The 72,089-nt window shown below is 45.1% G+C and overlaps 2 protein-coding genes across 2 annotated transcripts; both read left to right on the top strand.

Moving 5' to 3' along the window:
• The first annotated feature begins 40,228 nt into the window (after window positions 1–40,228).
• LOC124025654 (zinc finger protein with KRAB and SCAN domains 7-like) lies at window positions 40,229–49,197 on the top strand. Its single transcript, XM_046338989.1, has 4 exons — window positions 40,229–40,840; window positions 41,210–41,307; window positions 41,438–41,615; window positions 47,002–49,197. The coding sequence occupies exons 1-4, from the start codon at window positions 40,492–40,494 to the stop codon at window positions 47,715–47,717; spliced, it is 1,341 nt and encodes a 446-aa protein (XP_046194945.1). The 5' UTR covers window positions 40,229–40,491; the 3' UTR covers window positions 47,718–49,197.
• Window positions 49,198–57,562: 8,365 nt separating this feature from the next.
• Window positions 57,563–65,172, top strand: LOC124025653 (zinc finger protein 791-like). The gene is made up of 4 exons (XM_046338988.1): window positions 57,563–58,341; window positions 58,709–58,806; window positions 58,937–59,114; window positions 63,477–65,172. The coding sequence occupies exons 1-4, from the start codon at window positions 57,924–57,926 to the stop codon at window positions 64,175–64,177; spliced, it is 1,395 nt and encodes a 464-aa protein (XP_046194944.1). The 5' UTR covers window positions 57,563–57,923; the 3' UTR covers window positions 64,178–65,172.
• Window positions 65,173–72,089: the final 6,917 nt, after the last annotated feature.

Raw genomic sequence — 72,089 nt, 5'->3', positions numbered from 1 at the left:
ATATTTAAGTAGACATTATGCACCAATATTGAATTTTAAAAGCCTGTTATATTAGATGAGGTGCACTTTAATGTAGACCACGTGGATAATTCAATATATCTCATTTAAAAGTCCCAAAAATATATGTACCAATGGCGGATTGCACCTTTAACAATTCCTACAGTACTGAACAACATATTCAAGTGTAGAACGTCAGTAGAATGCCCCTTAAAAACCACACGGTGGTTCAACAAATGCCTACTTTGTGCCCGTTATTAATTATTGTTTGTAAAACAGTACTCACTGGTCTTAATCTGATATTCAGTCTCCTCCTTTTCACTCCCAAAACGTCTTCCTTCTTCTCTTTTATTGAGATAGCCTCCTCTTCCTCTTTTACTCTAAAATGTTCTTCCGATGTTATGGCACCTTCCTCCTTTTTGACAACATCTTTCACTGTAATATCATCCTCTTCCTCTCCTTTCATCACAGCTTCTTTCTCCGTCGAGGTTAGTGACCTCATGATCCGGACGATTAGCTTAGTGCAGTAACAATTTAACACATTTGCAAATTTAACAAGCACATTACGTTTAAATTAACTAGTAAAAACGTAAACACATGTTTGTTCTAAACACAAAGAGTAATATACACAAGATTGGTCTAAAAAGCTTCAATGTTTCAGGTTTTATGTTAACTAGCAAGCTACCGCGTGGTTAAATCAGCACGTTGTTGCTGGTGAATAAGCTGCCCGTCTCGTCCACTAGATTATACGTCACACAAGAAGCATTATCCTGAAAGACGCACATCACCATCTGCTGACTGGAGTGGGTAACGCAGACTGGAGAAAAATCTCCCTTACAATGTTTATTCTGGCAAACAATGTCATAAGAAGTCATTTAAAAACAACAAGATGTTATGTTTTCTCATACTTCTTACTGCCAATACTTTAATACAGTTCATCCTCCATGGAGTTAGACAGACCCTGGTGGAAAGAGGTGACCAGCGCCTCAGTAGTCCACCCACTCTCTGTGGTGACGCCTGTAGCAATATATACAGTCCACCCACTCTCTGTCGCGACGCCTGTAGCAATATATACAGTCCACCCACTCTCTGTGGCGACGCCTGTAGCAATATATACAGTCCACCCACTCTCTGTGGTGACGCCTGTAGCAATATATACAGTCCACCCACTCTGTGGCGACGCCTGTAGCAATATATACAGTCCACCCACTCTCTGTGGCGACGCCTGTAGCAATATATACAGTCCACCCACTCTCTGTGGCGACGCCTGTAGCAATATATACAGTCCACCCACTCTCTGTGGCGACGCCTGTAGCAATATATACAGTCCACCCACTCTCTGTGGCGACGCCTGTAGCAATATATACAGTCCACCCACTCTCTGTGGTGACGCCTGTAGCAATATATACAGTCCACCCACTCTCTGTGGCGACGCCTGTAGCAATATATACAGTCCACCCACTCTCCGTGGCGACGCCTGTAGCAATATATACAGTCCACCCACTCTCTGTGGCGACGCCTGTAGCAATATATACAGTCCACCCACTCTCCGTGGCGACGCCTGTAGCAATATATACAGTCCACCCACTCTCTGTGGTGACGCCTGTAGCAATATATACAGTCCACCCACTCTCTGTGGTGACGCCTGTAGCAATATATACAGTCCACCTACTCTCTGTGGTGACGCCTGTAGCAATATATACAGTCCACCCACTCTCTGTGGTGACGCCTGTAGCACTGGGTGACTTGGGCATTGAGGTCGTCTCCCAGTTCCCCAGAGAGGTGATCACTTCCTCAGTAGTCCACCCACTCTCTGTGGCGACGCCTGTAGCACTGGGTGATGAGACTTGGCCATCGGCTCCTCCTGGGTTGGAGTTGCCAATACAGGGCTAAATTAAATTGTACTACACCAGCTCTGACGCTCTTATGTGGCAGAGGGCTTGCATACTATTAAAGACTACAAAAGGGAAGCACAGCCGCGAGCTGCCCAGTGACACGAGCCTAGCAGACGAGCTAAATCACTTCTATGCTCACTTCGAGGCAAGCAACACGTCGGTTCTCCATAGCAGACGGATTACCAGGACCATTGAGTAACACCTTAAACAGGTCAACATTCACAAGGCCGTGGGGCCAGACAGATTACCAGGACCATTGAGTAACACCTTAAACAGGTCAACATTCACAAGGCCGTGGGGCCAGACAGATTACCAGGACCATAGAGTAACACCTTAAACAGGTCAACATTCACAAGGCCGTGGGGCCAGACAGATTACCAGGACCATAGAGTAACACCTTAAACAGGTCAACATTCACAAGGACGTGGGGCCAGACAGATTACCAGGACCATAGAGTAACACCTTAAACAGGTCAACATTCACAAGGACGTGGGGCCAGACAGATTACCAGGACCATTGACTCTGCTGATAAGAATGCAGTGATTGACAGAGTCAAAAGCCTTGGCCAGGTCGATGAAGACTGCTGCATAGTACTGTCTCTTATCGATTGCTGTTATGGCGGTTATGATATCGTTTAGGACCTTGAGTGTACGGCTAAAGGCTATAAGAACTGGTCATCTAGTGCCTTAGGAACAGAGAATAAAAGGAGCAGGTTTCTGGGCGTGGTAGAATAGATTCAGGGCATAATGTACAGACAAGGGTACGGTAGGATGTGAGTACAGTGGAGGTAAACCTAGGCATTGAGTGATGATGAGAGAGGTTGTGTCTCTGGAGGCACCAGTTAACCCAGGTGAGGTCTCCCCATGTGTGGGGTGGGACAAAAGAGCTATCTAAGGCATGTTAAGTGGACTTGGGGCTCTACAGTGAAATAAAACAATAGTAACTAACCGAAACAGCAGTAGACAAAGCATGTTGATATTAGAGACCTATGAGACCGATGGCCAAAAGCAATCAAAGGTGGGCAAAAATGGGCAGAGGGGGTCAGTTAGCTACACGCAGGACCTGAGTTCGAGGCTGGGGCCGACAGATAAACTAAATGAGGTACAGTGTTAATGAACAGTCCAGCAGGCATCAGCTGTGTAGCCGAGTGATCATAGGGTCCAATGAGCAGCAATAGGTGAGTCAGGGAGATGTTCGGTAGTCGCTACTACGCTAGGCAAGCGGGAGACACGGCGTTCAGAAAGCCAGCGGGCCGGGGATAGCAGATGGTTCATCGGCGATATCACAACGGAAAAGCCTGTTGAAACCACATCGGACGATTACGTCGGCAGAACAGTCGTGATGGATCGGCGGGGCTCCGTGTTGACAATAAAGGGTCCAGGCCAATTGGAAAAAGAAGTATTGTAGCCCAAGAATTAGCTGTTATTACTTCGTCGGCTAGCCGGGAGATGCGCCTAGCTCAAGGCTAACTGGTGCAGGCTTCAGGACAGAGGCGTTAGCCACAATAGCCACGGGTGCAGCAAGCTAGCAGCAATGATCTGGTGTAATGGTCCAGAGCATGTGGCAGGAATCCCAGTGATGTGGCAGAGAAAACCAGTCAGATATCCTCTGGTTTGATATCGCGCTGTGCAGACTGGCAGGAAGCTGGTGTCTGAGCTAAAGGTGTAGACCGCTAGCAGTGGCTAATAATGACTAGTAGCTAGTTAGCTGGCTAGCGTCTGATGGAGGTTCCAGTTATAAGGTATATTTAAAAAAGGATTTTAAAAATGATGAACCAACTGCTGAGGACTGGACTGCTGAGGACTGGACTGCTGAGGACTGGACTGCTGAGGATTGGACTGCTGAGGACTGGACTGCTGAGGACTGGACTGCTGAGGACTGGACTGCTGAGGACTGGACTGCTGAGGATTGGACTGCTGAGGATTGGACTGCTGAGGATTGGACTGCTGAGGACTGGACTGCTGAGGATTGGACTGCTGAGGACTGGACTGCTGAGGACTGGACTGCTGAGGACTGGACTGCTGAGGATTGGACTGCTGAGGATTGGACTGCTGAGGATTGGACTGCTGAGGATTGGACTGCTGAGGACTGGACTGCTGAGGACTGGACTGCTGAGGACTGGACTGCTGAGGACTGGACTGCTGAGGACTGGACTGCTGAGGACTGGGGTAAAATAATTTTCTTTGATGTATCCCCTTTCCGGTTGTTTGCGGCATCGGGGAAAAAAGCTTGTCCAGGGAAGACAAGGTGAGTGCTACCATCAGCCCTGTGTCATGCCAACAGTAAAGCATCCTGAGACCATTCGAGTGTGGGGTTGCTTCTCAGCCAAGGGAGTGGGCTCACTCACAATGTTGCCTAAGAACACAGCCATGAATAAAGAATGGTACCAACACATCCTCCGAGACCATCTTCTCCCAACCATCCAGGAACAGTTTGGTGACGAACAATGCCTTTTCCAGCATGGTGGAGCACCTTGCCATAAGATAACTAAGTGGTTTGGGGAACAAAACATCAATATTTTGGGTCCATGGCCAAGAAACTCTCCAGACCTTAATCCCATTGAGAACTTGTGGTCAATCCTCAAGAGGCGGGTGGACAAACAAAAACCCAAATTCTGACAAACTCCAAGCATTGATTATGCAATAATGAGCTGCCATCAGTCAGGATGTGGCCCAGAAGTTACTTGACAGCATGCCAGGGCGGATTGTAGAGGTCTTGAAAAGAAGGGTCAACACTGCAAAAATGGACGCTTTGCATCAACTTCATGTCATTGTAAATAAAAGCCTTTGACACTTATGAAATGCTTGCAATTATACTTCATCATTCCATAGTAACATCTGACAAAAATATCTAAAGACACTGAAGCAGCAAACTTTGTGGAAATTAATATTTGTGTCATTCTCAAAACCTTTGGCCACGACTGTAGGATACATGATAGTGGCAATACATGGAGTTGGGTTGGATATAGTCATGGTAGGATACATGATAGTGACAACACATGGAGTAGGGTTGATATAGTCATGGTAGGATACATGATAGTGGCAACACATGGAGTAGGGTTGGATATAGTCATGGTAGGATACATGATAGTGACAACACATGGAGTAGGGTTGGATATAGTCATGGTAGGATACATGATAGAGACAACACATGGAGTAGGGTTGATATAGTCATGGTAGGATACATGATAGTGACAACACATGGAGTAGGGTTGGATATAGTCATGGTAGGATACATGATAGTGACAACACATGGAGTAGGGTTGGATATAGTCATGGTAGGATACATGATAGAGACAACACATGGAGTAGGGTTGATATAGTCATGGTAGGATACATGATAGTGGTAACACATGGAGTAGGGTTGATATAGTCATGGTAGGATACATGATAGAGACAACACATGGAGTAGGATTGATAGTCATGGTAGGATACATGATAGTGGCAACACATGGAGTTGGGTTGGATATAGTCATGGTAGGATTCATGATAGAGACACATGGAGTAGGGTTGATATAGTCATGGTAGGATACATGATAGTGGCAACACATGGAGGTGGGTTGGATATAGTCATGGTAGGATACATGATAGTGGCAACACATGGAGTAGGGTTGGATATAGTCATGGTAGGATACATGATAGAGACAACACATGGAGTAGGGTTGATATAGTCATGGTAGGATACATGATAGAGACAACACATGGAGTAGGGTTGATATAGTCATGGTAGGATACATGATAGAGACAACACATGGAGTAGGGTTGATATAGTCATGGTAGGATACATGATAGAGACAACACATGGAGTAGGGTTGATATAGTCATGGTAGGATACATGATAGAGACAACACATGGAGTAGGGTTGATATAGTCATGGTAGGATACATGATAGAGACAACACATGGAGTTGGGTTGGATATAGTCATGGTAGGATACATGATAGTGGCAACACATGGAGTAGGGTTGATATAGTCATGGTAGGATACATGATAGTGGCAACACATGGAGTAGGGTTGATATAGTCATGGTAGGATACATGATAGAGACAACACATGGAGGTGGGTTGATATAGTCATGGTAGGATACATGATAGAGACAACACATGGAGTTGGGTTGATATAGTCATGGTAGGATACATGATAGAGACAACACATGGAGTAGGGTTGATATAGTCATGGTAGGATACATGATAGAGACAACACATGGAGTAGGGTTGATATAGTCATGGTAGGATACATGATAGAGACAACACATGGAGTAGGGTTGATATAGTCATGGTAGGATACATGATAGAGACAACACATGGAGTTGGGTTGATATAGTCATGGTAGGATACATGATAGTGGCAACACATGGAGTAGGGTTGATATAGTCATGGTAGGATATATGATAGAGACAACACATGGAGTAGGGTTGATATAGTCATGGTAGGATATATGATAGAGACAACACATGGAGATGGGTTGGATATAGTAATGGTAGGATCCATGATAGTGACAACACATGGAGTAGGGTTGATATAGTCATGGTAGGATACATGATAGTGACAACACATGGAGTAGGGTTGATATAGTCATGGTAGGATACATGATAGTGACAACACATGGAGTTGGGTTGATATAGTCATGGTAGGATACATGATAGAGACAACACATGGAGTAGGGTTGGATATAGTCATGGTAGGATACATGATAGTGACAACACATGGAGTTGGGTTGATATAGTCATGGTAGGATCCATGATAGTGACAACACATGGAGTAGGGTTGATATAGTCATGGTAGGATACATGATAGAGACAACACATGGAGGTGGGTTGATATAGTCATGGTAGGATACATGATAGAGACAACACATGGAGTTGGGTTGATATAGTCATGGTAGGATACATGATAGAGACAACACATGGAGTAGGGTTGATATAGTCATGGTAGGATACATGATAGAGACAACACATGGAGTAGGGTTGATATAGTCATGGTAGGATACATGATAGAGACAACACATGGAGTAGGGTTGATATAGTCATGGTAGGATACATGATAGAGACAACACATGGAGTTGGGTTGATATAGTCATGGTAGGATACATGATAGTGGCAACACATGGAGTAGGGTTGATATAGTCATGGTAGGATATATGATAGAGACAACACATGGAGTAGGGTTGATATAGTCATGGTAGGATATATGATAGAGACAACACATGGAGATGGGTTGGATATAGTAATGGTAGGATCCATGATAGTGACAACACATGGAGTAGGGTTGATATAGTCATGGTAGGATACATGATAGTGACAACACATGGAGTTGGGTTGATATAGTCATGGTAGGATACATGATAGAGACAACACATGGAGTAGGGTTGGATATAGTCATGGTAGGATACATGATAGTGACAACACATGGAGTTGGGTTGATATAGTCATGGTAGGATCCATGATAGTGACAACACATGGAGTTGGGTTGATATAGTCATGGTAGGATACATGATAGAGACAACACATGGAGTTGGGTTGATATAGTCATGGTAGGATACATGATAGTGACAACACATGGAGTTGGGTTGATATAGTCATGGTAGGATACATGATAGAGACAACACATGGAGTAGGGTTGGATATAGTCATGGTAGGATACATGATAGTGGCAACACATGGAGTTGGGTTGGATATAGTCATGGTAGGATACATGATAGTGACAACACATGGAGTAGGGTTGGATATAGTCATGGTAGGATACATGATAGTGACAACACATGGAGTAGGGTTGATATAGTAATGGTAGGATACATGATAGTGACAACACATGGAGTTGGGTTGATATAGTCATGGTAGGATACATGATAGTGACAACACATGGAGTTGGGTTGATATAGTCATGGTACGATACATGATAGTGACAACACATGGAGTTGGGTTGATATAGTCATGGTAGGATACATGATAGTGACAACACATGGAGTTGGGTTGATATAGTCATGGTAGGATACATGATAGAGACAACACATGGAGTTGGGTTGATATAGTCATGGTAGGATATATGATAGTGACAACACATGGAGTTGGGTTGATATAGTCATGGTAGGATACATGATAGAGACAACACATGGAGTTGGGTTGGATATAGTCATGGTAGGATACATGATAGAGACACATGGAGTAGGGTTGATATAGTCATGGTAGGATACATGATAGTGGCAACACATGGAGTAGGGTTGATATAGTCATGGTAGGATACATGATAGTGGCAACACATGGAGTAGGGTTGGATATAGTCATGGTAGGATACATTGAGCGGCAAGCTGTTCTTTACCATTCGGCCATCAGACTTGCCACCAATGCTCCTTATAGGACACATCACTGCACTCTATACTCCTCTGTAAACGGGTTCTCTCTGTATACCTGTCGCAAGACCCACTGGTTGATGCTTACCTCACTCCCCTCTCTCACCCCTCTATCCGAGATACCTACATACCTACCTACCTACCTACCTACCTACCTACCTACCTACCTACCTACCTACCTACCTACCTACCTACCTACCTACCTACCTAAATACTTATTTTCCACCATAATTTGCAAATAAATTAATTAAAAATCCTACAATGTGATTTTCTGGATTTTTGTCTGTCATAGTTGAAGTGTAACTATGATGAAAATTACAGGCCTCTCATCTTTTTAAGTGGGAGAACTTGCACAATTGGTGGCTGACTAAATACTTTTTTGCCACACTGTATGTTTGTCTGGACTAAAGTTTTTGAATAAAATAAAATATTTGAAAGAAAATGTAATTTACCTTCAATGAATTAAATCTCTCTCTCTCTCTCACCTTGGGTAGGAATGTTAAGGGTAAGGAAGTTGTGAATCTAGAGGGGCCCTTGCACACAGGGGAACTTTATGTACTCAAAATAATTTACAACCTGGCCCCCCAGGTGTCTTTTAAAACATATGTTTTACTAACAACCTAAACAGATCATTTTTACCCTTTTAAAAATAGTTATAGGGGGATGTCTGTCTTTGAAAGGGTCATTGTAATATTTAAGATGTCCCCTTTACTGATGACCCACATCTGTGGGATGTCTCAGTCAACCCCTCCCCACCAAATAAAAGCCTCATAGGCCTCACACCATCCTCTTTAAAAGGTTCATTGTACTCTTTAACTAGGCTTCCTTTACTGATGACCTAACAGATCACTTTTACACTTTTTTTAAATAGTTGTCAAGAGGTTGTGAACCTAGAGGGGCCCTTGAACACATGTTGGCCCTTGAACACATGTTGTGTTTAGGTACATATGTTTTCTGTTTATGAAGGAATAAATTATTGAGAGGATATAGACCACAAAATAAAAGAACTGTATTCTTTAATGATGTGCCCTTCACTAATGACTTAAACAGATAATTTTACCCCATGAATAACCTTTTACTGCAGGGGGCTAAATCAGGGGCCTTCAATGCTGCAGAAATGTTTTGGTACCCTTCCCCAGATCTGTGCCTCAACACAATCCTGTCTCGGAGCTCTACGGACAATTCCTTCGACCTCACGGCTTGGTTTTTTCTCTGACATGCACTGTCAACTGTGAGACCTAAAATCGACAGGTGTGTTCTTTCCAAATCATGTCCAATCAATTGAATTTACCCCAATCAAGTTGTAGAAACATCTCAAGGATGATCAATGGAAACAGGATGCACCTGAGCTCAATTTTGAGTCACATAGAAAAGGGTCTGAACAATTATGTAAATGTGTCTCCTGAGGGGGAATAGGTTTTGTTGTGCCCTCTTCACAACTGTCTTGGTGTGCTTGGACCATGTTAGTTAGTTGGTGATGTGGACAACAAGGAACTTAAAGCTCTCAACCTGCTGCACTACAGCCCGGTCGATGAGAATGGGGCCGTGGCTCGGTCATCCCTTTCCTATAGTCCACAATTACCTCCTTTATTTTGATCACGTTGAGGGAGAGGTTGTTGGTGTGCTTGTGGGAATAGGTTTTGTCGTGCCCTCTTCATGCCTGTCTTGGTGTGCTTGGACCATGTTAGTTTGTTGGTGATGTGTAGTGCAGCTCTCAACCTGAAAGTGAAAGTGTGATAGATGTGGGGTTACATCAGAGAGAGTAGGGGTTTGTAGGGGTGTTACTTGGTATATAGGCTTTCTCGCCGTTGTTCATTTTAATATAGACCACGTGACCACATGGAGAATTCAATGTCTAATTAAAAAGTCCCACAAATATATGTACCAATGGCAGATTGCCCCTTCAACAATTCCTACATTACTGAACAACATTTAAGTGTTTCACTTCAGTAGAATGTCCCTTTAAAAACACATTAGTTCAACAACTGCATAGTTTGTGCCCGTTTTTAAATCGGTACTCACTGGTGGTAATCGGATGTTCAGTCTCCTCCTCCTTTTTCACTCCCAAAACGTCTTTCTTCTCCTCTTCTACTGAGGTAGCCTCCTCTTTCACTCCAAAATGTTCTTCCTCCTCTTTCACTACATTCTCTTCTTTCAATGTTATGGCATCTTTCTCCTTTTTCATTCTGAAAGCTTCTTTCTGTTGAGGGTCCTTTTGGTCCTAGACTTGGCGCTCTGGTACCGCCTTGGCGTTCTGGTACCGCCTGCCGTGCCGTTGAGGAGCCTTTTGGTCCTAGACTTGGCGCTCTGGTACCGCCTGCCGTGCCGTTGAGGAGCCTTTTGGTCCTAGACTTGGCGCTCTGGTACCGCCTGCCGTGCCGTTGAGGAGCCTTTTGGTCCTAGACTTGGCGCTCTGGTACCGCCTGCCGTGCCGTTGAGGAGCCTTTTGGTCCTAGACTTGGCGCTCTGGTACCGCCTGCCGTGCCGTTGTGGAACCTTTTGGTCCTAGACTTGGCGCTCTGGTACCGCCTGCCGTGCCATTGAGGAGCCTTTTGGTCCTAGACTTGGCGCTCTGGTACCGCCTGCCGTGCCGTTGAGGAGCCTTTTGGTCCTAGACTTGGCGCTCTGGTACCGCCTGCCGTGCCGTTGAGGAGCCTTTTGGTCCTAGACTTGGCGCTCTGGTACCGCCTGCCGTGCCGTTGAGGAGCCTTTTGGTCCTAGACTTGGCGCTCTGGTACCGCCTGCCGTGCCGTTGAGGAGCCTTTTGGTCCTAGACTTGGCGCTCTGGTACCGCCTGCCGTGCCGTTGAGGAGCCTTTTGGTCCTAGACTTGGCGCTCTGGTACCGCCTGCCGTGCCGTTGAGGAGCCTTTTGGTCCTAGACTTGGCGCTCTGGTACCGCCTGCCGTGCCGTTGAGGAGCCTTTTGGTCCTAGACTTGGCGCTCTGGTACCGCCTGCCGTGCCGTTGAGGAGCCTTTTGGTCCTAGACTTGGCGCTCTGGTACCGCCTGCCGTGCCGTTGAGGAGCCTTTTGGTCCTAGACTTGGCGCTCTGGTACCGCCTGCCGTGCCGTTGAGGAGCCTTTTGGTCCTAGACTTGGCGCTCTGGTACCGCCTGCCGTGCCGTTGAGGAGCCTTTTGGTCCTAGACTTGGCGCTCTGGTACCGCCTGCCGTGCCGTTGAGGAGCCTTTTGGTCCTAGACTTGGCGCTCTGGTACCGCCTGCCGTGCCGTTGAGGAGCCTTTTGGTCCTAGACTTGGCGCTCTGGTACCGCCTGCCGTGCCGTTGAGGAGCCTTTTGGTCCTAGACTTGGCGCTCTGCTACCGCCTGCCGTGCCGTTGAGGAGCCTTTTGGTCCTAGACTTGGCGCTCTGGTACCGCCTGCCGTACTGTTGAGGAGCCTTTTGGTCCTAGACTTGGCGCTCTGCTACCGCCTGCCGTGCCGTTGAGGAGCCTTTTGGTCCTAGACTTGGCGCTCTGGTACCGCCTGCCGTGCAGTTGAGGAGCCTTTTGGTCCTAGACTTGGCGCTCTGGTACCGCCTGCCGTGCCGTTGAGGAGCCTTTTGGTCCTAGACTTGGCGCTCTGGTACCGCCTGCCGTGCCGTTGAGGAGCCTTTTGGTCCTAGACTTGGCGCTCTGCTACCGCCTGCCGTGCCGTTGAGGAGCCTTTTGGTCCTAGACTTGGCGCTCTGCTACCGCCTGCCGTGCCGTTGAGGAGCCTTTTGGTCCTAGACTTGGCGCTCTGGTACCGCCTGCCTTGCTGTTGAGGAGCCTTTTGGTCCTAGACTTGGCGCTCTGGTACCGCCTTGGCGTTCTGGTACCGCCTGCCGTGCTGTTGAGGGGCCTTTTGGTCCTAGACTTGGCGCTCTGGTACCGCCTGCCGTGCCGTTGAGGAGCCTTTTGGTCCTAGACTTGGCGCTCTGGTACCGCCTGCCGTACTGTTGAGGAGCCTTTTGGTCCTAGACTTGGCGCTCTGCTACCGCCTGCCGTGCTGTTGAGGAGCCTTTTGGTCCTAGACTTGGCGCTCTGGTACCGCCTGCCGTGCCGTTGAGGAGCCTTTTGGTCCTAGACTTGGCGCTCTGGTACCGCCTGCCGTGCCGTTGAGGAGCCTTTTGGTCCTAGACTTGGCGCTCTGGTACCGCCTGCCGTGCCGTTGAGGAGCCTTTTGGTCCTAGACTTGGCGCTCTGGTACCGCCTGCCGTGCCGTTGAGGAGCCTTTTGGTCCTAGACTTGGCGCTCTGGTACCGCCTGCCGTGACGTTGAGGAGCCTTTTGGTCCTAGACTTGGCGCTCTGGTACCGCCTGCCGTGCCGTTGAGGAGCCTTTTGGTTCTAGACTTGGCGCTCTGGTACCGCCTGCCGTGCCGTTGAGGAGCCTTTTGGTCCTAGACTTGGCGCTCTGGTACCGCCTGCCGTGCCGTTGAGGAGCCTTTGGTCCTAGACTTGGCGCTCTGGTACCGCCTGCCGTGACGTTGAGGAGCCTTTTGGTCCTAGACTTGGCGCTCTGGTACCGCCTGCCGTGCCGTTGAGGAGCCTTTTGGTTCTAGACTTGGCGCTCTGGTACCGCCTGCCGTGCCGTTGAGGAGCCTTTTGGTCCTAGACTTGGCGCTCTGGTACCGCCTGCCGTACTGTTGAGGAGCCTTTTGGTCCTAGACTTGGCGCTCTGCTACCGCCTGCCGTGCTGTTGAGGAGCCTTTTGGTCCTAGACTTGGCGCTCTGGTACCGCCTGCCGTGCCGTTGAGGAGCCTTTTGGTCCTAGACTTGGCGCTCTGGTACCGCCTGCCGTGCAGTTGAGGAGCCTTTTGGTCCTAGACTTGGCGCTCTGCTACCGCCTGCCGTGCCGTTGAGGAGCCTTTTGGTCCTAGACTTGGCGCTCTGGTACCGCCTGCCGTGCCGTTGAGGAGCCTTTTGGTCCTAGACTTGGCGCTCTGGTACCGCCTGCCGTGCCGTTGAGGAGCCTTTTGGTCCTAGACTTGGCGCTCTGGTACCGCCTGCCGTGCCGTTGAGGAGCCTTTTGGTCCTATACTTGGCGCTCTGGTACCGCCTGCCGTGCCGTTGAGGAGCCTTTTGGTCCTAGACTTGGCGCTCTGGTACCGCCTGCCGTGCCGTTGAGGAGCCTTTTGGTCCTAGACTTGGCGCTCTGGTACCGCCTGCCGTGCCGTTGAGGAGCCTTTTGGTCCTAGACTTGGCGCTCTGGTACCGCCTGCCGTGCCGTTGAGGAGCCTTTTGGTCCTAGACTTGGCGCTCTGGTACCGCCTGCCGTGCCGTTGAGGAGCCTTTTGGTCCTAGACTTGGCGCTCTGGTACCGCCTGCCGTGCCGTTGAGGAGCCTTTTGGTCCTAGACTTGGCGCTCTGGTACCGCCTGCCGTGCCGTTGAGGAGCCTTTTGGTCCTAGACTTGGCGCTCTGGTACCGCCTGCCGTGCCGTTGAGGAGCCTTTTGGTCCTAGACTTGGCGCTCTGGTACCGCCTGCCGTGCCGTTGAGGAGCCTTTTGGTCCTAGACTTGGCGCTCTGGTACCGCCTGCCGTGCCGTTGAGGAGCCTTTTGGTCCTAGACTTGGCGCTCTGGTACCGCCTGCCGTGCCGTTGAGGAGCCTTTTGGTCCTAGACTTGGCGCTCTGGTACCGCCTGCCGTGCTGTTGAGGAGCCTTTTGGTCCTAGACTTGGCGCTCTGCTACCGCCTGCCGTGCCGTTGAGGAGCCTTTTGGTCCTAGACTTGGCGCTCTGGTACCGCCTGCCGTGCAGTTGAGGAGCCTTTTGGTCCTAGACTTGGCGCTCTGGTACCGCCTGCCGTGCCGTTGAGGAGCCTTTTGGTCCTAGACTTGGCGCTCTGGTACCGCCTGCCGTGCCGTTGAGGAGCCTTTTGGTCCTAGACTTGGCGCTCTGCTACCGCCTGCCGTGCCGTTGAGGAGCCTTTTGGTCCTAGACTTGGCGCTCTGCTACCGCCTGCCGTGCCGTTGAGGAGCCTTTTGGTCCTAGACTTGGCGCTCTGGTACCGCCTGCCGTGCTGTTGAGGAGCCTTTTGGTCCTAGACTTGGCGCTCTGGTACCGCCTGCCGTGCTGTTGAGGGCCTTTTGGTCCTAGACTTGGCGCTCTGGTACCGCCTGCCGTGCCGTTGAGGAGCCTTTTGGTCCTAGACTTGGCGCTCTGGTACCGCCTGCCGTGCTGTTGAGGAGCCTTTTGGTCCTAGACTTGGCGCTCTGGTACCGCCTGCCGTGCTGTTGAGGAGCCTTTTGGTCCTAGACTTGGCGCTCTGGTACCGCCTGCCGTGCCGTTGAGGAGCCTTTTGGTCCTAGACTTGGCGCTCTGGTACCGCCTGCCGTGCCGTTGAGGAGCCTTTTGGTCCTAGACTTGGCGCTCTGGTACCGCCTGCCGTGCCGTTGAGGAGCCTTTTGGTCCTAGACTTGGCGCTCTGGTACCGCCTGCCGTGCCGTTGAGGAGCCTTTTGGTCCTAGACTTGGCGCTCTGGTACCGCCTGCCGTGCCGTTGAGGAGCCTTTTGGTCCTAGACTTGGCGCTCTGGTACCGCCTGCCTTGCTGTTGAGGAGCCTTTTGGTCCTAGACTTGGCGCTCTGGTACCGCTTGGCGTTCTGGCCGCCTGCCCGTTGAGGAGCCTTTTGGTCCTAGACTTGGCGCTCTGGTACCGCCTGCCGTGCCGTTGAGGAGCCTTTTGGTCCTAGACTTGGCGCTCTGGTACCGCCTGCCGTACTGTTGAGGAGCCTTTTGGTCCTAGACTTGGCGCTCTGCTACCGCCTGCCGTGCTGTTGAGGAGCCTTTTGGTCCTAGACTTGGCGCTCTGGTACCGCCTGCCGTGCCGTTGAGGAGCCTTTTGGTCCTAGACTTGGCGCTCTGGTACCGCCTGCCGTGCCGTTGAGGAGCCTTTTGGTCCTAGACTTGGCGCTCTGGTACCGCCTGCCGTGCCGTTGAGGAGCCTTTTGGTCCTAGACTTGGCGCTCTGGTACCGCCTGCCGTGCCGTTGAGGAGCCTTTTGGTCCTAGACTTGGCGCTCTGGTACCGCCTGCCGTGACGTTGAGGAGCCTTTTGGTCCTAGACTTGGCGCTCTGGTACCGCCTGCCGTGCCGTTGAGGAGCCTTTTGGTCCTAGACTTGGCGCTCTGGTACCGCCTGCCGTGCCGTTGAGGAGCCTTTTGGTCCTAGACTTGGCGCTCTGGTACCGCCTGCCGTGCCGTTGAGGAGCCTTTTGGTCCTAGACTTGGCGCTCTGGTACCGCCTGCCGTGCCGTTGAGGAGCCTTTTGGTCCTAGACTTGGCGCTCTGGTACCGCCTGCCGTGCCGTTGAGGAGCCTTTTGGTTCTAGACTTGGCGCTCTGGTACCGCCTGCCGTGCCGTTGAGGAGCCTTTTGGTCCTAGACTTGGCGCTCTGGTACCGCCTGCCGTACTGTTGAGGAGCCTTTTGGTCCTAGACTTGGCGCTCTGCTACCGCCTGCCGTGCTGTTGAGGAGCCTTTTGGTCCTAGACTTGGCGCTCTGGTACCGCCTGCCGTGCCGTTGAGGAGCCTTTTGGTCCTAGACTTGGCGCTCTGGTACCGCCTGCCGTGCAGTTGAGGAGCCTTTTGGTCCTAGACTTGGCGCTCTGGTACCGCCTGCCGTGCCGTTGAGGAGCCTTTTGGTCCTAGACTTGGCGCTCTGGTACCGCCTGCCGTGCCGTTGAGGAGCCTTTTGGTCCTAGACTTGGCGCTCTGGTACCGCCTGCCGTGCCGTTGAGGAGCCTTTTGGTCCTAGACTTGGCGCTCTGGTACCGCCTGCCGTGCGTTGAGGAGCCTTTTGGTTCTAGACTTGGCGCTCTGGTACCGCCTGCCGTGCCGTTGAGGAGCCTTTTGGTCCTAGACTTGGCGCTCTGGTACCGCCTGCCGTGCCGTTGAGGAGCCTTTTGGTCCTAGACTTGGCGCTCTGGTACCGCCTGCCGTGCCGTTGAGGAGCCTTTTGGTCCTAGACTTGGCGCTCTGGTACCGCCTGCCGTGCCGTTGAGGAGCCTTTTGGTCCTAGACTTGGCGCTCTGGTACCGCCTGCCGTGCCGTTGAGGAGCCTTTTGGTCCTAGACTTGGCGCTCTGGTACCGCCTGCCGTGCAGTTGAGGAGCCTTTTGGTCCTAGACTTGGCGCTCTGGTACCGCCTGCCGTGCCGTTGAGGAGCCTTTTGGTCCTAGACTTGGCGCTCTGGTACCGCCTGCCGTGCCGTTGAGGAGCCTTTGGTCCTAGACTTGGCGCTCTGGTACCGCCTGCCGTGCCGTTGAGGAGCCTTTTGGTCCTAGACTTGGCGCTCTGGTACCGCCTGCCGTGCCGTTGAGGAGCCTTTTGGTCCTAGACTTGGCGCTCTGGTACCGCCTGCCGTGCCGTTGAGGAGCCTTTTGGTCCTAGACTTGGCGCTCTGGTACCGCCTGCCGTGCCGTTGAGGAGCCTTTTGGTCCTAGACTTGGCGCTCTGGTACCGCCTGCCGTGCCGTTGAGGAGCCTTTTGGTCCTAGACTTGGCGCTCTGGTACCGCCTGCCGTGCCGTTGAGGAGCCTTTTGGTCCTAGACTTGGCGCTCTGGTACCGCCTGCCGTGCCGTTGAGGAGCCTTTTGGTCCTAGACTTGGCGCTCTGGTACCGCCTGCCGTGCCGTTGAGGAGCCTTTTGGTCCTAGACTTGGCGCTGTGGTACCGCCTGCCGTGCCGTTGAGGAGCCTTTTGGTCCTAGACTCTGGCGCTCTGGTAGACCGCCTGCCGTGCCGTTGAGGAGCCTTTTGGTCCTAGACTTGGCGCTCTGGTACCGCCTGCCGTGCCGTTGAGGAGCCTTTTGGTCCTAGACTTGGCGCTCTGGTACCGCCTGCCGTGCCGTTGAGGAGCCTTTTGGTCCTAGACTTGGCGCTCTGGTACCGCCTGCCGTGCCGTTGAGGAGCCTTTTGGTCCTAGACTTGGCGCTCTGGTACCGCCTGCCGTGCCGTTGAGGAGCCCGTCCTAGACTTGGCGCTCTGGTACCGCCTGCCGTGCCGTTGAGGAGCCTTTTGGTCCTAGACTTGGCGCTCTGGTACCGCCTGCCGTGCCGTTGAGGAGCCTTTTGGTCCTAGACTTGGCGCTCTGGTACCGCCTGCCGTGCCGTTGAGGAGCCTTTTGGTCCTAGACTTGGCGCTCTGGTACCGCCTGCCGTGCCGTTGAGGAGCCTTTTGGTCCTAGACTTGGCGCTCTGGTACCGCCTGCCGTGCCGTTGAGGAGCCTTTTGGTCCTAGACTTGGCGCTCTGGTACCGCCTGCCGTGCCGTTGAGGAGCCTTTTGGTCCTAGACTTGGCGCTCTGGTACCGCCTGCCGTGCCGTTGAGGAGCCTTTTGGTCCTAGACTTGGCGCTCTGGTACCGCCTGCCGTGCCGTTGAGGAGCCTTTTGGTCCTAGACTTGGCGCTCTGGTACCGCCTGGCCGTTACCGTCCCGCTCTGGTACCGCCTGAGGAGCCTTTTGGTCCTAGACTTGGCGCTCTGGTACCGCCTGCCGTGCCGTTGAGGAGCCTTTTGGTCCTAGACTTGGCGCTCTGGTACCGCCTGCCGTGCCGTTGAGGAGCCTTTTGGTCCTAGACTTGGCGCTCTGGTACCGCCTGCCGTGCCGTTGAGGAGCCTTTTGGTCCTAGAGCCTCTGGTACCGCCTGCCGTCCTGAGGAGCCTTTTGGTCCTAGACTTGGCGCTCTGGTACCGCCTGCCGTGCCGTTGAGGAGCCTTTTGGTCCTAGACTTGGCGCTCTGGTACCGCCTGCCGTGCCGTTGAGGAGCCTTTTGGTCCTAGACTTGGCGCTCTGGTACCGCCTGCCGTGCCGTTGAGGAGCCTTTTGGTCCTAGACTTGGCGCTCTGGTACCGCCTGCCGTGCCGTTGAGGAGCCTTTTGGTCCTAGACTTGGCGCTCTGGTACCGCCTGCCGTGCCGTTGAGGAGCCTTTTGGTCCTAGACTTGGCGCTCTGGTACCGCCTGCCGTGCCGTTGAGGAGCCTTTTGGTCCTAGACTTGGCGCTCTGGTACCGCCTGCCGTGCCGTTGAGGAGCCTTTTGGTCCTAGACTTGGCGCTCTGGTACCGCCTGCCGTGCCGTTGAGGAGCCTTTTGGTCCTAGACTTGGCGCTCTGGTACCGCCTGCCGTGCCGTTGAGGAGCCTTTTGGTCCTAGACTTGGCGCTCTGGTACCGCCTGCCGTGCCGTTGAGGAGCCTTTTGGTCCTAGACTTGGCGCTCTGGTACCGCCTGCCGTGCCGTTGAGTCCTAGAGCTCTACCGCCTTTGAGGAGCCTTTTGGTCCTAGACTTGGCGCTCTGGTACCGCCTGCCGTGCCGTTGAGGAGCCTTTTGGTCCTAGACTTGGCGCTCTGGTACCGCCTGCCGTGCCGTTGAGGAGCCTTTTGGTCCTAGACTTGGCGCTCTGGTACCGCCTGCCGTGCCGTTGAGGAGCCTTTTGGTCCTAGACTTGGCGCTCTGGTACCGCCTGCCGTGCCGTTGAGGAGCCTTTTGGTCCTAGACTTGGCGCTCTGGTACCGCCTGCCGTGCCGTTGAGGAGCCTTTTGGTCCTAGACTTGGCGCTCTGGTACCGCCTGCCGTGCCGTTGAGGAGCCTTTTGGTCCTAGACTTGGCGCTCTGGTACCGCCTGCCGTGCCGTTGAGGAGCCTTTTGGTCCTAGACTTGGCGCTCTGGTACCGCCTGCCGTGCCGTTGAGGAGCCTTTTGGTCCTAGACTTGGCGCTCTGGTACCGCCTGCCGTGCCGTTGAGGAGCCTTTTGGTCCTAGACTTGGCGCTCTGGTACCGCCTGCCGTGCCGTTGAGGAGCCTTTTGGTCCTAGACTTGGCGCTCTGGTACCGCCTGCCGTGCCGTTGAGGAGCCTTTTGGTCCTAGACTTGGCGCTCTGGTACCGCCTGCCGTGCCGTTGAGGAGCCTTTTGGTCCTAGACTTGGCGCTCTGGTACCGCCTGCCGTGCCGTTGAGGAGCCTTTTGGTCCTAGACTTGGCGCTCTGGTACCGCCTGCCGTGCCGTTGAGGAGCTTTTGGTCCTAGACTTGGCGCTCTGGTACCGCCTGCCGTGCCGTTGAGGAGCCTTTTGGTCCTAGACTTGGCGCTCTGGTACCGCCTGCCGTGCCGTTGAGGAGCCTTTTGGTCCTAGACTTGGCGCTCTGCTACCGCCTGCCGTGCCGTTGAGGAGCCTTTTGGTCCTAGACTTGGCGCTCTGGTACCGCCTGCCGTGCCGTTGAGGAGCCTTTTGGTCCTAGACTTGGCGCTCTGGTACCGCCTGCCGTGCCGTTGAGGAGCCTTTTGGTCCTAGACTTGGCGCTCTGGTACCGCCTGCCGTGCCGTTGAGGAGCCTTTTGGTCCTAGACTTGGCGCTCTGGTACCGCCTACCGTGCCGTTGAGGAGCCTTTTGGTCCTAGACTTGGTGCTCTGGTACCGCATGCCGTGCGCTACCAGAGAAAACAGTCTATAACTTGTGACTGGTGTCTCTGATTATTTATGGGCCTTCCTCTGACACCGCCTGGTATAGAGGTCCTGGATGGCAGAACAAATTACAGCTGGTTTGATGCAAATAATCATGATATCAATCTGCCAGGGAGGCATAGACTACTTTGTAGTTAACATTTAATTGACAAGGTTTTTTTAGTTAAGCTTTTCCATCAACCAGAAGATGGTTGTCATTAGCATCATCGCTAACAGCTACACATAGTGGATCATTAGCATCATCGCTAACAGCTACACATAGTGGATCATTAGCATCATCGCTAACAGCTACACATAGTGGATCATTAGCATCATCGCTAACAGCTATATGTAGTGGATCATTAGCATCATCGCTAACAGCTACACATAGTGGATCATTAGCATCATCGCTAACAGCTACACATAGTGGATCATTAGCATCATCGCTAACAGCTACACATAGTGGATCATTAGCATCATCGCTAACAGCTATATGTAGTGGATCATTAGCATCATCGCTAACAGCTACACATAGTGGATCATTAGCATCATCGCTAACAGCTACACATAGTGGATCATTAGCATCATCGCTAACAGCTATATGTAGTGGTAGACAAATGCACTCAGACAGGGGCATTTCCTGGCTGTTCCCTCTTCAGAAAGTTAAGGAAAATACAAATCACTTAGGCAAATTTAACGACGATTTGCAGGCAGCGTTTTCAGAATAACTACGAGAATAATAATAATAATAATAATAATATATGCCATTTAGCAGGCGCTTTTATCCAAAGCGACTTACAGTCATGTGTGCATACATTCTACGTATGGGTGGTCCCGGGGATCGAACCCACTACCCTGGCGTTACAAGCGCCATGCTGTACCAACTGAGCTACAGTTGGACCACAAGGACCACAAGAGAGAAAATGAATACAAATTATACCACCACCCAAAAGGGCACTTCAGAGACAGGAAGGGTAAAGGGGCATGTGCTCTGCACAGGTAGAAACATATCTGTCCATGTTGCCTTTTGCAAAGTGGGAAGTGCTTCATGTGGCAACAGCAACACTCACATAAATATCCCACATGCGGCTGGGTGAGAGAAGTTAGCATTGTTTTTGGGCAGCATTAAGTGAGGTGTTATTATGTGTTGTTACCGATGAGCCTTGGTCAGTTTTGCTCCGGGATATGCCACCATTGTCAATCTGTCACCTAATCCTGCCTAATGGTCAGTGGCGTGCCGTGGGCTTGGGGACTAACGGGCAGGTCAGCCCTGGAGAAAAGTATTGACTGTAAGAGAAAACATAACATCTGGTTGTTTTTAAATTACTTCTCATGACATTGCTTGCCAGAATTAACATTGTAATGGAGATTTTTCCTCCAATCTGCGTTACCCACTCCAGTCAGCAGATGACGATGTGAGTATTTCAGGTGATGCTTCTTGCGTGACGTATAATCTAGTGGACGGGACGGGAGGCTTCTTCAACAGACGCTGTGATTTGCTATCAAACATAAAACTGAAATATTGAAGCTTTTTAGACCAATCTAGTGTAGTAATAATAATAATAATTAATCAAAGTAAAGAAGTAATAGTGTAATAAGTAATCTTGTGTATAATACTCTTAGTGTTTAGAACACAACTATGTTTACGTTTCTACTAGTTCATTTAAACGTAATGTGCTTGTTTAATTAGCACATGTTACATTGCTAAAGCACAAGGCTAATCGCCCGGAGCATGAGGTCACTAAACTCGACGTAGAAAGAAACTGGTGAAAGGAGAGGAAGAAGCTTTCAGAATGGAAGAGGAGGCTATCACATTGAAAGAAGAAGAGGATGATATTAAAGGGAAAGAGGAAGATGGGAAAGATGTTGTCAGAGTGGAAAAGGAGGAGGTAGAAGCTTTCAGAATCAAAAAGGAGGAAGATGCCGTGATATTGAAAGAAGAAGAGGATGATATTAAAGGGAAAGAGGAAGATGGGAAAGATGTTGTCAGAGTGGAAAAGGAGGAGGTAGAAGCTTTCAGAATCAAAAAGGAGGAAGATGCCGTAATATTGAAAGAAGAGAATGTGGTGAAAGAAGAGGAAGAACATTTTGGTGTAAAAGAGGAAGAGGAGGCTATCTCAATAAAAGAGGAGGAGGAGACGGAAGTTCCGATTACCACCAGTGAGTACTGTCTTATAAACAGGGCCACAAACTATGTTGTGGTTGAACTAATGGGGTTGGTATAATTTGTTGTCCCAACGGGAATCTGTTCCAAAAACTTCGTAAAGTACAAGGTTGCCAACAAACGCGGCATTCAAAGTAACATGATCAATTCACCGAGCTAACTAACTAGCTGCCGAATAGGCATCAACTCACCACTCAGTTTATTCTTAATGATTGTCCGTAGGCTACCAGAGTGGATTAACGTGGTGAGTGAGAAACGTCTTAAAATAGCCCACTACCTACCCGGTATCTCATTCTACTGTTATACGACTCTGTATGCGTTGCTTGTTGCAACCTTGTTATTTACGAAGTTTTTGGAGCAGATTCCTGTTGGAACCTTCCACAAATTATACCCAGCTGAACTAATGTGTGGTTTTAAAGTGGCATTCTACTGAAGTTCTACACTTGAATATGTTGTTCAGTACTGTAGGAATTGTTAAAGGGTCAATCTGCCATTGGTTCATATATTTTTGGGGACTTTTAAATTCGATTTATTGAATTCTCTATGTGGTCTATAATGAAGTGCATTTAATTTGGTATAACAGGCTTTTAAAATTCAATGTTGGAGCTTCATTTCTACTTCAATATCAAAGGCTGCCTTCGATACTGTGAACCATCAGATCCTCCTCTCCACCCTCTCCGAGTTGGGCATCTCCGGCGCGGCCCACGCTTGGATTGCGTCCTACCTGACAGGTCGCTCCTACCAGGTGGCGTGGCGAGAATCTGTCTCCTCACCACGCGCTCTCACCACTGGTGTCCCCCAGGGCTCTGTTCTTGGCCCTCTCCTATTCTCGCTATACACCAAGTCACTTGGCTCTGTCATAACCTCACATGGTCTCTCTTATCATTGCTATGCAGACGACACACAATTAATCTTCTCTTTTCCCCCTTCTGATGACCAGGTGGCGAATCGCATCTCTGCATGTCTGGCAGACATATCAGTGTGGATGACGGATCACCACCTCAAGCTGAACCTCGGCAAGACGGAGCTGCTCTTCCTCCCGGGGAAGGACTGCCCGTTCCATGATCTCGCCATCACGGTTGACAACTCCATTGTGTCCTCCTCCCAGAGCGCCAAGAACCTTGGCGTGATCCTGGACAACACCCTGTCGTTCTCAACTAACATCAAGGCGGTGGCCCGTTCCTGTAGGTTCATGCTCTACAACATCCGCAGAGTACGACCCTGCCTCACACAGGAAGCGGCGCAGGTCCTAATCCAGGCACTTGTCATCTCCCGTCTGGATTACTGCAACTCGCTGTTGGCTGGGCTCCCTGCCTGTGCCATTAAACCCCTTCAACTCATCCAGAACGCCGCAGCCCGTCTGGTGTTCAACCTTCCCAAGTTCTCTCACGTCACCCCGCTCCTCCGTTCTCTCCACTGGCTTCCAGTTGAAGCTCGCATCCGCTACAAGACCATGGTGCTTGCCTACGGAGCTGTGAGGGGAACGGCACCTCAGTACCTCCAGGCTCTGATCAGGCCCTACACCCAAACAAGGGCACTGCGTTCATCCACCTCTGGCCTGCTCGCCTCCCTACCACTGAGGAAGTACAGCTCCCGCTCAGCCCAGTCAAAACTGTTCGCTGCCCTGGCCCCCCAATGGTGGAACAAACTCCCTCACGACGCCAGGACAGCGGAGTCAATCACCACCTTCCGGAGACACCTGAAACCCCACCTCTTTAAGGAATACCTAGGATAGGTTAAGTAATCCCTCTCACCCCACCCCCCCTAAGTTTTAGATGCACTATTGTTAAGTGACTGTCCCACTGGATGTCATAAGGTGAATGCACCAATTTGTAAGTCGCTCTGGATAAGAGCGTCTGCTAAATGACTTAAATGTAATGTAAATGTAATGTAAATGGGTGAAAAAAAGGCCTCCATTTCGTGGAACGACCCTTTTGCATTTACATCACAAACAATATATATATTTAAAAAAACATAATTACGTGGCCAATTTAGGTCCTTTTTAGACATATTAATGGCTCTTGTAAGACCCTATGATTGCAATAAAAGATCATAAGTTGACTTTGATGTTCTCAATTACACAGGAGAGAGACATGACTATGGTGGATCCTCTGGGGAGACTCAACAACATCCTGATGCTGACGAGGCAGAGAAGAGTCTCTCCAGATCAGAACACCAGATGGTCCAGCTTGGTCTGGTCTAGCATACAGCTTGCTCTATCTGGGTCTGGGCTGGGTTTCTGTAAGGCACTTTATGACAACAGTGACATCAGCATCCATAATGATATGTGTCTGTGTCCCCTCCTTGACAATGAACCGATGGAGCGATACAAAAGGTACCAGTTGGACAGCTCCATCTGTGACGTTTCAAGCTGTGGAGTGAGTTTAAAAGGTACCAGTTGGACAGCTCCATCTGTGACGTTTCAAGCTGTGGAGTGAGTTTAAAAGGTACCAGTTGGACAGCTCCATCTGTGACGTTTCAAGCTGTGGAGTGAGTTTAAAAGGTACAAGTTGGACAGCTCCATCTGTGACGTTTCAAGCTGTGGAGTGAGTTTAAAAGGTACCAGTTGGACAGCTCCATCTGTGACGTTTCAAGCTGTGGAGTGAGTTTAACAGGTACCAGTTGGACAGCTCCATCTGTGACGTTTCAAGCTGTGGAGTGAGTTTAAAAGGTACCAGTTGGACAGCTCCATCTGTGACGTTTCAAGCTGTGGAGTGAGTTTAAAAGGTACCAGTTGGACAGCTCCATCTGTGACGTTTCAAGCTGTGGAGTGAGTTTAAAAGGTACCAGTTGGACAGCTCCATCTGTGACGTTTCAAGCTGTGGAGTGAGTTTAAAAGGTACAAGTTGGACAGCTCCATCTGTGACGTTTCAAGCTGTGGAGTGAGTTTAAAAGGTACCAGTTGGACAGCTCCATCTGTGACTTTTCAAGCTGTGGAGTGAGTTTAAAAGGTACCAGTTGGACAGCTCCATCTGTGACGTTTCAAGCTGTGGAGTGAGTTTAAAAGGTACCAGTTGGACAGCTCCATCTGTGACGTTTCAAGCTGTGGAGTGAGTTTAAAAGGTACCAGTTGGACAGCTCCATCTGTGACGTTTCAAGCTGTGGAGTGAGTTTAAAAGGTACCAGTTGGACAGCTCCATCTGTGACGTTTCAAGCTGTGGAGTGAGTTTACGGCACGTTCTCACCTCCGTTAACATGTTCAGGTTGACTTTCCCACGGAATCAACCATATACAGTACCAGTCAAGAGTTAGGTCACAACTACTCATTCAAGGGTTTTTCTTCGTTTTTACTATTTTATAAATTGTAGAATAGTAGTGAAGACATCCAAAACTATGAAATAATATGGAATATTATGGACAGTAACCAAAAGTGTTAAACAAACTATTCAAAGTAGCCACCCTTTGCCTTGCACACTCTTGGCCTTCTCTCAACCAGCTTCATGAGGAAGTCACCTGGAATGCATTTCAATTAACAGATGTGCCTTGGTAATTTGTGGAATTTCTTTTCTTCTTAATGCATTTGAGCCAATCAGTTGTGTTGTGACAAGGTAGGGGTTGTATACAGAAGATAGACCTATTTGGTAAAAGACCAAGTCCATATAATGGAAAGAACAGCTCAAATAAGCAAAGAGTAACGACAGTCCATCATTACTTTAAGACATGAAGGTCAATCAGGAAAATTACAAACTTCGAAAGTTTCTTCAAGTACAGTCGCAAAAACAATCAGGCGCTATGATGAAACTGGCTCTCATGAGGACCTCCACAGGAAAGGAAGACCCAGAGTTACCTCTGCTGCAAAGGATCATTTTGTTAGAGTTACCAGCCTCAGAAATTGCAGCCCAAATAAAAGCTTCAGAGTTCAAGTAACAGACACATTCTCAACAACATCTGTTCAGAGGAGACTGCGTGAATCAGGCCTTCATGGTTGAATTGCTGCAAAGAAACTACTACTAAAGGACACCAATAATAAGAAGAGACTTGCTTGGGCCAAGAAACACGAGCAATAAACCTTAGACCTGTGTAAATCTGTCCTTTGGTCTGATGAATCCAAATTTGAGATTGGGTTGCCATGTCTTTGTGAGACACAGAGTAGAATGATCTCTGCATGCGTGGTTCCCACCGTGAAGCATGGAGGAGGAGGTGTGGGGTGTGATGGTGTGGGGGTGCTTTGCTGGTGACACTGTCAATGATTGTTAGAATTCATTGCACACTTAATCAGGTTGGCGACCACAGCGATACACCACCCCGTCTGGTTTTGGCTTAGTGGGACTATAATTTGTTTTTCAATGGGACAATAACCCAAAACACACCTCCAGGCTGTGTAAGGGCAATTTGACCAACGAGAGTGATCGAATGCTGCATCAATGTCTTGGCCTCCACAATCACCCAACCTCAACCCATTTGAGATGGTTTGGGATGATTTGTACCGGAGAGTGAAGGAAAGCGGCAGGGTAGCCTAGTGGTTAGGGCGTTGGACTAGTAACTGGAAGGTTGCAAGTTCAAATCCCCGAACGTTCTAAAGGTACAAATCTGTCGTTCTGCCCCTGAACAGGCAGTTAACCCACTGTTCCTAGGCCGTCATCGAAAATAAGAATTTGTTCTTAACTGACTTGCCTAGTAAAATAAAGGTAAATAAATAAAGCAACCAATAAGTGCTTAACATATGTGGGAACTCCTTCAAGACTGTTAGAAAAAGCATTTCAGGTGAAGCTGGTTGAGAGAATGCCAAGAGCGTGCAACTTTGAAGAATCTCAAATATAAAATATACTTTGATTTGCTTAACACTTTTTTTTGGTTTCTACATGATTCTATATGTGTTACTTCATAGTTTTGATGTCTTCAACATTATTCTACAATGTGGAAAATAGCAAAAAAGAAAAACCTTTGAATGAGTAGGTGTGTCCAAACTTTTGCCTGGTTCTATATACAGTGGAGGTCAGAAGTTTACATACAACTTAGCCAAATACATTTAAACTCCGTTTTTCACAATTCCTGACATTTAATCTTATTCCTGACATTTAATCTTAGTGAAAATTCCCTGGTTTAGGTCCGTTAACATCACTGTTACGCCTCTATGAGGAGGAAACGCAACACTCTGCTTCAACGCAACGTGAAGCGAAAGAGGTCTGGGACTGTAGCTGTGAGTAAGGATGACAAAAGGCAGAGAATTTACCATTTACTAGGAATGTATTCCTTCACACGGTAATATGGGGCTGGATGGAACCAAAGCAAAGAAAGTAAATATCAATGCCCGCCTCTCCCATCTTACCTGCCTAACCACTACTTACCTAACCTCTCCCATCTTACCTGCCTAACAACTACTTACCTAACCTCTCCCATCTTACCTGCCTAACCACTACCCACTACTTACCTAACTTCTCCCATCTTACCTGCCTAACCACTACTTACCTAACCTCTCCCATCTTACCTGCCTAACCACTACTTACCTAATGTAGCACCACCTGGTGCCCTAACCAAAATACAGGGGGGGTCCACCCAGGTCTTACCTAGTGCGCCTAGCCTAGACAGTAAATGTACTACGGGTATATGGATGCCCGCGGGCCTCTTGCCTAAGCACTTCCTAGGTGCCTTCCCCTCCCCCCCTGGGAACAAATTAAAACACTTCACAAACACACTGAGAAACACAGGACATCAAATAGGCTCTGACTGAGCAACACACGCACACAGAACCTACCAAAGCTGCTCCCATCTACAACTAACATAATACATACCAACTGCCTTTCTTCAATGATCTCCCAGCAATGTAACAATCACCACTTTATTTTAAGAATGTGAAATGTCAGAATAATAGTCACATTCCCAGTGGGTCAGAAGTTTACATGCACTCAATTAGTATTTGGTAGCATTGCCTTTAAATAGTTTTTCTTGGGTCACATGTTTCGGGTAGCCTTCCACAAGCTTCCCACAATAAGTTGAGTAAATTTTGGCCCATTCCTCCTGCCAGAGCGGGTGTAACTGAGTCAGGTTTGTAGGCCTCCTTGCTCGCACACACTTTTTCAGTTCTGCCCACAAATGTTCTATAGGATTGAGGTCAGGGCTTTGTGATGGCCACTCCAATACCTTGAATTTGTTGTCCTTAGGGCATTTTGCCACACCTTTGGAAGTTTGCTTGGGGTCATTGTCCATCTGGAAGACCCATTTGCCACCAAGCTTTAACTTCCTGACTGATGTCTTGATATGTTGCTTCAATATATCCACATATTTGTCCTGCCTCATGATGCCATCTATTTTGTGAAGTTCACCAGTCCCTCCTGCAGCGAAGCACCCCCACAACATGATGCTGCCACCCCCGCGCTTCACAGTTGGGATGGTGTTGTTCGGCTTGCAAGCCACCCCCATTTTCCTCCAAATGGTCATTATGGCCAAACAGTTCTATTTTTGTTTCATCAGACCAGAGGACATTTCTCCAAAATGTAGGACCTGTTTCGCTGCCGGCCGGGAGCCATGAGGTGTCCTTGTCCCATCACGCTCTAGCGACGCCTGTGGCGGCCGGGCACATGCGCGCTGTCACGCTCGAGTGTCCTTGTCCCATCACGCTCTAGCGACGCCTGTGGCGGCCGGGCACATGCGCGCTGTCACGCTCGAGTGTCCTTGTCCCATCACGCTCTAGCGACTCCTGTGGCGGCCGGGCACATGCACGCTGTCACGGTCGCCAGTGTTTCCTCCAACACGTTGGTGTGGCTGGCTTCCGGGTTGGCTCTTGACGTTCGCCTCTCCCGAGACATTACAGGAGTTGCAGCGAGGAGACGACTGTAACTAGCAATTTACCAAAAAGTTGTTTATAATAATATATATTTTAATCTGCCCCAAATATTTCATTCTTTTTACTTTACCCGAAACATCATGACATTAGTGATTAGACAAAATGTTAAAGATTTGTGAACAGCAATGTGTCGAACCCTTGAGACAACAGGGAGATGTTACTGATGTGCTTTGTGTCTGTCTCCAATGTAAAACATATTTTGGACTTCCACACCAAATTACTTCTCTACTTATTTTAGGTTTAAGAAAGTGTGTAGGTCAAATTCTGTATCATACAGCTATGAGGGTTATATATTAAGATCCACCTGCTCAATAGGAATCCAGCGACTTCTGTGTCTTGTGTCCAAGAACTGTCTAGTTTTTTGTTTTCTGACTTCTAAAACAGAATGAGTAAGTAATGTAAACTAAACAAATTACTAGGAAGCGCTACAACATAATAATCTGCTTTAAAATCACACCAAGATTGTTTTAAATTATGAAATGTTTGAAAAATGGCTTCCGGTTATTGAGGGATCTGATTTGGATTAAACCTTATAGCAAGGCAGTTTTATCATGTGGAGATTTCATTCTGTTCTCTCTTTAAATAAACACTGTCTTTGGCAGGAGAAAAACCAAACTTGGAGGAACCAGAGACGTCCAAACCAGCAAGACGATTTCATTCTGTTCTCTCTTTAAATAAACACTGTCTTTGGCAGGAGAAAAACCAAACTCGGGGTAACAAGAGAAACCAGCCAAGTCAACACCTCTGCTCCCAGATTGGAAAGAGTTTTACCAAGTTAGGAAGCCTGAAAGCTCATGAGAGAATACACTCAGGGGAGAAGCCTTACCACTGCTACCATTGTGGAACTAGGTTTACCAAGTTAGGAAGCCTGAAAAGACATGAGAGGATACACACCGAAGCGAAGCCGTTCCATTGCACCCTGTGTGGAACGAGTTTTAACCTTTTAGGAAATCTGAAAAGACACGAGAGAATGCATACAGGGGAAAAGCCTTTCCATTGCGCCCAGTGTGGAAATAGTTGTTGCGAATTAGGACACCTGAAAGTGCATGAGCGAATCCACACAGGTGAGAAGCCTTACAAATGCTCCCAGTGTGTAAAGAGATTTAGCCACTTAGGAAACCTGAATGAACACATGAGACTGCACACAGGAGAGAAGCCTTACCACTGCATCCAGTGTGGAAATGGATTTAGCCACTTAGGAAGCCTGAAAGCTCATGAGTGAATACACACAGGGGAGAAGCCTTACACATGCTCAGACTGTGGGAAGACTTATTTCTCATCACAGTCACTTAAAATACATGAGAGTATCCACACAGGGGAGAAACCTTACCACCGCTTCCAGTGTGGGAAGAGTTTTAGCAAGGTAGGAAGCCTGAAAGCTCATGAGCGAATACACACAGGGGAGAAGCCTTACAAATGCTCAGACTGTGGGAAGACATATTACTCATCCCAGTTACTTAAAAGGCATGTAAGAATCCACACAGGAGAGAAGAATTACTTATCCTAGTGTGTTCATTTATATTTCACATAACATTAACTTACAATTCATCAGAGAACATGCCCAGTTCTATCAATGTCTTATATTGTTGAATGAGAATGTGTTTACTTGTTTATACCATATCAAATTGAATGGTACAAAGTATACTCATTAGAAGACATGAATTGAATATGGAGGCTGTCAGTTTAAATATAAAGAAGATCAGGTTCCTTGTGTTTAAATGGTCCTTTTTTAAACTCTATGTTTGTGTTTATCTGGGTGTGTCATTCCATGAATAAAGTCTCGCCCAGGAACAGGAAACTATAAAGATATGTGCTCATCACCCAATGCTTCAGGAATTCAGACTGTCTACACTGCGCTGTGTAACTGTTATTCTCTCTGAGCTCAGAAATAAAGAATCTTGGTTTGACTTGGACTCCAGCAGATCATTATTTTATAATATCCACCACAACTCTCCCACAGATTGCTGTTAAGTAATGTAAACATAGCAGTAATTACCAGGAAGCTCTACATTGGTTTTAAAATCACACTAAGATTGTTAAAACCGGCCTCAGGTTGAGAGATCTGATTTAGGATTTACCCTCGTAGCAAGGTTGTTTGATCATGTGGAGTTTTCATTCAGGTCTCTATTTAAAAATAACACAGTGTATTTGGCAGGAGAAAGACCAGACTCGGAGGAACCAGAGCCAGGGACGTCCAAACCAGCAAGAAGACACCAGTGCTCCCAGTGTAGAAAGGGTTTTAACAATTTAGGGAACCTGAAACAACACGAGAGAATACACAGAGATGAGAAGCCTTACCAATGCTCCCACTGTGGAAAGTGTTTCAACCACTCAGGGCAGCTGAAGCGACATGAGAGAATACACACAGGAGAGAAGCCGTACCACTGCTCCAAGTGTGGAAAGAGTTTCAAACGTCCTTGTCATCTGAAACGGCATGAGAGAATACACACGGGGGAGGAGCCTTACCACTGATCCCAGTGTGGAAAGGGTTTCAAACGTCCTTGTCATCTGAAACGGCATGAGAGAATACACACGGGGGAGGAGCCTTACCACTGATCCCAGTGTGGAAAGGGTTTCAAACGTCCTTGTCATCTGAAACGGCATGAGAGAATACACACGGGGGAGAAGCCTTACCACTGCTCCCAGTGCCCATTTAGAAGCCTGAAAGAGTTTCAAAAGGCTTACAAAAGCCCAGACTCATCTGGGAAACTTAAACATGAGAGAATCCACACAGGAGAGAATAATTACTTGTATATTAATATTTCACATCTCATTGACTTAAAATTCATCAGAGAACATACACAGTGCTCCCGTTGTCTTATATTGTTGACTGACAATGTGTTTACCTGTCTTTACCAGATTAAAACATATGTTTGTTTGTTTTTATTAGAAAACATGAAGTGAATATGGAGTATGTCAGTTTGAATATAAAGGAGATCAGGTTCCTTGTTTTAAATTGTCCTTTTTTAAACTCTTTGTGTTTATCTGGGTGTGTCATTCCTCCAGCACTACAGATAATCAAGTGATATTTGGATGTGATGCATTAGTTCCATTGTTGACATTTGCATTGTTGGCCCACTGATGAGTTAATGAAATGAAAATGTTCAGACTCTGTAATGGAAAATGTTAATTGTTTGTGTGTCCACATAACTGAGTATGTGACTAACCTTGTGAAACTGTCCTATTATAATGTCCTGTTCTTGGGAGTATCATCCTGTGTTGCAAACCAATTTACACCTGTGTCCTTGTATGAATAAAGTCCCGCCCAGGAACAGGAAACTATAAAGATATTTGCTAATCACTCAATACTTCAGGAATTCAGACTGTCTACACTGCGCTGTGTAACTCTGTTATTCTCTCTGAGCTCAGAAATAAAGAATCTTGGTTTGACTTGGACTCCAGCAGATCCTTATTTTATAATATCCACCACAACTCTCCCAAGGATTGCTGTTTATCAATGTCTCAAAGAAGAGTTCCTCGTTCCACTTTCCTGGGGAATTTACAAGCCTCCCACTGATTGAATAAACATTGTTTCCACAGGTAACATTTTGTGTTTCACCCAACTTCAACCTAAATCCAGTGACAGGTGACATTTTGTGTAGATTTCGTGTTGAATTCACTTTAGTTGAGGACTCAAAGAAATGTAAATAGAAACTAGATGTTGAACTGACGTCTGTGCCCAGTGGGCTGGTTTGAATAAGCAGCAGGTGTTGGATCGATATCCACCTTAGTAGCTAAGTTTCCATGTCATTTGAATCAGATTTTCATGTGAATATTTTCAAAAATCTGCATAAAACAATATATACATTTTCCCACCAGAAATGTTTCTATCAAACAGACTTATTGCAGATTAAAGGCTTTGCGTGACAAATAAATAACTTTTGCTGTTAAATTCACAATGGTTTCCATCGCATTTTCAACTCTACTGATGGTTTATCAAAACTGTTGCATTATATAGCAAAACTTCTCTTGTCCCGTGCACTGTAGCCAGCAGCTCACAGATACAGTGTTGGTAGGCTACCTACATGATGAGATTATTATGGATGAGAGCGATATTATTTTATTTGTCAAATGGCAGCCAAGCATCGATCATCATGTCACCAGAATTAGACCCTCAAAATGTATTGGAAAGGAGCATCAAGCTCATCACGTGCACTTTCACCACCCTGTGAAGTTCATAACTTATTTCATCTGTAGCCTAATAAACTGCATGGGTTCCCAAGTCGTAGTGGGAGAACCACACAATATATCATCACGTGACTCCAAGTTAACTAAGATGTGATGGTTATTATATAAATATTTGCTCATAAAGGAGTTTCCACCTCCATTTCTCGCTTATACATTTTTACTGACACAAAAAGTCCCCACCATGTCAAACGAACTAACATATAGTTTGGCGGCTTTTATAAAAGTGTTCAGGCATATCCTGTTTCCGTCAGCCCGGTCATTACTTTTGAAATGGTTGGATCAATATCCACCTTCATGATGTGGATGAAGCCTGATTTGGAATGTCTGAGTAGTTCTATATGATGTCATAATACACCCCTCTGATAGTGATACATTTGCTCCATTGTTTCCATGTCAGTTGGTTTCCCACTCTGATGGTTTATAGCTGACAGAGGGGCTTTAAATGAATAGTATGGTGACATCTTAGTGTGTCTTGAAGTAAATAGGATTATTAATCATAAACTCCTATAGCAACAATACACTGCAGCTTTGACATCAAGAAGAGAACGGGCTGATGGGTGGTGGTGCTACTCTATAGGTAAGGCTGTTCAATATGAATGTTCAATACACACAATAGGTTGACTGGGGAGGTGATGTACCACAGTCAAAGTCCTGCAATAAGAGCTAAGAGACTAATATTTGTGTAAACTATACATAGTTGTGTTCTGTGGTTGTCACTGAGTTGGCTGATATCCTATTTTATGGGGTCACTCCACAGTTAAGGCTGTACAGTGCCTATACAAAGTCTACACTTTGCTCCTTTCATATTTATTTTGATCTTGATAAACTCCCCAGTCCCTGCCGGTGACAAGCATACCCATAACATGATGCTGACACCACAATACCTATTGTGTGGTTAATGTATGGTCTATCTCCAGGTTATCAGACAGTTAAATAGTCACCTCTAGCCGGCCTCCGCCCAGTACCCTGCCCTGAACTTAGTCACTGTTACTAGCCGTCTACCACCCAGTACTCCACCCTGTATTCTAGTCAAGGCTCATCCTATATAACTACTGCTGTACACACCTTTTATATTCATATACGGTCCATAATGTCTAGACACACCATCATATACATTTTAAACCAACTATATATTTATATTCCAGACTCTGACATTCCTCGTTCTACCATTTCAATATTTCTAAATCCTTAAAATAAATTGTGGGGAAAATCAGTAGGTCACACAAATGACTATTTCTAAACAAAGATAATAGACAAGTAGAATGGGAGAGGTTTCTTAAACTATCTTTACTTACTCAGTGAAGAGACTCCAGGGACGGTGATGAAGGCTGTAGGAATGAAGATCAGTCAGCAATACTGGTCCTGTGGTCAGGTGGGGGAGTGGTCGAGGCAGCCAATGATTGTGAGGAAGCATGCAGGGAACAGGCTCCTTTCTACTACCATTCTGGGGGTCTGGATACATGCCAACAAAGACTACAACTGCTTCAAACAATGGGAGAGGCTACAATTCACCATCACACTTTCTTTCATAACCAGGAAGCCCATGTTGAGCCATCAGTGTTGTCACTTTGGAAGAGGGAGCAGGATGCCGTCATTCAGTCTCTCACGCGATCAGTGTTGTTGAGCAGAGAATCAACCAGATTGATTCACAGTCAGTGTTGTTGAGCAGAGAATCAACCAGATTGATTCACAGTCAGTGTTGTTGAGCAGAGAATCAACCAGATTGATTCACAGTCAGTGTTGTTGAGCAGAGAATCAACCAGAGAATCAACCAGATTGATTCACAGTCAGTGTTGTTGAGCAGAGAATCAACCATAGAATCAACCAGATTGATTCACAGTCAGTGTTGTTGAGCAGAGAATCAACCAGATTGACTCACAGTCAGTGTTGTTCAGCAGAGAATCAACCAGATTGATTCACAATCAGTGTTGTTGAGCAGAGAATCAACCATAGAATCAACCAGATTGATTCACAGTCAGTGTTGTTGAGCAGAGAATCAACCAGATTGATTCACAGTCAGTGTTGTTGAGCAAAGAATCAACCAGAGAATCAACCAGATTGATTCACTGTCAGTGTTGTTGAGCAAAGAATCAACCAGATTGATTCACAGTCAGTGTTGTTGAGCAGAGAATCAACCAGAGAATCAACCAGATTGATTCACAGTCAGTGTTGTTGAGCAGAGAATCAACCAGATTGATTCACAGTCAGTGTTGTTGAGCAGAGAATCAACCAGATTGATTCACAGTCAGTGTTGTTGAGCAGAGAATCAACCAGAGAATCAACCAGGTTGTTGAAGTTATTCAGGTGCATAATACATTTGATTTGTTTAATTCTGTTTTATTCAATTAGAATCATTTACTCTGAATGAGAACAAGCGTTATGCATTATAACACCGATTGACTAAATTATGACGTTGACAGATTTGTAGTAAAACCAGGGTTGGAGTCAATTCAATTTCAATTCCAGTCAATTCAGAAAGTAAACCAAATTCCACATTTTCCTCATTGAAAACCATAGAAGAGAATTGGAATTTTCAGTTTACTTCCTGAATTTACTGGAATATTCTGAAATGGATTAAATTGGGAGGTTTTCCTCATGAATCTGCACAACAACACCCTATAATGATGAATCAAAAACAGGATTAGAAATGTATGCATATGCATTTTAAAATTAAAACTGAAATATCACATTTAAATAAGTTTTCAGAACCTTTACTCAGTGCTTTGTTGAAGCACTTTTGGCAGTGATTATAGCCTCAAGCTGCCTTGGGTATGACAATACAATCTTGGCACACCTGTATTTGTGGAGTTTCTCCCATTCTTCTCTGCAGATCCTCTCAAGATCTGTCAGGTTGGATGGAGAGCGTCGCTGTGCAGCTTTTTCAGGATTTATTCTGAGTTGTTCGGTCGGATTAAAATCCGGATTCTGGCAGGGCCACTCAAGGACAATCAGACTTGTCCCAAAGCAACTTCTATGTTCTCTTCGCTGTGTGCTTAGGGTCTTTGTCCTGTTGGAAGATGAACCTTTGCCCCAGTCTGAGGTCCTGAGTGCTCTTGAGCAGGTTTTCATCAATTATCTCTCTGTACTTTGCTCCGTTCATCTTTCCCTCGATCCTGACTAGTCTCCCCGTCCCTGCCGCTGAAAAACATCCCCACACCTGTTGCCACCACCACGCTTCACCGTAGGAATCGTGCCAGGTTTCTTCCAGACCTGACGCTTGGCATTCAGGCCAAAGAGTTTAATCTTGGTTTCATCAGATCAGAGACCCACTCTAATTTGCATACCGCCCCAACAGATCCACAAATGATGCAATCTCTATTGCACTCAACACTGCCCTTTTACATCTGGACAAAAGGAATACAGTCGTGGCCAAACTTTTTGAGAATGATACAAATATTAATTTTCACAAAGTCTGCTGCCTCCGTTTGTATGACGGCAATTTGAAGATACTCCAGAATCTTATGAAGAGTGATCAGATGAATTGCAATTAATTGCAAAGTCCCTCTTTGCCATTCAAATTAACTGAATCCCCCCTAAACTTTTCCACTGCATTTCAGCCCTGCCACAAAAGGACCAGCTGACATCATGTCAGTGATTCTCTCGTTAACAGAGGTGTGAGTATTGACGAGGACAAAGCTGGAGATCACTCTGTCATGCTGATTGAGTTTGAATTTTTAATTAATTGTTTTATTTTTTACCTTTATTTAACTAGGCAAGTCAGTTAAGAACAAATTCTTCCAGAATAACATACTGGAAGCTTCAAAAGGAGGGTGGTGCTTGGAATCATTGTTCTTCCTCTGTCAACGATGGTTACCTGCAAGGAAACACGTGCCGTCATCATTGCTTTGCACAAAAAGGGCTTCACAGGCAAAGATATTGCTGTCAGTAAGATTGCACCTAAATCAACCATTTATCGGATCATCAAGAACTTCAAGGAGAGCGGTTCAATTGTTGTGAAGAAGGCTTCAGGGCGCCCAAGAAAGTCCAGCAAGCTCCAGGACCGGCTCCTAAAGTTGATTCAGCTGCGGGATCGGGGCACCATCAGTACAGAGCTTGCTCAGAAATGGCAGCAGGCAGGTGTGAGTGCATCTGCACGCACAGTGAGGCGAAGACTTTTGGAGGATGGCCTGTTGTCAAGAAGGGCAGCAAAGAAGCCACTTCTCTCCAGGAAAAAGTTCAGGGACAGACTGATATTTTGCAAAAGGTACAGGGATTGGACTGCTGAGGACTGGGGTAAAGTCATTTTCTCTCATGAATCCCATTTCCGATTTTTTGGGGCATCCGGAAAAAAGCTTGTCCGGAGAAGACTAGGTGAGCGCTACCATCAGTCCTGTGTCATGCCAACAGTAAAGCATCCTGAGACCATTCAAGTTTGGGTTGCTTCTCAGCCAAGGGAGTGGGCTCACTCACAATTTTTACTCAGAACACAGCCATGAATAAAGAATGGTACCAACACATCCTCCGAGAGCAACTTCTCCCAACTATCCAGGAACAGTTTGGTGATGAACAATGGCTTTTCCAGCATGATGGAGCACCTTGCCATAAGGCAAAAGTGATATCTAAGTGGCTCGGGGAACAAAACATCGATATTTTGGGTCCATGGTCAGGAAACTCCCCAGACCTTAATCCCATTGAGCATATTGGTGTTCAATCCTCAAGAGGCGGGTGGACAAACGAAAACCCACAAATTCTGACAAACTCCAAGCATTGATTATGCAAGAATGGGCTGCCATCAGTCAGGATGTGGGCCAGAAGTTAATTGACAGCATGCCAGGGTGGATTGCAGAGGTCTTGAAAAAGAAGGGTCAACACTGCAAATATTGACTCTTTGCATCAACTTCATGTAATTGTCAATAAAAGCCTTTGACACTTATGAAATGCTTGTAATTATACTTCACTATTCCATAGTAACATCTGACAAAAATATCTAAAGACACTGAAGCAGCAAACTTTGTGGAAATTAATATTTTTGTCATTCTCAAAACTTGTGGCCATGACTGTAGAGGCGGCAGGTGGTTAGAAAATTGTGCCAGTAACCGTAAAGGTGCTAGATCCAATCTCTGAGCTAACAAGGTAAAAATCTGTCTATCTACCCGTGAACATGGCAGTTATGTTACGGCTTCTTGGAAGGGTGGGTGGAGGAGTCAAGCGCAGAGAGCAGGTTAGTTCCGAACGTGGATCTTTATTCCAAAGACAGCGAAAACGGACATGTAAAAACACAAGGGCCCATGAAACAATCCGTCCAAACAAACAGGACTAAACTGTCTGGAAAAATAGAGACCACAAAATAAACCAACACCATAAAACAGAGAACAAGCCCCCCCCCCCTTTACGCTGCTGCTACTCTCTGTTTATTATAGTCACTTTAACTCTACCTACATGTGCATATTGCCTCATTTACCTTGACTAACCGGTGCACATTGACTCTGTACCGGTACCCCCTGTAAATAGCCTCCACATTGCCTCTCTATTGTTATTTTACTGCTGCTCTTTAATTATTTGTTACTTTTATTTCATCATTCTTTTCAAACATTACAATTTTTGAACACAAGTATTTTTACTGCATTGTTGGTTAAGGGCTTGTAAGTAAGCATTTCACTAAGGTCTACACCGGTTGTATTTGTAATTATACTTCACTATTCCATAGTAACAAAAAAAGTATATTTCATAATAAAAGTCGTAATACAAATATCATCTCAGTGAATTCATGACATGTGAACGAACAAGCCTTTTCATACGTTATAATATGGCTATACAGTGGGGAGAACAAGTATTTGATACACTGCCGATTTGCAGGTTTTCCTACTTACAAAGCATGTAGAGGTCTGTAATTTTTATCATAGATACACTTCAACCGTGAGAGACGGAATCTAAAACAAATATCCAGAAAATCACATTTAATGATTTTTAAGAAATTCATTTACATTTTATTGAGACCCAGAGTTACTTCTGCTGCAGAGGATACGTTCATTAGAGTTACCAGCCTCAGAAATTGCTGCCCAAATAAATGCTTCACAGAGTTGAACTAACAGACACATCTCAATATCAACTGTTCAGAGGAGACTGTGTGAATCAGGCCTTCATGGTCGAATTGCTGCAAAGAAACCACTACTCAAGCACACCAAAAAGAAGAAGAGACTTGGGTCAAGAAACACGAGCAAGCCTTCACATTGACCCTGTACTGGTACCTCCTGTACATAGCCTCCACATTGACTCTGTACTGGTACCTCCTGTATATAGCCTCCTGTATATAGCCTCCACATTGACTCTGTACTGGTACCTCCTGTACATAGTCTCCACATTGACTCTGTACTGGTACCCCCTGTATATAACCTCCACATTGACTCTGTATAACCCCTGTATATAGCCTCCACATTGACTCTGTACTGGTACCCCTGTATATAACCTCAACATTGACTCTGTACCTACCCCCTGTATATAACCTCCACTATGACTCTGTCGGTACCCCTGTATATAGCCTCCACATTGACTCTGTACTGGTACCTCCTGTATATAGCCTCCACATTGACTCTGTACTGGTACCCCTGTATATAGCCTCCACATTGACTCTGTACTGGTACCTCCTGTATATAGCCTCCACATTGACTCTGTACCAGTACATCCCAGTATATAGCCTCCACATGGACTCTGTACTGGTACCTCCTGTATATAGCCTCCACATGGACTCTGTACTGGTACCTCCTGTATATGGCCTCCACATTGACTCTGTACTGGTACCTCCTGTATATAGCCTCCACATTGACTCTGTACAGGTACCTCCTGTATATAGCCTCCATATTGACTCTGTACTAGTACCTCCTGTATATAGCCTCCACATTGACTCTGTACTGGTACCCCCTGTATATAGCCTCCACATTGACTCTCTGCCAGTACCCCCTGTATATAGCCTCCACATTGACTCTGTTCTGGTACCCCCTGTATACAGCCTCAACATTGACTCTGTACTGGTACCCCCTGTATACAGCCTCCACATTGACTCTGTAGCCACGGTATAGTTTTTTTATCATGTAACTTTTTTTCTTACCTCTTATTTTTCTTAACTACATTGTTGGTTAAGGGCTTGTCAGTAAGAATTTCACGGTAATGTCTACACCTGTTGTAGCTTTGTAGCGTAGCTTTAAGGGAATAGTATGGTCACATCTAGATATAAATTAACAGAGTAAATGTGTATAAACACACTTCCTATTCATGGAAGTATTTATTCATCATCTACATATTCATATTACGCTTCTACGTCTGTGTACAGGAAAGTATTAGTTGTAAGACATAAGAGAAAATGTATCAGCTTATTGTTAAATTATTATGACGTTCTTTCCAATACAAAAAGTGTAGTAACTATTGTTTCCAAACTGCGTTACCCACTCCAGTCAGCAGATGGCGATGAGCTTCTTTCAGGTGATGCTTCTTGTGTGACGTATAATGGACTGGACGGACGCTTCTTCAGGAACAACAACACGGATACTATTTCAACCACCTCGGTAGCTTGCTAGACAAGGTAAAACTGAAAGATTGACGTTTTAGGCCATGTTAATATACATTAGCTAATCGCAGTGTTTAAAACACATTTCAGTTGACGTTAACTTGAACCTAATGTGCTTGTTCAATTTGCAAATTTGTTAAAGATTGATACTGAGCCTAGCACTAGGCTATTCGCTAATGCTAACTAGCTAGCTAACATCCCTGACCATGAGCTCATTAAACTACTCATCCCCTGCTAAAGAAGAGGATGTCTGCTGTCCGGAGAAAGAAGCTCTGGCGCTGAACATTGTCGTGAAAGACGAAGAGGAGAATATTACAGTGAAAGGAGAGAAAGATGCTCTGGCTCTGGACATTGTCGTGAAAGACGAAGAGGAGGATATTACAGTGAAGGGAGAGAAAGAACCTTTCAGAATGAAAAAGGAGGAAGAGGAGGCTGTTATAGGGAAAGAAGAGAAAGCATCCTCTTCCTCTCTAAAAGGTTCTATCTCAGTAAAGGTGAAGGAGGAAGACGTTTTGGGAGTGAAAGAGGAGGAGACAGAATATCAGATTAACACCAGTGAGTATTGTCCTATAAACAGGGGCACAAACTATGCAGTTGTTGAATTAATGTGTAGTTTTTAAGGGGCATTCTACTGAAGTTCTTCACTTCAATATGATGTTCAGTACTATATAAATTGTTAAAGGGTCAATCTGCCATTGCTACATATATTTTTGGGACTTTTAAATGAGATTTAATTATATATAACAGGCTTTTAAAATGTAATAATGGAGCATAATTTATACTTAAAATATCAAAGGGACACAAAAGGCACCCAATTAATTTAGAGATATTAATGCCTCTGATAAGACCCTATGACTGTAATAGACAGTAATAATAGATGATGGTAATAAGTTCACCATCTTTTTGATGTTCTCGTTCAAACAGGAGAGAGACATGACTATCGTGGGTCCTCTGGGGAGCCTCAACAACATCCTGATGCTGACGAGACAGAGAAGAGTCTCTCCAGATCAGAACACCAGATGGTACAGCTTGGTCTGGACTAGCAAACAGCTTGCTCTATCTGGGTCTGGGTTTCTGTAAGGCACTTTATGACAACAGTGACATCAGCATCCATAATGATATGTGTCTGTGTCCCCTCTTTATGGTTACCAGGACAACGCTAGCCCTTCCGCCTTCCCGGAGACCCTGTGTCGTGCCTCTCCTGGTAGCACCTTACTGCTGGGTATGAAGAGGTTGTCTGTGCTGCTGGTAGACTGCAGGAAAACAACGGGGCTGAGAGGAACTGTGAGAGGAGGAGAAGAGAAGAAAGGATCGGATTTGACACATCAAAGTAAGTGCTGTAGTTTAGTTTGAACAAATAAAATAGATCTGCCCATTGGAATCTCTTCCCAATAGGGCTGTCCCAGACTAATACAAAAACAACTTTGCACACTCTTGGTATTCTCTCAACCAGCTTAACCTGGAATGCTTTTCCAACAGTCTTGAAGGAGTTCCCACATATGCTGGGCACATGTTGGCTACTTTTCCGTCACTCTGCGGTCCAACTCAGCCCAAACCATCTCAATTTGGGTTGAGGTAAGGTGATTGTGGAGGCCAGGTTATCTGATGCAGCACTCCATCACTCTCCTTCTTGGTCAAATAGCACTTACACAGCCTGGTTGTGGTTAGGTCATTGTCCTGTTGAAACACAAATGATAGTCCCGCTAAGCACAAACCAGATGGGATGGTGTATCGCTGCAGAATGCTGTGGTAGCGATGCTGGTTAAGTGTGACTTGAATTCAAAATAAATCACAAACAGTGTCACCAGCAAAGCACCATCACTCATGAATGCTCATCAATGCTTCCCGGTGGGAAACACACATGTGGAGATCATCCGTTCACCTACTCTGCGTCTCACAGACATGTCGGTTGGAACCGGAAATCTCAAATTTGGACTCATCAGACCAAAGGACAGATTTCCACCGGTCCATTGCTCATGCTTCTTGATTCACACAGTCTCCTCTGAACAGTTGATGTTGAGATGTGTCTCTTAATTGAACTCTGTAAATCATTTATTTGGGATGCAATTTCTGAGGGTCTTCCTTTCCTGTGGAGGTCCTCATGAGAGCCAGTTTCATCGTAGCTTTTGATGTTTTTTTGCGACTGTACTTAAAGAAACTTTCAATGTTCTTGAAATATTCGGTATTGACTGACCATGTCTTCAAGTAATGATGGACTGTTGTTTCTCTTTGCTTATTTGAGCCATTTGGACTTGGTCTTTTACCAAATAGGGCTGTCTTCTGTATACCACATTTACATTTAAGTCATTTAGCAGACGCTCTTTTCCAGAGCGACTTACAAATTGGTGCATTCACCTTATGACATCCAGTGGAACAGTCACTTTACAATAGTGCATCTAAATCTTAAAGGGGGGGGGGTGAGAGGGATTACTTATCCTATCCTAGGTATTCCTTAAAGAGGTGGGGTTTCAGGTGTCTCCGGAAGGTGGTGATTGACTCCGCTGTCCTGGCGTCGTGAGGGAGTTTGTTCCACCATTGGGGGGCCAGAACAGCGAACAGTTTTGACTGGGCTGAGCGGGAGCTGTACTTCCTCAGTGGTAGGGAGGCGAGCAGGCCAGAGGTGGATGAACGCAGTGCCCTTGTTTGGGTGTAGGGCCTGATCAGAGCCTGGAGGTACTGAGGTGCCGTTCCCCTCACAGCTCCGTAGGCAAGCACCATGGTCTTGTAGCGGATGCGAGCTTCAACTGGAAGCCAGTGGAGAGAACGGAGGAGCGGGGTGACGTGAGAGAACTTGGGAAGGTTGAACACCAGACGGGCTGCGGCGTTCTGGATGAGTTGAAGGGGTTTAATGGCACAGGCAGGGAGCCCAGCCAACAGCGAGTTGCAGTAGTCCAGATGGGAGATGACAAGTGCCTGGATTAGGACCTGCGCCGCTTCCTGTGTGAGGCAGGGTCGTACTCTGCGGATGTTGTAGAGCATGAACCTACAGGAACGGGCCACCGCCTTGATGTTGGTTGAGAACGACAGGGTGTTGTCCAGGATCACGCCAAGGTTCTTAGCGCTCTGGGAGGAGGACACAATGGAGTTGTCAACCATGATGGCGAGATCATGGAACGGGCAGTCCTTCCCCGGGAGGAAGAGCAGCTCCGTCTTGCCGAGGTTCAGCTTGAGGTGGTGATCCGTCATCCACACTGATATGTCTGCCAGACATGCAGAGATGCGATTCGCCACCTGGTCATCAGAAGGGGGAAAGGAGAAGATTAATTGTGTGTCGTCTGCATAGCAATGATAGGAGAGACCATGTGAGGTTATGACAGAGCCAAGTGACTTGGTGTATAGCGAGAATAGGAGAGGGCCTAGAACAGAGCCCTGGGGGACACCAGTGGTGAGAGCGCGTGGTGAGGAGACAGATTCTCGCCACGCCACCTGGTAGGAGCGACCTGTCAGGTAAGACGCAATCCAAGCGTGGGCCGCGCCGGAGATGCCCAACTCGGAGAGGGTGGAGAGGAGGATCTGATGGTTCACAGTATCGAAGGCAGCCGATAGATCTAGAAGGATGAGAGCAGAGGAGAGAGAGTTAGCTTTAGCAGTGCGGAGCGCCTCCGTGATACAGAGGAGAGCAATCTCAGTTGAATGACTAGTCTTGAAACCTGACTGATTTGGATCAAGAAGGTCATTCAGAGAGAGATAGCGGGAGAGCTGGCCAAGGACGGCACGTTCAAGAGTTTTGGAGAGAAAAGAAAGAAGGGATACTGGTCTGTAATTGTTGACATCGGAGGGATCGAGTGTAGGTTTTTTCAGAAGGGGTGCAACTCTCGCTCTCTTGAAGACGGAAGGGACGTAGCCAGCGGTCAGGGATGAGTTGATGAGCGAGGTGAGGTAAGGGAGAAGGTCTCCGGAAATGGTCTGGAGAAGAGAGGAGGGGATAGGGTCAAGCGGGCAGGTTGTTGGGCGGCCGGCCGTCACAAGACGCGAGATTTCATCTGGAGAGAGAGGGGAGAAAGAGGTCAGAGCACAGGGTAGGGCAGTGTGAGCAGAACCAGCGGTGTCGTTTGACTTAGCAAACGAGGATCGGATGTCGTCGACCTTCTTTTCAAAATGGTTGACGAAGTCATCTGCAGAGAGGGAGGAGGGGGGGAGGGGGAGGAGGATTCAGGAGGGAGGAGAAGGTGGCAAAGAGCTTCCTAGGGTTAGAGGCAGATGCTTGGAATTTAGAGTGGTAGAAAGTGGCTTTAGCAGCAGAGACAGAGGAGGAAAATGTAGAGAGGAGGGAGTGAAAGGATGCCAGGTCCGCAGGGAGGCGTGAGCGCGCAATGAGTCATCGAGCCACGGAGCAGGAGGGGAGGACCGAGCTGGCCATATACCCCTTTAACTTGTCACAAGACAACTGATTGGCTCAAACGCACTCAGAAGGAAAAACACAAATTAACATTTAAACAAGGCACCTGTTAATTGAAATGCTTTCCAGATGACTACCTCATGAAGCTGGTTGAGAGAATGCCAAGAGTGTGCAAAGCTGTCATCAAGACAAAGGGTGGCTACTTTGAAGAATCTCAAATATAAAATATATTTTGATTTGTTTAACACTTTTTTTGTTTACTACATGATTCCATTTGTGTTATTTCTTGGTTTTGATGTCTTCACTATTATTCTACAATGTAGAAAATAGTTTTAAAAAATAAAGAAAAACCCTTAAATGAGTAGGTGTGTCCAAACTTTTGACTGGTTCTCTATACACAGTGGGGAGAACAAGTATTTGATACACTGCCGATTTTGCAGGTTTTCCTACTTACAAAGCATGTAGAGGTCTGTCATTTTTTATCATAGGTACACTTCAACTGTGAGAGACGGAATCTAAAACAAAAATTAAGGAAATTATTTTTAAGTAATTAATTTGCATTTTATTGCATGACATAAGTATTTGATACATCAGAAAAGCAGAACTTAATATTTGGTACAGAAACCTTTGTTTGCAGGGATTTTGGCCCACTCCTCCATACAGACCTTCTCCAGATCCTTCAGGTTTTGTGGCTGTCGCTGGGCAATACGGACTTTCAGCTCCCTCCAAAGATTTTATATTGGGTTCAGGTCTGGAGACTGACTAGGTCAGGACCTTGAGATGCTTCTTACGGAGCCACTCCTTAGTTGCCCTGGCTGTGTGTTTCGGGTCGTTGTCATGCTGGAAGACCCAGCCACGACCCAACTTCAATGCTCTTACTGAGGGAAGGAGGTTGTTGGCCAAGATATCGAGATGCATGGCCCCATCCATCCTCCCCTCAATACGGTGGAGTCGTCCTGTCCTCTTTGCAGAAAAGCATCCCCATAGAATGATGTTTCCACCTCCATGCTTCACGGTTGGGATGGTGTTCTTGGGGTTGTACTCATCCTTCTTCTTCCTCCAAACACGGCGAGTGGAGTTTAGACCAAAACGCTCTATTTTTTGTCTCATCAGACCACATGACCTTCTCCCAATCCTCCTCTGGATCATCCAGATGGTCATTGGCAAACTTCAGACGGGCCTGGACATGCGCTGGCTTGAGCAGGGAGTACCTTGCGTGCCCTGCAGGATTTTAATCCATGACGGCGTAGTGTGTTACTAAAATGGTTTCCTTTGAGACTGTGGTCCCAGCTCTCTTCAGGTCATTGACCAGGTCCTGCCGTGTAGTTCTGGGCTGATCCCTCACCTTCCTCATGATCATTGATGCCTCACGAGGTGAGATCTTTCATGGAGCCCCAGACAGGGGGTGATTGACCGTCATCTTGAACTTCTTCCATTTTCTAATAATTGCGCCAACAGTTGTTGCCTTCTCACCAAGCTACGTGCCTATTGTCCTGTAGCCCATCCCAGCCTTGTGCTGGTCTACAATTTTATCCCTGATGTCCTTACACAGCTCTCTGGTCTTGGCCATTGTGGAGAGGTTGGAGTCTGTTTGATTGAGTGTGTGGACAGGTGTCTTTTATACAGGTAACAAGTTCAAACAGGTGCAGTTAATACAGGTAATCAGTGGAGAACAGGAGGGCTTCTTAAAGAAAAACTAACAGGTCTGTGAGAGCTGGAATTCTTACTAGTTGGTAGGTGATCAAATACTTTTGTCATGCAATAAAATGCAAATTAATTACTTAAAAATCATACGATGTGATTTTCTGGATTTTTGTTTTAGATTCTGTCTCTCACAGTTGAAGTGTACCTATGATAAGTGCGTAAGCCCACCCACTTGGGAGCCAGGCCCAGCGAATCAGAATGAGTTTTCCCCACAAAAGGGCTTTGTTACAGAGATAAACACTCCTCAGTTTCATCAGATGTCCGGGTGGCTGATCTCAGACGATGTGGAGGTCCTTGATCTGCGGTTGTGAGGCCTGTTGGACGGACTTCCAAATTCTCTAAAAAGACATTGGAGGCGGCTGATGGTAGAGAATGCAACATTCAATTCTCTGGTAGCAGCTCCAGTGGATATTCCTGCAGTCCCCAATCCATTTGCACACTCCCTCAAAACTTGAGACATCTGTGGCATTGTGTTGTGTGACAACTGTATATTTTAGAGTGGCTTTTTATTGTCCGCAGCACAAGGTACACCTGTGTAATGCTGTTTAATCAGCTTCTTGATATGCTACACCTGTCACGTGGATGGATTATCTTGGCAAAGCAATGTAAACAAATTTACACAAATTGGAGATTTCATTCTAGTCTCTTTTTATATAAACACTGTCTTTGGCAGGAGGAAAACCAAACTTGGAGGAACCAAAGACCTCCACAACATCAAGACGACACCTCTGCTCCCAGATCAAGTTAGGAAGCCTGAAAAGACCTGAGAGGACACACACAGGAGAGAAGCCATACCATTGCGGCCAGTGTGGAAAGAGTTTTAGCCTGTTAGGAAGCCTGAAAGCTCATGAGCGAATACACTCAGGAGAGAAGCCATACCATTGCGGCCAGTGTGGAAATAGTTTTAGCCAGTTAGGAAACATGAAAAGACATGAGCGAATTCACACAGGGGAGATGCCATACCACTGCTCCCATTGCGGAAAGAGTTTTAACCATTTACTTAACATGAAAAGACATGAGAGGATACACACAGGAGTGAAGCCTCACCATTGCTCCCAGTGTGGAAAGAGTTTTATGCAGTTAGGTATCCTCAAAGATCATTTGCGAATACACACAGGGGAGAAGCCTTACTGCTGCTCCCATTGTGGAAAGAGTTTTAACCATTTACTTAACATGAAAAGACATGAGAGGATACACACAGGAGTGAAGCCTCACCATTGCTCCCAGTGTGGAAAGAGTTTTATGCTGTTAGGTATCCTCAAAGATCATTTGCGAATACACACAGGGGAGAAGCCTTTCCTTTGTGCTCAGTGTGGAAAGAGTTTTAGCCAGTCAGGAAACCTGAAAGTGCATGAGCGAATTCACACAGGGAAGAAATCTTACCACTGATCCCAGCGTGCAATGCGTTTTTACCCAATTAGGACACCTGAAAGAAGACATGAGACCGCACACGGGGGAGAAGCCTTACAAATGTTCAGACTGGTGGGAAGGCATTTTACTCACCAGTAGCGTAAAAAACATGTGAGAATCCACACAGGAGAGAATGTTTACTTGTTTATATATAAATATTTCTGTTTTTTTCTTTCTCATTTTGTCTGTCATAGTTGTAGTGTACCTATGATGAAAATTACAGGCCTCTCTCATCTTTTTAACTGGGAGAACTTGCACAATTGGTGGCTGACTAAATACTTTTTTGCCCCACTAAGTGTATGTAAACTTCCAACTTCAACTGTATATTATTTGAAATGCTAATCCTTTGCACACGAATGCTCACTCATTCAGGAATAATTGCAGTCAATATATATTTACGCCGTTGTGATCTGTTGGAATCCGGTCCGTCTGCTGGAGAGTTCATCTGAGTCTCTCTCCTTCTGTTTCCCTGAAGTTCAAAGTCTTTCTTGGTTAGAATAGATACCTCAGATTACCATTCAGAAATGTTCTCATAGAATAGATGTTTCGGCGGTTGTCGTCATTCGCATCCCAGGTTTACATCATTTCTAGCTGCCCCCACAGACCCACCAATGCTCTTACTCTGTTGGGATTGATAGTCTCAGAGTTTAACCATTTCCAGCCGTGTAGCCAATGCTCCACGTGGGATGGTTTTCTAGTCTTGGTACTCAAATGTGCCACCTCAGCTTACACCGAGGTATGCGTTGTCTAAACTATTTGGTTTGCTCAGTCTGAAGAGGATTTTTTTTTAGGGGGGGCTTTTATTCGTAACAATAGGATAGGCGGTTCTATGACACCAGATCATGTCTGTGCCCTCGGGGACGGACCAATGACTTAGTTACACTTTTAAAGGAATACAATTCTCTCACATTAAAGGTTTAACATCACATTACATCATGACAATATGGAGTATGTCAGTTTGAATATAATGTAAATCAGTTTCCTTGTGTTCAAATGTAGGATAGATCAGAGTCCATGTGTTTAAATGGTCCTTTTTTAAACTCTTTGTGTTTATCTGGGTGTGTCATTCCTCCAGCACTACAGATAATCAAGTGATATTTGGATGTGATGCATTAGTTCCATTGTTGACATTTACATTGTTGGCCCACTGATGATTTAATGAAATGAAAATGTTCAGACTCTGTAATGGAAAACGTTAATTGTTTGTGTGTCCACATAACTGAGTATGTGACTAACCTTGTGAAACTGTCCTATTATAAGCTCCTGTTCTTGGGACTATCATCCTGTGTTGCAAACCAATTTACACCTGTGTCCTTGTATGAATAAAGTCCCGCCCAGGAACAGGAAACTATAAAGATATGTGCTAATCACTCAATGCATCAGGAATTCAGACTGTCTCCACTGCGCTGTGTAACTCTGTTATTCTCTCTGAGCTCAGAAATAAAGAATCTTGGTTTGACTTGGACTACAGCAGATCCTTAGTTTATAATATCCACCACAAGTCTCCCACGGATTGCTATTTATCATTGTCTCAATGAAGAGTTCTTTGTTTTACTTTCCTGGGGGTATTTACAAGCCTCCCACTGGTTGAATAAACGTTTTTCCCCGTTTTCTTCTGGAGGGAAGATCAGCTTAATATTGTGGACAGAATGTTGCTTCCAATGTAATTGTCTGCATCATTTCCAATCCCCCATATTATTGGTAAATATATATATCCATACACACATGCATATATATACACATATATACATACATATACCTGTATAGACATATATATACACATATATACATACATATACCTGTATAGACATATATATACACATATATACATACACATACCTGTATAGACATATATATACACATATATACATACATATACCTGTATAGACATACATATATATACACATATATACATACACATACATATATAGACATACATATATAGACATATATATACACATATATACATACATATACCTGTATAGACATACATATATATACACATATATACATACACATACATATATAGACATATATATACACATATATACATACACATACCTGTATAGACATATATATATACACATATATACATACATATACCTGTATAGACATACATATATATACACATATATACATACACATACCTGTATAGACATATATATACACATATATACATACACATACCTGTATAGACATACATATATATACACATATATACATACACATACCTGTATAGACATATATATATACACATATATACATACACATACCTATATAGACATATATATACACATATATACATACACATACCTATATAGACATATATATACACATACCTGTATAGACATACATATACACATATATACATACACATACCTGTATAGACATATACATATACACATATATACATACACATACCTGTATAGACATACATACGTTTTAAAGAATATACCTTTATTATTATTCCCCCCAAACCCTTCCGCCGATCCCCCAATTGGAGTAAACTAATAAACACTTCTGCTTCTACCTTCAATCCATACATCTTATACACACTCTACAGACACAGTCTACTTTACAATAGTTCCCTCTTACATTTACATTTAAATTTAAGTCATTTAGCAGACGCTCTTATCCAGAGCGACTTACGTTCCCATATATATAACATTCTATTAGTTGCAAGAATTTTGTATGGTAATTTATATTGAAAAATGTGACGTTTTGAATCCAGTGTTGTTTTGCGTATCAATTCATAAACCATGTGCCATGGAATGGGTACATCGAACATCTCTTCACAACCATTTTGACATTTATATGGCACAGCTGTCAGTCTTTTGGTCCTTAAATGAAATTGGTGAATGTTTTTATTTATCACACTTTTCTTGAACCATTTATGTTCTTTAATACCGACATACAAGTTCCTTACTTTTATCCCCTTCTACTTGCCTCTTCCATTTTTGTGGTAATGCTGCATTTAATTGGTTGTAATTTTGGGTAGAGCCGACATTTCCATGTCTGTGTTAGCTGCATGTGTGACATCACTCCCCCAGTCCTATTTATGATGTCATTCACTAAATTGATACCTTTTTTAAACATTTCTTCGATAAATACAGTTTTTTTAAATCAATTAGTATAGCATCGGTCATGATGTCCACAGAATAAGACCCTCAAAATGTATTGGAAAGGAGCATCAAGCTCATCACGTATAGTTTCACCACCCTGTGAAGTTCATAACTTATTTCATCTGTAGCCTAATAAACTACATGGGTTCCCGAATCGTAGTGGGAGGACCACACAATATATCATCACGTGACTCCAAGTTAACTAAGATGTGATGGTTGTTATATAAATATTTGCGCATAAAGGAGTTTCCACAGCCATTTCTCGCTTAGACATTTTTACTGACACAAAAAGACAAAACAAATTGTCAAACGAAGTAACAAATAGTCTGTCAGCATTTATAAAAGTGTACAGGCATATCCTGTTTCCATCAGTCCGGTCATTACTTTTGAAATGGTTGGATCAATATCCACCTTCATGATGTGGATGAAGCCTGATTTGGAATGTCTGAGTAGTTCTATCTGATGTCATAATACACCCCTCTGATAGTGATACATTTGCTCCATTGTTTCCATGTCAGTTGGTTTCCCACTCTGATTTATATCTGACAGAGGGGCTTTAAATGAATACTATGGTGACATCTTAGTGTGTCTTGAAATAGGATTATTAATCATTAACTCCTATAGCAACAATACAATGCAGCTTTGACATCAAGAAGAGAATGGGCTGATGGGTGGTGGTGGTACTCTATAGGTAAGGCTGTCCAATATGAATGTTCAATACACACAATAGGTTGGTTATGGAGGGTGGTGTACCACAGTCAAAGTCCTGTAATAAGAGCTAAGAGACTAATATTTGTGTAAACTATACATAGTTGTGTTCTGTGGTTGTCACTGAGTTGGCTGACATCCCATTTTATGGGGTCACTCCACAGTTAAGGCTGTACAGTGTCTACACTTTGCTCCTTTCATATTTCTTTTGATCCTGATAAACTCCCCAGTCCCTGCCAGTGACAAGCATACCCATAACATGATGCTGCCACCACAATACTTAATGTGTGATCTATCTCCAGGTCATCAGACTGTTAAATAGTCACCTCTAGCCGGCCTCCGCCCAGTACCCTGCCCTGAACTTAGTCACTGTTACTAGCCGTCTACCACCCAGTACTCCACTCTGTATTCTAGTCAAGGCTCATCCTATATAACTACTACTGTACACACCTTTTATATTCATATACAGTCCGTAATGTCTAGACACACCATCATATACATTTTAAACCAACTGTATATTTATATTCCAGACTCTGACATTCCTCGTTCTACCATTTCTATATTTCTAAATCCTTAAAATAAATTGTAGGGAAAATCATTAGGTCACACAAATGACTATTTCTAAACAAAGATAATAGACAAGTAGAATGGGATAGGTTTCTTATACTTCCTTTACTTACTCGGTGAAGAGACTCGAGGGGCGGTGATGAAGGCTGTAGGAAGGAAGATCAGACAGTGAAGAGACTTCAGGGACGGTGTAGCTCAGTTGGTAGAGCATGGCGCTTGTAACGCCAGGGTAGTGGGTTTGATCCCCGGGACCACCCATACGTAGAATGTATGCACGCATGACTGTAAGTCGCTTTGGATAAAAGCGTCTGCTAAATGGCATATATTATTATTATTATATTAGATGAAGGCTGTAGGAATGAAGATCAGACAGTGAAGAGACTCCAGGGACGGTGATGAAGGCTGTATGAATGAAGATCAGTCAGCAATTCTGGTCCTGTGGTCAGGTGGGGGAGTGGTCGAGGCAGCCAATGATTGTGAGGAAGCATGTGGGGAACAGGCTCCTTTCTAATACCATTCTGGGGTCTGGATACATGCCAACAAAGACTACAACTGCTTCAAACAATGGGAGTGGCTACCATTGACCACCACACTTTCTTTCATAACCAGGAAGCCCATGTTGAGCCATCAGTGTTCCGACTATGGAAGAGGGAGCAGGAAGCCGTCATCCAGTCTCTCAAGGACAAAGGTGCAGCACTGGTGTTAGTAGCTGATGACAAAAGTGACAGCCTGGACACAAAACAAAGTTTGACGCGATCAGTGTTGTTGAGCAGAGAATCAACCAGATTGATTCACAGTCAGTGTTGTTGAGCAGAGAATCAACCAGATTGATTCACAGTCAATGTTGTTGAGCAGAGAATCAACCAGAGAATCAACCAGAGAATCAACCAGGTTGTTGAAGTTATTCAGGTGCATAATACAATTGATTTGTTTAATTCTGTTTTATTCAATTAGAATAATTTACTCTGAATGAGAACAGGCACATCTGTGATCTTTATGCATTATAACATCGATTGACTAAATGATGACGTTGACAGATTTGTAGTAAAACCAGGGTTGGAGTCAAATCCATTTCATTTCCAGTCAATTAATAAAGTAAACTAAATTCCACATTTTCCTCATTGAAAACCATAGAAGAGAATTGGAATTTTCAGTTTACTTCCTGAATTTACTGGAATATTCTAAAATTGATTAAATTGGGAGGTTTTCCTCATGAATCTGCACAACAACACCCTATAATGACGAAGCAAATACAGGATTTTAGAAATGTTTGCAAATGCATTTAAATATTAAAACTGAAATATCACATTTAAATAAGTATTCAGAACCTTAACTCAGTGCTTTGTTGAAGCACTTTTGGCAGTGATTATTGCCTCAAGCCGCCTTGGGTATGACACTACAATCTTGGCACCCCTGTATTTGTGAAGTTTCTCCCATTCTTCTCTGCAGATCCTCTCAAGATCTGTCAGGTTGGATGGAGAGCGTCACTGCGCAGCTATTTTCAGGATTTCTTCAGAGTTGTTCGATCGGGTTCAAATCCGGGCTCTGGCTGGGCCACTCAAGGACATTCAGAGACTTGTCCCAAAGCCACTTCTATGTTGTCTTTGCTGTGTGCTTAGGGTCGTTGTCCTGTTGGAAGGTGAACCTTTGCCCCAGTTTGAGGTCCTGAGTGCTCTTGAGCAGGTTTTTTGAAGATACTCCAGAATCTTATGAAGAGTGATCAGATGAATTGCAATTAATTGCAAAGTCCCTCTTTGCCATTCAAATGAACTGAATCCCCCAAAAACTTTTCCACTGCATTTCAGCCCTGCCACAAAAGGACCAGCTGACATCATGTCAGTGATTCTCTCGTTAACACAGGTGTGAGTGTTGACGAGGACAAAGCTGGAGTCTCTGTTATGCTGATTGGGTTCGAATTTGTAATTTCTATTTAATTTTTTACCTTTATTTAACTAGTTAAGAACAAATTCTTCCAGAATAACAGACTGGAAGCTTCGAAGGAAGGGTGGTGCTTGGAATCATTGTTCTTCCTCTGTCAACGATGGTTACCTGCAAGGAAACACGTGCCGTCATCATTGCTTTGCAGGCAAGGATATTGCGACCAGTAAGATTGCACCTAAATCAACCATTTATCGGATCATCAAGATCTTCAAGGAGATCGGTTCAATTGTTGTGAAGAAGGCTTCAGGGTGCCCAAGAAAGTCCAGCAAGCTCCAGGCTCCTAAAGTTGATTCAGCTGCAGGATTGGGGCACCATCAGTACAGAGCTTGCTCAGGAATGGCAGCAGGCAGGTGTGAGGGCATCTGCACGCACAGTGAGGTGAAGACTTTTGGAGTATGGCCTGTTGTCAAGAAGGGCAGCAAAGAAGCCACTTCTCTCCAGGGAAAATATCAGGGACAGACTGATATTTTGCAAAAGGTACAGGGATTGGACTGCTGAGGACTGGGGTAAAGTCATTTTCTCTCATGAATCCCATTTCTGATTGTTTGGGGCTTCCGGAAAAAAGCTTGTCCAGAAAAGACAAGGTGAGCGCTACCATCAGTCCTGTGTCATGCCAACAGTAAAGCATCCTGATACCATTCAAGTGTGGGGTTGCTTCTCAGCCAAGGGAGTGGGCTCACTCACAATTTTTACTCAGAACACAGCCATGAATAAAGAATGGTACCAACACAACCTCCGAGAGCAACTTCTCCCAACCATCCAGGAACAGTTTGGTGATGAACAATGGCTTTTCCAGCATGATGGAGCACCTTGCCATAAGGCAAAAGTGATATCTAAGTGGCTCGGGGGAACAAAACATCGATATTTTGGGTCCATCGTCAGGAAACTCCCCAGACCTTAATCCCATTGAGCATTGGTGTTCAATCCTCAAGAGGCAGGTGGACAAACAAAACCCCACAAATTCTGACAAACTCCAAGCATTGATTATGCAATAATGGGCTGCCATCAGTCAGGATGTGGCCCAGAAGTTAATTGACAGCATGTCAGGGTGGATTGCAGAGGTCTTGAAAAAGAAGGGTCAACACTGCAAATATTGACTCTTTGCATCAACTTCATGTAATTGTCAATAAAAGTGTTTGACACTTATGAAATGCTTGTAATTATACTTCACTATTCCATAGTAACATCTGACAAAAATATCTAAAGACACTGAAGCAGCAAACTTTGTGGAAATTAATATTTGTGTCATTCTCAAAACTTGTGGCCATGACTGTAGAGACGGCAGGTGGTTAGAAAATTGTGCCAGTAACCGTAAAGGTGCTAGATCCAATCTCTGAGCTAACAAGGTAACAATTTTGTCTTTCTACCCGTCAACATGGCAGTTATGTTACGGCTTCTAGGAATTGTGGGTGGAGGAGTCAAGCGCAGAGAGCAGGTTAGTTCCGAACGTGGATCTTTATTCCAAAGACAGCGAAAACGGACATGTAAAACACAAGGGCCCATGAAACAACCCGTCCAAACAAACAGGACTAAACTGTCTGGAAAAATAGAGACCACAAAATAAACCAACACCATAAAACAGAGAACAAGCCCACACAGCGGGCCTAGTGCCCTTAAATAGCCTACAAACAAAACTAAACTCAAAACAGGTGTTACCAATTAGACCCAAATAACAGAAACAAAAAGGAAAGGGAATCGATGGCAGCTAGTAGGTGTCGTGGAGGATCGTTTCAAAATATAACACTTACAAGAACTTGTGAATTCAATATAGGCTTTTAATACAAACATATCAGAAGCCTAGATGGTCCGCGGAACACACACCTTCCCAGAGCTCTGTCTTTATACACACACAGTATAGGAGTCCATTCCATATGTTAATGGAGTTACTTCCCTCTGGTCATCGGCCACCATTATCTTTCAGTCCAGGCTTCCTCCATGTTCATGTCTAATAACGCCTGTATCCGCTCTGGATTAGATTACAATGGTGGCAGGACCCTCGTGTCCTAAAATTAATATATGTCTATCTTACCCTGAGCACTTATGTCCTTTACCCTAAGCACTTATGTCCTTTACCCTAAGCACTTATGTCCTTTACCCTAAGCACTTATGTCCTTTACCCTAAGCACTTATGTCCTTTACCCTAAGCACTTATGTCCTTTACCCTAAGCACTTATGTCCTTTACCCTAAGCACTTATGTCCTTTACCCTAAGCACTTATGTCCTTTACCCTAAGCACTTATGTCTGTTTAATCTCTGAATTCCGCTTTCTGTTTGTGGTCTAATGTAACCTGTCTTTGCTCAATACTGTCATATCTGTCTCTATATGTAACAATAACTACAACACCTCCACATTGACTCTGTACTGGTACCTCCTGTATATAGCCTCCATATTGATTCTGTACTGGTACCCCCTGTATATAGCCTCCACATTGACTCTGTACTGGTACCCCCTGTATATAGCCTCCACATTGACTCTGTACTGGTACCCCCTGTATATAGCCTCCACATTGATTCTGTACTGGTACCCCCTGTATATAGACTCCACATTGATTCTGTACTGGTACCCCCTGTATATAGCCTCCACATTGACTCTGTACTGGTACCCCCTGTATATAGCCTCCACTATGACTCTCTGTCGGTACCCCCTGTATATAGCCTCCACATTGACTCTGTACTGGTACCTCCTGTATATAGCCTCCACATTGACTCTGTACTGGTACCCCCTGTATATAGCCTCCACATTGACTCTGTACTGGTACCTCCTGTATATAGCCTCCACATTGACTCTGTACCAGTACATCCCAGTATATAGCCTCCACATGGACTCTGTACTGGTACCTCCTGTATATAGCCTCCACATGGACTCTGTACTGGTACCTCCTGTATATGGCCTCCACATTGACTCTGTACTGGTACCTCCTGTATATAGCCTCCACATTGACTCTGTACAGGTACCTCCTGTATATAGCCTCCATATTGACTCTGTACTAGTACCTCCTGTATATAGCCTCCACATTGACTCTGTACTGGTACCCCCTGTATATAGCCTCCACATTGACTCTCTGCCAGTACCCCCTGTATATAGCCTCCACATTGACTCTGTTCTGGTACCTCCTGTATACAGCCTCCACATTGACTCTGTAGCCACGGTATAGTTTTTTTATTGTGTAACTTTTTTTCTTACCTCTTATTTTTCTTAACTACATTGTTGGTTAAGGGCTTGTCAGTAAGAATTTTACTATAATGTCTACACCTGTTGTAGCTTTGTAGCGTAGCTTTAAGGGAATAGTATGGTCACATCTAGATAAAAAATTAACAGAGTAAATGTGTATAAACACACTTCCTATTCATGGAAGTATTTATTCATCATCTACATATTCATATTACGCTTCTACGTCTGTGTACAGGAAAGTAGTAGTTGTAAGACGTAAGAGAAAATGTATCAGCTTATTGTTAAATAATTATGACGTTCTTTCCAACACAAAAAGTGTAGTAACTATTGTTTCCAAACTGCGTTACCCACTCCAGCCAGCAGATGGCGATGAGCTTCTTTCAGGTGATGCTTCTTGTGTGACGTATAATGGACTGGACGGACGCTTCTTCAGGAACAACAACACGGATACTATTTCAACCGCGTCCGTAGCTTGCTAGCCAACATAAAAGTGAAATATTGACGTTTTAGGCCATGTTAATGTACATTAGCTAATCCCAGTGTATAAAACACATTTCAGTTGACGTTAACTTGAACCTAATTTGCTTGTTCGAGTTGCAAATGTGTTAAAGATTGATACTGAGCCTAGCACTAGGCTATTCGCTAATGCTAACTAGCTAGCTAACATCCCTGACCATGAGCTCATTAAACTACTCATCCCCTGCTAAAGAAGAGGATGTCTGCTGTCCGGAGAAAGAAGCTCTGGCGCTGAACATTGTCGTGAAAGACGAAGAGGAGGATATTACAGTGAAAGGAGAGAAAGAAGCTCTGCCTCTGGACATTGTCGTGAAAGACGAAGAGGAGGATATTACAGTGAAAGGAGAGAAAGAAGCTCTGGCGCTGGACATTGTCGTGAAAGACGAAGAGGAGGAGGATATTACAGTGGAAGGAGAGAAAGAACCTTTCAGAATGGAAGAGGGGGAAGAGGAGGCTGTTATAGGGAAAGAAGAGAAAGCATCCTCTTCCTCTCTAAAAGGTTCTATCTCAGTAAAGGTGAAGGAGGAAGAGGTTTTGGGAGTGAAAGAGGAGGAGACAGAATATCAGATTAACACCAGTGAGTACTGTCTTAAAAACAGGGGCACAAACTATGCAGTTGTTGAACTAATGTGTGGTTTTTAAGGGGCATTCTACTGAAGTTCTTCACTTCAATGTGATGTTCAGTACTATTTAAATTGTTAAAGGGTCAATCTGCCATTGCTACATATATTTTTTGGCCTTTTAAATGAGATTTAATTATATATAACAGGCTTTTAAAATGTAACAATGGAGCATAATTTATACTTAAAATATCAAAGGGACACAAGGCACCCAATTAATTTAGAGATATTAATGCCTCTGATAAGACCCTATGACTGTAATAGACAGTAATAATTGATGATGGTAATAAGTTCACCATCTGTTTGATGTTCTCATTAACACAGGAGAGAGACATGACTATCGTGGATCCTCTGGGGAGACTCAACAACATCCTGATGCTGACGAGACAGAGAAGAGTCTCTCCAGATCAGAACACCAGATGGTACAGCTTGGTCTGGTCTAACATACAGCTTGCTCTATCGGGGGCTGGGTTTCTGTAAGGCACTTTATGACAACAGTGACATCAGCATCCATAATGATGTGCATCTGTGTCCCCTCTTTATGGTTACCAGGACAATGCTAGCCCTTCCTCCCTCCCGGAGTCCATGTGTCGTGCCTCTCCTGGTAGCACCTTACTGCTGGGTATGAAGAGGTTGTCTGTGCTGCTGGTGGACTGCAGGAAAACAACAGGGCTGAGGGGAACTGTGAGAGGAGGAGCAGAGAAGAAAGGATCAGATTTGACACATCAAAGTAAGTGCTGTAGTTTAGTTTGAACAAATAAAATAGATCTGCCCATTGGTATCTGTTCCCAATAGGGCTGTCCCCGACTAAACCAAAAACAACTTTGCACACTCTTGGTATTCTCTCAACCAGCTTAACCTGGAATGATTTTCCAACAGTCTTGAAGGAGTTCCCACATGCTGGGCACATGTTGGCTACTTTTCCGTCACTCTGCGGTCCAACTCATCTCAATTCTTCTCAATTTGGGTTGAAGTTGGGTGATTGTGAAGGACAGGTCATCTGATGCAGCACTCCATCACTCTCCTTCTTGGTCAAATAGCACTTACACAGCCTGGTTGTGGTTGGGTCATTGTCCTGTTGAAAAACAAATGATAGTCCCACTAAGCACAAACCAGATGGGATGGTGTATCGCTGCAGAATGCTGTGGTAGCGATGCTGGTTAAGTGTGACTTGAATTCTAAATAAATCACAAACAGTGTCACCAGCAAAGCACCATCACTCATGAAAGCTCATCAATGCTTCCCGGTGGGAAACACACGTGGAGATCATCCGTTCACCTACTCTGCGTCTCACAGACATGTCGGTTGGAACCGGAAATCTCAAATTTGGACTCATCAGACCAAAGGACAGATTTCCACCGGTCCATTGCTCATGCTTCTTGACGCAGTCTCCTCTGAACAGTTGATGTTGAGTTGTGTCTCTTAATTGAACTCTGTAAATCATTTATTTGGGCTGCAATTTCTGAGGCTGGTAAGTAAATGAAGTGAGTGGGTCTTCCTTTCCTGTGGAGGTCCTCATGAGAGCCATTTTCATCGTAGCTTTTGATGTTTTTTGCGACTGTACTTAAAGAAACTTTCAATGTTCTTGAAATATTCGGTATTGACTGACCATGTCTTCAGGTAATGATGGACTGTTGTCTCTCTTTGCTTATTTGAGCCATTTGGACTTGGTCTTTTACCAAATAGGGCTGTCTTCTGTATACCCCTTTAACTTGTCACAAGACAACCGATTGGCTCAAACGCACTAAGAAGGAAAAACACAAATTAATATTTAAACAAGGCACCTGTTAATTGAAATGCTTTCCAGATGACTACCTCATGAAGCTGGTTGAGAGAATGCCAAGAGTGTGCAAAGCTGTCATCAAGACAAAGGGTGGCTACTTTGAAGAATCTCAAATATAAAATATATTTTGATTTGTTTAACACTTTTTTTTGTTTACTACATGATTCCATTTGTGTTATTTCATAGTTTTGATGTCTTCACTATTATTCTACAATGTAGAAAATAGTTTTGAAAAATAAAGAAAAACCCTTGAATGAGTAGGTGTGTCCACCTTTGACTGGTTCTCTATACACAGTGGGGAGAACAAGTATTTGACACACTGCCGATTTTGCAGGTTTTCCTACTTACAAAGCATGTAGAGGTCTGTAATTTTTTATCATAGGTACACTTCAACTGTGAGAGACATTTACATTTAAGTCATTTAGCAGACGCTCTTATCCAGAGCGACTTACAAATTGGTCCATTCACCTTATGACATCCAGTGGAACAGTCACTTTACAATAGTGCATCTAAATCTTAAAGGGGGGGGGTGAGAGGGATTACTTATCCTATCCTAGGTATTCCTTAAAGAGGTGGGGTTTCAGGTGTCTCCGGAAGGTGGTGATTGACTCCGCTGTCCTGGCGTCGTGAGGGAGTTTGTTCCACCATTGGGGGGCCAGAGCAGCGAACAGTTTTGACTGGGCTGAGCGGGAGCTGTACTTCCTCAGTGGTAGGGAGGCGAGCAGGCCAGAGGTGGATGAACGCAGTGCCCTTGTTTGGGTGTAGGGCCTGATCAGAGCCTGGAGGTACTGAGGTGCCGTTCCCCTCACAGCTCCGTAGGCAAGCACCATGGTCTTGTAGCGGATGCGAGCTTCAACTGGAAGCCAGTGGAGAGAACGGAGGAGCGGGGTGACGTGAGAGAACTTGGGAAGGTTGAACACCAGACGGGCTGCGGCGTTCTGGATGAGTTGAAGGGGTTTAATGGCACAGGCAGGGAGCCCAGCCAACAGCGAGTTGCAGTAATCCAGACGGGAGATGACAAGTGCCTGGATTAGGACCTGCGCCGCTTCCTGTGTGAGGCAGGGTCGTACTCTGCGGATGTTGTAGAGCATGAACCTACAGGAACGGGCCACCGCCTTGATGTTGGTTGAGAACGACAGGGTGTTGTCCAGGATCACGCCAAGGTTCTTAGCGCTCTGGGAGGAGGACACAATGGAGTTGTCAACCGTGATGGCGAGATCATGGAACGGGCAGTCCTTCCCCGGGAGGAAGAGCAGCTCCGTCTTGCCGAGGTTCAGCTTGAGGTGGTGATCCGTCATCCACACTGATATGTCTGCCAGACATGCAGAGATGCGATTCGCCACCTGGTCATCAGAAGGGGGGAAAGAGACGAAATCTAAAACAAAAATCAAGGAAATCACATTGTATGATTTTTAAGTAATTAATTTGCATTTTATTGCATGACATAAGTATTTGATACATCAGAAAAGCAGAACTTAATATTTGGTACAGAAACCTTTGTTTGCAATTACAGAGATCATATGTTTCCTGTAGTTCTTGACCAGGTTTGCACACACTGCAGCAGGGATTTTGGCCCACTCCTCCATACAGACCTTCTCCAGATCCTTCAGGTTTCGGGGCTGTCGCTGGGCAATACGTACTTTCAGCTCGCTCCAACAATTTTCTATTGGGTTCAGGTCTGGAGACTGTCTAGGCTACTCCAGGACCTTGAGTTGCTTCTTACGGGGCCACTCCATAGTTGCCCTGGATGTGTGTTTCGGGTCGTTGTCATGCTGGAAGACCCAGCCACGACCCATCTTCAATACTCTTACTGAGGGAAGGAGGTTGTTGACCAAGATCTCGCGATACATGGCCCCATCCATCCATCCCCAAAGAATGATGTTTCCACCTCCATGCTTCACGGTTGGGATGGTGTTCATGGGGTTGTACTCATCCTTCTTCTTCCTCCAAAAACAGCGAGTGGAGTTTAGACCAAAAAGCTCTATTTTTGTCTCATCATACCACATGACCTTCTCCCATTCCTCCTCTGGATCATCCAGATGGTCATTGGCAAACTTCAGACGGGCCTGGACATGCGCTGGCTTGAGCAGGGAGTACCTTGCGTGCGCTGCAGGATTTTAATCCATGACGGCATAGTGTGTTACTAATTATTTTCTAATAATTGCGCCAACAGTTGTTGCCTTCTCACCAAGCTGCTTGCCTATTGTCCTGTAGCCCATCCCAGCCTTGTGCAGGTCTACAATTTTATCCCTGATGTCCTTACACCCTCTCTGGTCTTGGCCATTGTGGAGAGGTTGGAGTCTGTTTGATTGAGTGTGTGGACAGGTGTCTTTTATACAGGTAACGAGTGGAGAACAGGAGGGATCCTTAAATAAAAACTAACATGTCTGTGAGAGCTGGAATTCTTACTGGTTGGTAGGTGATCAAGTACTTATGTCATGCAATAAAATGCAAATTAATTACTTAAAAATCATGCAATGTGATTTTCTGGATTTTTAAAATGTTTAGATTCCGTCTCTCACAGTTGAAGTGTATCTATGATAAAAACTTACTGACCTCTACGTGCTTTGTAAGTAGGAAAACCTGCAGAATCGGCAGTGTATCAAATACTTGTTCTCCCCACTGTATGTATATACTGAACAGATATGAAAACAACAATTTAAATGATTTACAGTTCAAATTAGGAAAGTAGTCAACGTAAATACATTTATTAGGCCCTAATCTATGGACTTCACATGACTGGGCAGGGGCGCAGCCATTGGTGGGTCTGTTGGGGCGTAAGCCCACCCACTTGGGAGCCAGGCCCATCGAATCAGAATTAGTTTTCCCCACAAAAGGGCTTTGTTAAATTGTCCTCAAGGATAAATACTCCTCAGTTTCATCAGATGTCCGGGTGGCTGATCTCAGACAATGTGGTGGTCCTTGATCTGCGGTTGTGAGGCCTGTTGGTCGGACTTCCAAATTCTCTAAAAAGTCGTTGGAGGCGGCTGATGGTAGAGAATGCAACATTACATTCTCTAGTAGCAGCTCCAGTGGATATTCCTGCAGTCCCCAATCCATTTGCACACTCCCTCAAAACTTGAGACATCTGTGGCATTGTGTTGTGTGACAACTGTACATTTTAGAGTGGCTTTTTATTGTGCCCAGCACAAGGTACACCTGTGTAATGCTGTTTAATCAGATTTTTGATATGCTACACCTGTCACGTGGATGGATTATCTTGGCAAAGCAATGTAAACAAATTTACACAAAATTGGGGAGTGGAGGTTTCATTCTGGTCTCTTTTTATATAAACACTGTCTTTGGCAGGAGGAAAACCAAACTTGGAGGAACCAAAGACCTCCACAACATCAAGACGACACCTCTGCTCCCAGATCAAGTTAGGAAGCCTGAAAAGACCTGAGAGGACACACACAGGAGAGAAGCCGTACCATTGCACCCAGTGTGGAAATAGTTTTAGCCGGTTAGGAAGCCTCAAAGCTCATGAGCGAATACACACGGGAGAGAAGCCATACCATTGCGGCCAGTGTGGAAAGAGTTTTAGCCTGTTAGGAAGCCTGAAAGCTCATGAGCGAATACACTCAGGAGAGAAGCCATACCATTGCGGCCAGTGTGGAAATAGTTTTAACCAGTTAGGAAACATGAAAAGACACGGGAGGATACACACAGGGGAGAAGCCATACCACTGCTCCCAGTGTGGAAAGAGTTTTACGGCGTTAGTTAAGCTGGAAGCTCATGAGCGAATTCACACAGGGGAGAAGCCTTACTACTGTTCCATTTGTGGAAAGAGTTTTAACCATTTAGTTAACATGAAAAGACATGAGAGGATACACACAGGAGCGAAGCCTCACCATTGCTCCCAGTGTGGAAAGAGTTTTAAGCGGTTAGACACCCTCAAAGATCATTTGCGAATACACACAGGGGAGAAGCCTTTCCGTTGCGCCCAGTGTGGAAAGAGTTTTAGCCGGTCAGGAAGCCTGAAAGAGCACGAGCGAATTCACACAGGGTAGAAATCTTACCACTGCGTTTTTACCCAATTAGGACACCTGAAAGAAGACATGAGACCACACACAGGGGAGAAGCCTTACAAATGTTCAGACTGGGGGGAAGGCATTTTACTCATCAGTAGCGTAAAAAACATGTGAGAATCCACACAGGAGAGAATAATGACTTCTCCTTGTGTGTAAATGTATATTTCACATCACATTAAAATTCATCAGAGAACATACACAGTGCTCCCAATTGTCTTATATTGTTGACTGAGAATGTGTTTACTTGTTTATACCACATGAAATTGAATGGTACAAAGTATACTCAAAAATATATTTGTGTGTTTTCATTTGAAAATATGAATTGAATATTGTTGTGTCTTTGCCATCATTAAAAGTGAAGACTTATTTTATTAAGTCAATTCTCTGTAATTATTATTACGTGATTAAACCAATCATGTACATTTAATTAACTAGGAAGTCGGGGCACCACGGAAAGACTTCAGATTACAAAGTTATACTTTTCCGAATGTAACTCTTCTGATATTTTATTATCTGTTCAATTGGTCTTTTATATTAATGAATTATTCTTTACCTCACATCAGTCTCATTCCAAACGTCGTAAATTGTTGGTTATCTGCACGAACCCAGCCTTTTTTTTAAATAAATCATCCATACACCAGTTGGCTTAATCATTTATTTACTAACTAAATAATCACAGAAATGCGCAAACAAACAGTAGATACTGGTTACTAACGAATGATAGGGAAGATTCCCTACTGGGCTAAGCCGATATGACGGCTTGGTGGACAAAGGGAAGTGGGTGTGGACTGAGAAACAAACAGTAGATACTGGTTACTAACGAATGATAGGGAACATTCCCTACTGGGCTAAGGGTTCATTACACACAGTTGATAAGTACAGTTGAAGTCGGAAATGTACATACATTGGGGCAAAAACGTATTTAGTCAGCCACCAATTGTGCAAGTTCTCCCACTTAAAAAGATGAGAGAGGCCTGTAATTTTCATCATAGGTACACTTCAACTATGACAGACAAAATGAGAAGAAAAAAATCGAGAAAATCACATTGTAGGATTTTTCATGAATTTATTTGCAAATTATCGTGGAATTTAAAAAAAAAACAACAACAAAAAATATTTTACCTTTATTTAACCAGGCAAGTCAGTTAAGAACACATTCTTATTTTCAATGACGGCCTGGGAACAGTATAAGTATTCAGCTTACACCGATGTATGCGCTGTCTAAACTATTCGCAATCACAGCTCATGCTGCGGTTTGCTCAGTCTGAAGAGGATTTTTTTTTCAGGAGGGGCTTTTATTCGTAACAATAGGATAGGCGGTTCCATGACACCAGATCATGTCTGTGCCCTCGGGGACGGACCAATGACTTAGTTACACTTTTAAAGGAATACAATTCTCTCACATTAAAGGTTTAACATCACATGACATCATTTCATATATAGTTGCATCTTTACTCATTCATTTTATACAATAATTAGATGCAAACCCCATAATTGAGAAATGTACACATTGAGACATAGTTATGTGTGTTTCCTGTCCTCTCTGAGGTCACCAAATGAAACACACTCAACATAACTGTCCCTTAAGTGTCCACAGACCCTTCCCACACTCTCAAAGGTGGACAAATAGTTTACCTTTCCCATTTTGGGGATTTAGGAGTTCGGCCATGTGAATTCCTTTGTTCACTCTGTGGTCTCTCTCTGTATGAAAAGGGGGAGAGAGTCTCCGCCAGGAATTTACGACCTGAGATAACAGAACCTGGGTGTAGGAGAGGGGGAAGCCACAATCTATACCCAGAAAAGGCCACATCGTGACAATATGGAGTATGTCAGTTTGAATATAATGTAAATCAGTTTCCTTGTGTTCAAATGTAGGATAGATCAGATTCCATGTGTTTAAATTGACCTTTTTTAAACTCTGACTGTGTGTTTATCTGGGTGTGTCATTTCTCCAGCACTACAGATAATCAAGTGATATTTGGATGTGATGCATTAGTTCCATTGTTGACATTTGCATTGTTGGTCCACTGATGATTTAATTAAATGAAAATATTCAGACTCTGTAATGGAAAATGTTAATTGTTTGTGTGTCCACATAACTGAGTATGTGACTAACCTTGTGAAACTGTCCTATTATAATCTCCTGTTCTTGGGACTATCATCCTGTGTTGCAAACCAATTTGCACCTGTGTCCTTGTATGAATAAAGTCCCGCCCAGGAACAGGAAACTATAAAGATATGTGCTCATCACTCAATGCTTCGGGAATTCTGACTGACTACACTGCGCTTTGTAACTCTGTTATTCTCTCTGAGCTCAGAAATAAAGAATCTTGGTTTGACTTGGACTCCAGCAGATCCTTATTTTATAATATCCACCACAACTCTCCCAAGGATTGCTGTTTATCATTGTCTCAAAGAAGAGTTCCTCGTTCCACTTTCCTGGGGGAATTTACACGCCTCCCACTGATTGAATAAACATTGTTTCCACAGGTAACATTTTGTGTTTCACCCAACCAGCAACCTAAATCCAATGACAGGTGACATTTTGTGTTGATTTCGTGTTGAATTCACTTTAGTTGACGAATCAAAGAAATGTAAATACAAACTAGATGTTGAACTTATGTCTGTGCCCAGTGGGCTGGTTTGAATAAGCAGCAGGTGTTGGATCGATATCCCCCTTAGTAGCTAAGTTTCCATGTAATTTGAGACAGATTTTCACGTGAATATTCTCAAATCTGCATAAAACAAAATATACATTTTCCCACCAGAAATGTTTCTATCAAACAGACTCATTGCAGATTAAAGGCTTTGCGTGACAAATAAATAACTTTTGCTGTTAAATTCCCAATGGTTTCCATCGCATTTTCAACTCTACTGATGGTTTAACAAAACTGTTGCATTATATAGCAAAAATGATCTTGTCCCGTGCACTGTAGCCAGCAGCTAACAGATACAGTGTTGGTAGGCTACCTACATGATGAGATTATTATGGATGAGAGCAATATTATTTTATTTGTCAAATGGCAGCCAAGCATCGATCATCATGTCACCAGAATAAGACCGTCAAAATGTATTGGAAAGGAGCATCAAGCTCATCACGTGCACTTTCACCACCCTGTGAAGTTCATAACTTATTTCATCTGTAGCCTAATAAACTGCACGGGTTCCCAAGTCGTAGTGGGAGGACCACACAACATATCATCACGTGACACCAAGTTAACTAAGATGTGATGGTTATGATATAAATATTTGCTCATAAAGGAGTTTCCACCTCCATTTCTCGCTTATACATTTTTACTGACACAAAAAGTCCCCACCATGTCAAACGAACTAACATATAGTTTGTCGGCTTTTATAAAATTGTTCAGGCATATCCTGTTTCCATCATCCCGGTCATTACTTTTGAAATGGTTGGATCAATATCCACCTTCATGATATGGATGAAGCCTGATTTGGAATGTCTGAGTAGTTCTATATGATGTCATAATTCACCCCTCTGATAATCAAGTGATATTTGGAATGTCTGAGTAGTTCTATATGATGTCATAATACACCCCTCTGATAGTGATACATTTGCTCCATTGTTTCCATGTCAGTTGGTTTCCCACTCTGATGATTTATATCTGACAGAGGGGCTTTAAATGAATAGTATGGTGACATCTTAGTGTGTCTTGAAGTAAATAGGATTATTAATCATAAACTCCTATAGCAACAATACAATGCAGCTTTGACATCAAGAAGAGAATGGGCTGATGGGTGGTGGTGCTACTCTGAAGGTAAGGCTGTCCAATATGAATGTTCAATACACACAATAGGTCAGTAGCCAGTTAGCTAGCTGTACAGTCCTATATGAATTTTCAATACACACAATACTTTGACTGGGGAGGTGATGTACCACAGTCAAAGTCCTGCAATAAGAGCTAAGAGACAAATATTTGTGTAAACTATACATTGTTGTGTTCTGTATTTGTCACTGAGATGGCTGATATCCCATTTTATAGGGTCACTCCACAGTTAAGGCTGACCAGTGCCTATACAAAGTCTACACTTTGTCAGGATCAAAAGAGATATGAAAAGAGCAAACTCCCCAGTCCCTGCCGGTGACAAGCATACCCATAACATGATGCTGCCACCACAATAGTTAATGTGTGGTCTATCTCCAGGTCATCAGACTGTTAAATAGTCACCTCTAGCCGGCCTCCGCCCAGTACCCTGCCCTGAACTTTAGTCACTGTTACTAGCCGTCTACCACCCAGTACTCCACCCTGTATTCTAGTCAAGGCTCATCCTATATAACTACTACTGTACACACCTTTTATATTCATATACGGTCCATAATGTCTAGATACATCAACATATACATTGTAAACCAACTGTATATATTTATATTCCAGACTCTGACATTCCTCGTTCTACCATTTCTATATTTCTAAATCCTTCAAATAAATTGTAGGGAAAATAATTAGGTTACACAAATGACTATTTCCAAACAAAGATAATAGACAAGTAGAATGGGAGAGGTTTCTTATACTATCTTTACTTACTCAGTGAAGAGACTCCAGGGATGGTGATGAAGGCTGTAGGAATGAAGATCAGACAGTGAAGAGACTCCAGGGATGGTGATGAAGGCTGTAGGAATGAAGATCAGACAGTGAAGAGACTCCAGGGATGGTGATGAAGGCTGTAGGAATGAAGATCAGACAGTGAAGAGACTCCAGGGACAGAGATGAAGGCTGTAGGAATGAAGATCAGACAGCAATACTGGTCCTGTGGTCAGGTGGGGTTAGTGGTCGATCCAGCCAATGATTGTGAGGAAGCATGCGGGGAACAGGCTCCTTTCTACTATCATTCTGGGGTCTGGATACATGCCAACAAAGACTAAAACTGCTTCAAACAATGGGAGTGGCTACCATTGACCATCACACTTTCTTTCATAACCAGGAAGCCCATGTTGAGCCATCAGTGTTCCCACTATGGAAGAGGGAGCAGGAAGCCGTCATCCAGTCTCTCAAGGACAAAGGTGCAGCACTGGTGTTAGTAGCTGATGACAGAAGTGACAGCCTGGACACAAAACAAAGTTTGACACGATCAGTGTTGTTGAGCAGAGAATCAACCAGATTGATTCACGATCATTGTTGTTGAGCAGAGAATCAACCAGGTTGTTGAAGTTATTCAGGTACATAATACATTTTATTTGTTTAATTCTGTTTTATTCAATTAGAATAATTTACTCTGAATGAGAACAATCACATCTGTGAGCTTTATGCATTATAACATCGATTGACTAAATGATGACGCTGACAGCTTTGTAGTAAAACCAGGGTTGGAGTCAATTCCATTTAATTTCCAGTCAATTCAGAAAGTAAACCAAATTCCACATTTTCCTCATTGAAAACCATAGAAGAGAATTGGAATTTTCAGTTTACTTCCTGAATTTACTGGAATATTCTGAAATTGATTCAATTGGGAGGTTTTCCTCATGAATCTGCACAACAACACCCTATAATGACGAAGCAAAAACAGGATTTTAGAAATGTTTGCAAATGCATTTAAATATTAAACTGAAATATCACATTTAAATAAGTATTCAGAACCTTAACTCAGTGCTTTGTTGAAGCACTTTTGGCAGTGATTATAGCCTCAAGCCACCTTGGGTATGACACTACAATCTTGGCACCCCTGTATTTGTGGAGTTTCTCCCATTCTTCTTTGCAGATCCTCTCAAGATCTGTCAGGTTGGATGGAGAGCGTCACTGCGCAGCTATTTTCAGGTTTTCTTCAGAGTTGTTCGATCGGGTTCAAATCCGGGCTCTGGCTGGGCCACTCAAGGACATTCAGAGACTTGTCCCAAAGCCACTTCTATGTTGTCTTCGCTGTGTGCTTAGGGTCGTTGTCCTGTTGGAAGGTGAACCTTTGCCCCAGTTTGAGGTCCTGAGTGCTCTTGAGCAGGTTTTCATCAATTATCTCTCTGTACTTTGCTCCGTTCATCTTTCCCTCGATCCTGACTAGTCTCCCAGTCCCTGCCGCTGAAAAACATCCCTACACCATGATGCTGCCACCACCACTCTTCACCGTAGGGATGGTGCCAGGTTTCCTCCAGACCTGACGCTTGGCATTCAGGCCAAAGAGTTTAATCTTGGTTTCATCAGATCAGAGACTCACGTCTGTAGCCATCAATTGCTTTGAAAGGCTGGTCATGGCTCACACCCCACCATTATCCAAGAAACCCTGGACCCACTCTAATTTGCATACCGCCCCAACAGATCCACAAATGATGCAATCTCTATTGCACTCAACACTGCCCTTTCACATCTGGACAAAAGGAATACCTATGTACAGTCGTGGCCAAACTTTTGAGAATGATACAAATATAAATGTTCACAAAGTGTGCTGCCTCCGTTTGTATGACGGCAATTTGAAGATACTCCAGAATCTTATGAAGGGTGATCAGATGAATTGCAATTAATTGCAAAGTCCCAAATTTGCCATTCAAATGAACTGAATCCCCCAAAAACTTTTCCACTGCATTTCAGCCCTGCCACAAAAGGACCAGCTGACATCATGTCAGTGATTCTCTCGTTAACACAGGTGTGAGTGTTGACGGGGACAAAGCTGGAGACTCTGTCATGCTGATTGAGTTCGAATTTTGTATTTTTTATTTTATTTTTTACCTTTATTTAAAACTAGTTAAGAACAAATTCTTCCAGAATAACAGACTGGAAGCTTCAAACGGAGGGTGGTGCTTGGAATCATTGTTCTTCCTCTGTCAACGATGGTTACCTGCAAGGAAACACGTGCCGTCATCATTGCTTTGCACAAAAAGGGTTTCACAGGCAAGGATATTGCGGCCAGTAAGATTGCACCTAAATCAACCATTTATCGGATCATCAAGAACTTCAAGGAGAGCGGTTCAATTGTTGTGAAGAAGGCTTCAGGGTGCCCAAGAAAGTCCAGCAAGCTCCAGGACCGGCTCCTAAAGTTGATTCAGCTGCGGGATCGGGGCACCATCAGTACAGAGCTTGCTCAGGAATGGCAGCAGGCAGGTGTGAGGGCATCTGCACGCACAGTGAGGCGAAGACTTTTGGAGGATGGCCTGTTGTCAAGAAGGGCAGCAAAGAAGCCACTTCTCTCCAGGAAAAATATCAGGGACAGACTGATATTTTGCAAAAGGTACAGGGATTGGACTGCTGATGACTGGACTGCTGAGGACTGGACTGCTGAGGACTGGACTGCTGAGGACTGGACTGCTGAGGACTGGACTGCTGAGGACTGGACTGCTGAGGACTGGGGTAAAGTCATTTTCCCTGATGAATCCCCTTTCCTATTGTTTGGGGCATCCGGAAAAAACTTGTCTGGAGAAGACAAGGTGAGCGCTACCATCAGTCCTGTGTCATGCCAACAGTAAAGCAACCTGAGACCATTCAAGTGTGGGGTTGCTTCTCAGCCAAGGGAGTGGGCTCACTCACAATTTTTACTCAGAACACAGCCATGAATAAAGAATGGTACCAACACATCCTCCGAGAGCAACTTCTCCCAACTATCCAGGAACAGTTTGGTGATGAACAATGGCTTTTCCAGCATGATGGAGCACTTTGCCATAAGGCAAAAGTGATATCTAAGTGGCTCAGGGAACAAAACATAAATATTTAGGGTCCACGGTCAGGAAACTCCCCAGACCTTAATCCCATTGAGCATATTGGTGTTCAATCCTCAAGAGGCGGGTGGACAAACGAAAACCCACAAATTCTGACAAACTCCAAGCATTGATTATGCAATAATGAGCTGCCATCAGTCAGGATGTGGCCCAGAAGTTAATTGACAGCATGCCAGGGCGGATTGCAGAGGTCTTGAAAAAGAAGGGTGAACACTGCAAATATTGACTCTTTGCATC

This window comes from Oncorhynchus gorbuscha, unplaced genomic scaffold (genome assembly GCF_021184085.1).
Source record: "Oncorhynchus gorbuscha isolate QuinsamMale2020 ecotype Even-year unplaced genomic scaffold, OgorEven_v1.0 Un_scaffold_2326, whole genome shotgun sequence".
NCBI lineage: Eukaryota > Metazoa > Chordata > Actinopteri > Salmoniformes > Salmonidae > Oncorhynchus > Oncorhynchus gorbuscha.
Note: the sequence above shows the minus strand (reverse complement) of the source record. Positions and strands in the feature narration are given on the sequence as shown.

Bases quoted from the DNA above. Each gene is read 5' to 3' on its own strand.
- LOC124025654 (XM_046338989.1), top strand. From the start codon at position 40,492: ATGAGCTCATTAAACTACTCATCCCCTGCTAAAGAAGAGGATGTCTGC. The intron at 40,841-41,209 runs GTGAGTATTGTC...TCGTTCAAACAG, and splicing joins AGAATATCAGATTAACACCA to GAGAGAGACATGACTATCGT. The intron at 41,308-41,437 runs GTACAGCTTGGT...TATGGTTACCAG, and splicing joins CCAGATCAGAACACCAGATG to GACAACGCTAGCCCTTCCGC.
- LOC124025653 (XM_046338988.1), top strand. From the start codon at position 57,924: ATGAGCTCATTAAACTACTCATCCCCTGCTAAAGAAGAGGATGTCTGC. The intron at 58,807-58,936 runs GTACAGCTTGGT...TATGGTTACCAG, and splicing joins CCAGATCAGAACACCAGATG to GACAATGCTAGCCCTTCCTC. The intron at 59,115-63,476 runs GTAAGTGCTGTA...TGTCTTTGGCAG, and splicing joins ATCAGATTTGACACATCAAA to GAGGAAAACCAAACTTGGAG.